Below are 72089 nucleotides of genomic sequence, written 5' to 3' on the forward strand. Positions count from 1 at the left end.
TTAATTAGACCTTTTTACTTGTTTTCAAAGCTTAAACAGTTGTCGATTTCAAGTTAGCTATAACATTTTATAAGTAACTTCAACTGCAACTTTTAAGAGCTCAGAACAATTAAAAAGGTATAATTAAGCAAATTATTAGTTCAATTAAGGGTCTACTTAAGTAAGTGAGAGCTCAGTTGGAATGAAAACCAGCAGACACAGGGGGTCCCCAGGACCTGGGTTGGGAACTGTAGCCTTAGAGAGAATGCTGGTCACCAGCTTGCCTGTGTGGGCTGTATATAGCAAGCTCACATCTGTTCTGTCACAGTGCTACTTCAGGGCCATCACGCCCCCACTGTAGGCAGCTGCAAGCTCACCGTATCCTAGTGTGGCGCTGGCCACTTCTTTGGGGGTGCCGTTGGATCTTTTAAAAATCGGTCCGCAAGCTCTCGTGCTGCACAGCAGCAGGCTGTCTAAAGGTGAACACTTGTGTAGAAACCGCTCATGTAGACCACACTTCCACTGTTGAGGAGCTTTGTGCAAAGGGTCCGGAGACGAGACCCATCCCGGGTCATTCTGGCCCATGCACAACATGGCGTTAAACAGGTATCCCCATGCATCACAAAGCTCTTAATCCTTCGCCGCACTTCTGTGAAAACCTGTAGTACTTTTCTTTCAGGTTTTTACACATTGTTAAAAACCTGTAGTACTTTTCTTACTCAAAATGTGGTATTAAAAACCGCGGTACTGAAGCTGCCAGTTAATCACGTGGGTCCCAACTATGGCCCTCCAGTCCAGACATTTTTATACTATAACATTAAACAAAAAGTAATTTTAAGTGTTTTTTAAGGCACTTACTGTAATCAAACGTCTTCTGAGGCACAGTCAAAGTAAATATTCTCCAAACTATTAATATCACCATCAAAGTTTCCTTTAATACATTAATTAGCAATGAGTACACCGCGTAACAATTTTTTTTTTTTTTTTGTTCCTGGGTAGTAGGTGTTATTTCCTAATTGCTTATGCCTCAAAAGTATAGAAAATGGCTATTATTCCCCACAAACTTTGCTTTTGTGACCAGGACAGTGATATTTCAAACTGTAAGTATAATCGTAAATCTCGAAAAACTACTCACTTCTAAATCTTTTGTAGTCATTTTTGTATTACTTTAGTATAAATACATGTTAATTTGGATTCATATGTTGTTTTTTTCTGACTTTATGTGAACGAAATGATACACATTTGCCCGTTTTCCCATTGGAAATAGTGATATTTTGAAATATCACTGTCCTGGTCACAAAAGCAAAGTTTGTGGGGAATAATAGCCATTTTCTATGCTTTTGAGGCATAAGAAACTAGGAAATAACACTTACTACCCAGGAACAAAAATTGTGCTACATAATGGTATCACTTCATAAACGAGCGAAAGTTTCAAAACAAGTTTGTGAAAACGTCTAACCTCGAAGACAATGGTAAAAAAATATGGTGCCGTTATATTAGTATCTTACCACCACTCAATAGAACACAGCCAAATCGCGCAAGCTGAGAGATACCAATCTAAAAAAAAAGTAATTTGAATCCTGGGATGGACTCGTTCGACAAACGCTAATTTCAGGCTCGCCACATTCTCCCCGATTTGATTCTCGTTGCTTAACACAAAGCCACAGAAGAAGACGGGCCCAAGCTGATAACTGACAGGTATTTCAGCCATTGAAAAAACCGAGACGCACAGGAAAGACAGTCATTCATCCAATGGCCATGCAGCGCGCTAGTTGTGTCTGAGGGGGTAGGGTAAACTCTGGGCCAACCTTCAGATAACGTTAGAGCGGATTAAATGACAATCTCAGCAACCAATGAAATGGACAATTAGGAGCTAGGCGGGAGGATATGCGTGTTCCGAGGTGTTGATTTGGCTAAGTGCTTTGAGCGGCGGCCGCCCTGGCTATTGCTAGCCTGAGGGGGCAGGGCATGGCATGGCATGGCATGGTATGGTAGTCTTGGCGTGCAGTGTGCTGTTGTAGATAGTAGTAGAGGTGAATTTTCTTTTTTTTTTTTTTTTTTTCTGTTTGGAAGCTGAAGTGATCAGACTGTTGCATCACTAGCTTACTCAAAGGATTCTTCTTTTTTTGTGACAGGTGGTTGGTATATTCGGTACTTTTTTTTTTTTTTGGGTGAGTTTGCATTTGTTTGAGTTGCAAAACCATTTGGGGGGGGACGGACACGGAGACATTTTGTAGCATTACGACTCCAGTTAATAAAAAATGTGATCCATACCTGACCAGACTTGTTATTAAGGAGGAGGTAAACGAAATATAGTGCTTCATTAAATGACAAGAAATACTAACTTTTAGTAATTTCCGTTTGGTTTGCTCACAAGTGATTAGTCGCACCTGGATTTATCAGCGTGTAAAATACTTTTTTTTTGTTTGTTTGTTTGTTTTAATCGTTTCAAAAGTGTGGGTGACCCACGGAATTACAGTCCTGGTGATGGTGGAAGTATGTTTGTGAGTATTGAGTGTTAATGCAAAGACGACCACATGACCAGCTTGTTGTATTTTTAACAGAAAACCACGAATCAAACGGTTAAATAATGCACGCCTATAAGTTAATAACAGTTTATTTATTTATTTATTTCAGTCCTGTGATCAGCATGGTAAAAAAAAAAAAGTTTTATACACATCCAATGGTTTGGTAAGCTTAACGTTTTAAATGATAATATATGTGTGTGTATGTGTGTTAACAAGGGACTGTGTTTACTTGATAACAACAAGGCCCGTGTGCCTGACAAATGGCAGCATGGTCATTAGTTCTGTGTCATTTTTAAGTATTTAAAGGGTGCATAACCTTGCAACAGATTTCTGTCAGTAAACACTTCTGGTGTAACCGTTCACGTGTTACATAATTCCAGTGTTTAATTAAAGGTTTGGAAAGCTACCTGCCCTTTGCCAGGGTTTGTGGACCATATTTTCTCTGGTAGCACACAACGTGTACGAGGGACTGTATTCATTTGAATTCTCCAGACTTTACGAAAAGACAGTATTGGGTGTATCTGCCTCCAGTCATACTAGTTTATCACCAAGTGGCGTCTTGTGGAAATTACACAACTCCGACACGTTTTTATTTGACCATCTTGTTTGAACAATAGACACTACGTTGTTAGAGTAGTAAGTACAGTGTTTTTAACTGTCTTTTACCCGTAGGTACACGGGGTATTGAGCGGTTGTTAAAACAGTTTCTTCTTAGAATACATTTTGAGAATATTACGAGGAAATTGATTATTCGGATGACCAGATCCAGCAGGTCAGTGAACTTAATGTTTCCTGCACCTCATTTCAGGGACACATGCCCCTTGTACCTAAAGGGTTAAGATATGGTTTGTAAGTACTGTAGAAAACTTAAAACTACCGATGGTCTCTATAGGACTGTGAAGTACCTAAGGCTATATTAAGGCCTGGGAATGTATAAGTAACGTTTTGCTGATGTAATCTCGAAGGCAGTAAGTTAATTTCTTCTTGACCAGTGTTTTATGACTATATATATATATATATATATATATATATATATATATATATATATATATATATATATATATATATATTAGTTTTACTGTTGAAGGGAAAATATAATGCAAAAAGAGCACTGCAGTGTTTAATAAATCAAATGCATACATCGCCGTTTTCTTGTACAGCCAGACACATTAGGTACAACAAAATGATTATTTATTCATCTTATATATAAACTGTTAAGATTTTTAATAAACTTTCACTGAAATAAATACCAAGTTACTTTTTAATATCTAGGCATATATTTAACATATATGACCTTAAACAGTGCTGTGCGACCATGACTAGAAGCAGTTGTGTGAAACTTTTTTTTTTTAATATATAAAGGATAGAACATATTAAATATATAAGTGACACCTAAGTAGTCCCAGTTCACTGTGGTAAAGTTGGTTTGACGTACGATATTCATTTGATATTTGAAACCGCATCACCTAGGCTTCACAAATCAACTTTAATGTAGAGCTGGACAGTTGTGAATATATACACGACCTTTGCTTCGGCTGTGAATCATATAAATTATTTGTGAAAATCAGTACAATATCCCATATGGGCTTATAGTAAGCATGCATGAATAATTAAGCTTTATATTGGCAGCCATAACGCCTAGACTGTTCAAACCAACTTTATTTGGAAGCTGATCAGTTGTGAATGTATTCACAACATTTTCTTTAACTGTGACTCCTATAAATAATTTGAAAATCAATACAATATCCTGTATGTGCATATAGTAAGCATGCATGAATAATTAAGCTTTGCATTTAAACCAGATCACCTAGAGTGTTCGGCCTCTAAATTAAGTTCAGTAGTTGTATCTCCAGTTAGGTGGATGGCCACTTGCTGATGAGTGCAGGTGAGGGGAGTCGAAGGGTTGGAGAGAGAGATTCAAGGAAAAGGAACCAAACTGTATGTTATGCAGAATTGGTGGACAAGAGGAACTGGTAAACTGAGATGTTGAGCCCATTTAAAAAAAAAAAAAAAAAAAAAAAAAAAAAAAACTAATAATAATCTGGTTTCCGTTACTCTCCTGTACTAATCAGTAGTTTGTCTGAGTGTGTTTCTTTTAGTGGGACAGATGTTAAGATTTTGTAGGCAGTAACAGCCCCAGCTGGACCATTTTTAGTTATCCAAGGGATTGGGGGGAAAAAGCCGGACCAGCACAAAATTGCCTGGACGGCAAGACGCTAAATAGACATTTCTTCTGTCTGATCTTCCTTCAGATCAATTTTTTCTTAATTTGTTGCAATCAGTTTATTTTAGTTTTAGATTCTCACAAGTTTCGGTGCACTGTGAAAGATATTTACGCAGATATGTTCTTTCAGCGCCACAAACTGAAGCTTGCGGAAACCTATAATACAAGTTTTCAACTTACAATTTCATACAATGAATACAAATACATATAGACAAATTGTGTTTTGTTTGTTTAGTTTAGTGAAGTTAATATGGTTTCGAAGCAAAGACTGGCGTTTATTAAGTCTAGATGACATGACTTTCAATATAAAGCTTAATTATTCGCACATGCTTACGATATGCCCATATGGGATATTGTATTGATTTTCACATTGTTTATAGGATTCACAGCGGAAGCAAAAGTTGTGTATATAGTCACAACTGTCCAGCTATACATTAAAGCTGTGAAAGTCTAGGTGAAGCAGTTTTGAATATCAAGTGACTAGCGAACTTTACCACGGTTCCATGTTCTTACCTTTCAAATGAGCCGTTGACCATCACGCTAGGACAGTGTATCTCAGTGAGGGTGGTACCGCCCCCCAAGGGGCTTTCTGAAGCCAAAGGGGGGTGTTTACATCCAAGAGGACGAGAGCGGGGCGTTTGGATTTTCTTATTTAAAATTTAAGGAAACTTATTTCAAAATGTTGATTAACTACTTGCACACAATGTGCTAGTGATGTACTCAATGACTTGTGGACTATAAGATTGTGTACACATCAAGTCAGAAGTGTCTGTTGCTGCGCAGCAACATCACTGCTATTTTTGCTATCTGGTTTGTTATAAAAATGTAATATGGTCGAATCAGAACGAAGCAGCCGTTCCATTTATGCTTGTTGCCATGTTACGGTACACGTCTGATTCTTATCTAGTAATGTGCATTTGAGAAGAGTTTGGGTTATTTCGATTCCAGTTCCAAAACTATTTAGAAAAACACGTCCGTTATTTCAATGTGTGAGTGAAGGACGGGGGGGTGTCAATAAATAGATTGTGAAAACTTGTGATACATAACAGATGTTTTGCAAAGGAAAAATATTTGACATTGTACATATAACATATGATCCAACAGCGAAAGCTATTGTGTGTTTGTATGTGAACCTTGTTAATTGCAAATTTCACAAAGCTTACAATTAAAAATCTTTAAGCACCTGGTATGTGCAAAAAGGATCCCAAGCCGAAATAGAACCCCATTGGCTTGGAGTTAAATTACTTTTTAAATAGCTGAAGTCGTATCGTGTTTGGCTTGAGGTTGTCTTGCAAATGATCCCATTGAGGTGCAGAAGATTCACTTTACCCAAAGCGTTTTCATCACTTCATGTAAAAGTGAGACTGAGTTATTCTACAGGGAAATGCATATAATTAAAAAAATAAACAAAAAAAAATACTTGAAACCCCCTATTATTGCTTTAACCCTTTGCGATCCTAAGTCGGACCAGGTCTGACGTTACAAGTTTTCCTTTCTGTCCGATTGTCGGACCCTGTCCAACATCATCAAAAAGACATCAAGCACAGGTCTGAAATCGTTTTTTCTCCGGAAAAAGCAGAGAAAACCTTTCAATGTCCAAGTGAGACTGATAGGAGCCGAAAAAAAACAAAAAAGTGTGAATCGGAGCAAAACCCGTAGCCCCTGCACCACAGAGATAAGACACAAAAAAGGAGATAGCTGTTTCTGCATCCAGCGCTTGGAGAATATCAGACATTTGCAGAGCTTTTGAGATGTTATAGCTATAAAATAATGACTTGGATTGCGTTATTGGAGTTTGATGATAAAATGAGTGATCAGGTGAGGATTTATCAGTATGCACGATTATAAAGAGGTATGTGAAATACAGCGAACAAGGGGTGGGGCTTTGCTGGAGAGGCGTGTTGGGTCCAATTTATTTCCGCTGTTTATTTTACACGGGCTGTTTTAAAATATTTTGTTTTCAGAGTAAAACAGGTTTAAAAGGCCCTGCATCAGTACTGCATTTCCAGGCAAGTCCCACCCCTTGTACGCTGTATTTTTCACATACCTCTTTATGATCCTGCATACTGATAAATCACTCGTTTTATCACAAACTCCTCAATAATGAGATCCAAGCCGTCATTTTATTAATATAACATCTCAAAAAGCTCTGCAAATGCCCATGATATTCTCTGAGCACTGGATGTGGAAGCAGCTATCTCCTTTGTTTGTGTCTGTGTTATCTCTGTGGTGGAGGGGCTATGTGTATTGCTCAGATTCCCCCCTTTTTTTTATATTTTTTTCGGCTCCTATCATTCTCACTTGGCTTTATAAGGTTTTCTCAGATTTTTCCGGAGAAAAAATGACTAACCAGTGATTGACGTCTTTTTGATGATGTTGGACAGGAAAGGGAAAATTTTAATGTCGTCGGACGTTGTCTAACATAGGACCTCAAAGAGTAAAACTTGTTTTACTGTGGGGGGGGGGGGGGGGGGGCGTATTAGCTTTTAAACCGCACGTGTAAAATAAATTGGACCGCACATGCCTGACAGGCGCTGAATAAATGGACCGCTCAAGGTCAGTGTGAGTCGCATATTTGTTTCCTAGATTTAATCAGGGAAAAAAATTGATTTAGCTAAATACAATGTTACACATGTTCTTAAAAGCTGGAGCATACAGTGCCAGATCAAACGCATCAATGGTTGATTTCAATGGAGTAATGCACAACGCAAGTGAAGTGAGCAGCGCGAATGAAGCAAGCAAACATAGGATTAAAAGTTTAAGGATTATCACTGTATTGTTCCAGGATTTCATTAGGAATATTTACAAGGGATGTACTGATTCATCAAATTACTTTCTTTACATGATGTATGCGTATATCGTATTAGAGAGATGTATCGTGATACTAGACCTAAAGCACAACATCACTAATTGTAGTTCACAAAGTGGTTCATGAATGAAAAATAAGTGTGTTGTAGTCTAGTTGCTAAGGTTACACGTGTAACAGGGCAGAGGATGGGCGTTAACCAGTGACCCCACGCACCGCAGGCATGGTTCTTAACAGTGTAAAAGAACTGGGCTCCCCAGCATTTGTAAAGAAATACAAATTGTATATTTCATATTTAAGACTGTTAACCTTTCCAGCCTCTTTGACTAATATGAGCTCTGAAAGAGTTTTCTGTAGAATGTTATCTATGGGGGGGGAGGGGGTAGCTTCCTGAGCTATGAAAAAGCCTAAATATATATGAAGTCACAATTGTAACCTACTAGTGACGAGCAGTTTTGTAGGGACAAGGCCCTATAGCTAGAACTCTGCTACCTTTCTGGGGTGCAAGTAAATTGAACTAAACAATGTGTTCTGTCTGGTAAAGTTGAGTGCACAGAATTCAAAATTATTGACTATTGTAGCAAACAGTGTAAAGAATTAAGTACGGAAAAGTGTACACGTGTGGGCATTACTACCATGTGGCTGTGGTTTAACAACATGTATCAAGTTAAGACCACATAGAATTTAGTGAAACCGTTCTATACTTCTGTCTTTCCTTGCTTGATTGCGTTGTGTAACTCCAGACATGCAATTGAATTCATACGCTTGGGCAGACATAACGTCGACCTGCCGCAGCTGTGTTTGCACTGTGCTTTGTGAAACATGCTCTTTCTCATTCAAAAGGTTAGATGCTTAACTTGATCTCTCAAGTCAGTACACTGTGTGGTCAGTTTATATTTAACCATTCCTTTACCTTGCTGATTAATTTTTTTGTTTTTGTTTTTAAGGACCTTCTGCATTCAAAGCTGTGATTGTTTGTTTTTCCCCTCTTGAGCTGCCTGCAGTAGAAGCATTTGAAACTTTCAGGGGTCAGGTCGGCCACCACGACCAAGGGTCCAGCAGTGATAATGAGCAGTGAGTATATCTGTCTGCCTTGTTTTCATTTATTCATTTGTTACAGCTTCATTTTAGAGCCAGTTTTATATTGGTGCTTGCTTATTTTTAGTAAGTGAGTTTACAAGTTAATTGTTGGAAGAACTGTCTTGGAGAAAAATCTTGACTTTCTTTATACACAAACACACATACGTGTGTGTGTATATATGTGTATATATATATATATATATAAAATAAATTTATATATATAAAAAAAAAGTAGGGATGTGCTTTTGGTAAATTTTTATGAACGTTTAAACACTTTGCAATGCCAGCGTTTAAACCATATTTACACACACACACAAACACTCTTTATATTACATTCTGATAGTGACAGCCCTGGTTAGTATTTAAGCAAATAAAGCCTAAATAAGCAAAGACTTAACTACAAAGTAAAAAATAAATAAATAAATGTATACATCAAAGTATATATTGAAATGTTTAGATTTATGGTTAATTTACTAGTGGAGATATAACTGTAGACGTACGTATTATTATTACAATTATTATTATTGCATAGATTTTTGGGAAGTAGTGTTTTTAAAATAGTGTGTTTCTTAAAGGTTCATTTAACAAAAACAGGAACCTGTTGAGTTTTCTTCTATTATATAAGTAACTTTGATCAAAATGATATGGTTTAAAAAAAAAAATAAGACTAACAGCGCTAATGCAAAATGGCTACAGGAAAGTGCTTACAATTGGAAAAGATAATCACCAGTGATAAAGTAGCACAGTATTTTGGAATTGTAAAGAGCACTGTGACTGATTAAGTCTGCCTCCGAGATTTAAAAGTTTGCGCTCTTTGTTTAGTAGGGGTTGGATTTGAGATCTATTATTGCTTGAGATGAGTACTTGAGCATTACAATTTCCAAGTACTCTAATCAAACGCCACTCTCCTGTATATGCTGCACTAGTGAACATAAAACTCCCAAACATTGCCAGAAGGCCTGTTTGAAATGTCAAACTAACACACAATCAATAAATTAAGTAATTAATATTTGCTGCCTTGTGCAGTTAATTGTATATACACAAGTATTACTGAATGTAAAGTATTCAAATTCACGTATCCACACAACTTTACATTAAATTGTAACGAGATACCTGGCCTACCTGTTTGAAGTGTGTCTCAGGGATCCGTTACTTTAGTGCAGTAGTTCCAACATAGAAATAAAAACTGTATTAAACATAAACTGCCTTTTGGTGCAAAAGCTTACAGAACAATTTCAAGTGAAAAAGTCTTCCACCTGTGAGGAGATTGGGGAATGGGGTCCACGAGTCTGTGATAATTGCAACTTTTTCTCCGTTAGTGAACAAAAGTTTGAGCACACTTCTATATATTACTTTTTTCAACTTCATATGGTGTTCCTTGTTTGTTTGAACGGGTGCCTTTTTATTCAGTAAATAAGTCATTGTCGAGCTGTACTACAGGATTTAACATAGGCTTCAGTTTTCCGGTTTTATTCTGAAATGGATTTAGCACATCCCCTACAGTATAATTTTCTGTCCGATTAATTCAGTCATTCTGAATAACTTCAAACTGAGAATTCTACTTGTTTTAAAAGGGTCTAGGGTTAGTTATAAAGGCTATAATGTATATAGAGGTGTGTGTGTATATGTCCATACAAAGATGGAGAAACATGGTGTTCAGTGATGAATCCAGATTTCTGCTTCGATGTGCAGGTGGAAGAGCCCAGTTATACAGACAACATCACAAATGTTTTGCGGCCAACTGTGTGTGAATGGTTGATAGATTTAGTGGTGGGAGTGTCATGGTGTGGGTGGCAATCTCAGACAGTGACGGAACCGACCTTGTTCATGTTCAAGGCAACCTGGCAGCTCAGCGCTGTTGTCATGAGGTCATGCGTGTTCGCTTGTTTTGTCATACATCATGCATTTTCATGACCGCACACGGCCCAGGCCACCACAGCTTTCCTCACTCAAAACAATGTTCGAGTGCTTCCCTGGCTGTCTTGATCACCAGATCTGAACCCTACTGAGCATTTGTGGGTCGAGCTTGACGTGTGTGACGACGTTGTCCCGAGCCGCAGACATTTACAAGGACTTTTTCCAGACACTTGAGCAACAGTGGGTTGCCATTCCCCGGCATGTTATCCAGGCTCTGATTCGATCCATGGGCAGGAGATGTCAGACTGTCAGATGCCAATGGTGGACATACCTGTTACTGATTTCTGTTGACCTTGAACTTTGTTTGACCTTTGAAAGTGACTTTGTTGAATGTCTTAATGATTTCTGTACAGGTTAAGGTTCTTTGGAACTGTATTATACTATGCAAACTGCCAAACCAATGCTATAAAAACTACATTCAAAACACCCTGTATTTTCATTTTTTGAAGAGTGTATTATTTAACCATTGTATATGCTACTTACACCAAGTGACTTCACATTTCAGGCTACAGGTAAACTATGCAGTTTCTCGATCTTCAAAGATCTAAAACACCGGGCCCTTATGCTGATTTCTGCTGTCACCTTGTCTTTGACACTACAAACACATAGCAGAAACAATTATTGGATCAGTTTGGAGAGTACTTTTATAAACTGACTGTTCTAATATAATTATAATGACACACACAAACAGTATATGTTAACTGAAACAGTTTAATAGAGCAATACTGAAACGAATTCTACATTTTTAAAAAAATTGATACAAATTTCAAATTGATTTAAACGTAATCACTCTTTTGTAGTCACCAGAGGTAGCTATGTTATTTGCATGCTGCATAAGCACCAGTTGCCATCCGTTTTTCATTTGAGATGAGCATTCTTCAGTGGTTCATTACTTGTGCTATTAGTGTATTTAAAAAAAAAAAGTGAACTTCTGGTATTATAAATGAGATGTACTTTTAAAACATCAAAGCATATTGCAACATAATGCAAAATTCAGCATGACACCGTACTTAATACTTTTAGTGGTGTCATGAGTCAGCATTTACACGCAGAGCAGCTTATGATTCAATTAGTTCCGGTTTGGCTAAAATCTGCGTAGTGAAGTAAAGAAATTATTTCAGTTTTGAAGTGACTGATGATGGAATAGTAAAACAATACAGAAATACCTTGTTTATCTCCATGGATATTGTGAAGCAAAGCACCACTAAGTTAAAGTAACAGCTTTTTATATATAAATGTCTGTTAAGGTCCATATGTTTGATATTGGAATTGTGTTCTTATATTTCTGTGTTTTGGAAGACTTCGATATTATCTATTGAAATACGTGCACAATATCAATCCGTAATTTTCATATGGTTGCCCAATCATAGTAATTTACATGTTCAGTCACAGCTTCCTTTTTTCTTTCTTTCGTAAATGCAGATTTGCCCCGTAGAAGTTGAAGGTCTTGCAGAGTTTAAACTGTCACTAGTTACCCTTTAACACATAACAGCAATCCCAATCGGAGATTATAGTTGCCCTTGTGCCTTTTTGTCTCTCTGATCTCTGGGTGGTCTGTCTGTCTGTGTTTTTACAGCTGTTTGTTTCTAACTCTTGTGGTGTGCAGATCCATCGAAGATGAGTGGGTCCGACTTGGCGACGGGGAGCAGCGCTCCGGGGAAGGAAGAGCCGGTGGCCAACGGGCACGGACATGGGCACGGGCAGAGTGATGGCAACCCGTTTGCGGAGTACATGTGGATGGAGAACGAGGAAGAGTACAACCGGCAGGTGAGCAGCTGATCAGACACGGGTACACAGCAAGTATACTGGGCTGCCCTGGACCATATCCACACATGCTGGCTCCATTGAAGCCTTTTACTCTGTGCATAACGCAGGCAGTGTGTGGTAGGCCTCGGTGACATTGACCCCCATAGCTAATAATAATTAACCTTGCGATTTATGATGTTCACGGTCTCTGGTTAACTGAAAATAAATCGAACATCACTGCATTTACTCTGTGGTTTGGTTGGATTTCTTTGGATGTGCTGCTATTTTCCATGAAATCCATGAACGCCAGCGATTGCTATAAGGAACAAAATGACACGCATATTCATAAAATAAAACATCAAATTTTTTTAAAGAATAAATGTGACTGCAGGAAGTAACTTGTGTAGTATTTAAAAATGACCGAATCCAGATAAGAATAGTAGCTGGACATCTGCATTTCGTTTTGTTTTAATGTAAAATGCCATTACAAGTAAGGCCCTGTGAATTTGCGGATTGTTTTTTATTTTTATTTTTTTAATTCACGGCAGTGTCACGGGTAAAGTATCGTATTTTGAGTAATGTGCACGGAACTATTTTATAAATTGTATATGGCAAATAGAGAATTGCATTGACATGATCAAAATTAATGTCAGCGTTACTCAAGCATTTAATAGCTTGTGAAATGGAGTTGTAATTAACAGCCTGTAGGTAAAGTGTATCTGCCATGACAGCTTTCAATTCTGCATCGGATGCATGTTCACCATTTAAGCCATGCAAAACAAATATAATGTGGAACCCATACTGATTTGGGCATCAGTCGACTCGTCTTTTACCAATTCCAAATCTTGTGATACTCAGCAGCTTCAGGTAAGCATTCATGTCTCAGCTGGGCTGAGGAAGGAATCACTCCATCATTTGCTACACTCAGTCTGAAGAATTTATTCAACTTTTGGTTGTCCAATTTTTCAGGAGGGATATTTGCGCAAACACCTCTAGTCAAAATTGTATGTGTTTCGTGCTTCCTGGTTTTCGGTGGACTTTTGGAACATGGAAATTACTTTTTTGTTTCTGTGCAAGTAAAGCAGTTGCGTTACTGCTCTGGATTTCTGCCTTTCTCTTTTGGTCAATTCTTGAATCTAAGTGCCTGTCCACAGTTACTGTTCTACAGTAACATTGCATGATGTACAGAAGAGCTTACCTCTATCGCTGTATAAAACTCCTGCTAGATACTGCTTTATGCAATCTGCTGCAGACACATTTAGCCTTTTTCATTTTAGCCTTGTTTAATTTCCTTCCTAGATTGTATAGTCACATGACATAATCACTGTATGCATGGCAAATAGTACATGCAATAGTACACAGCAGATCTGTACAGTTTAGTTAATGTTTTTTGTTGAAGTACAAATAATTATTAAATTTAAGAATATTGAAAAAAATCACGGTATTGGGCTAATTTCATGGTTTCCGCGCAGTCGTGATTTACGCAGGGCCTTAATTATGAGGAGGCAGTGTGGTCCAGTGGTTAAAGTCCAGGGCTTGTATCCAGAAGGTCACCAGTACAAATCCCAACTCCGACACTGACTGACTCACTGTGTGACCCGGAGCAAGTCATTTAACCTCCTTGTGCTCCATCCTGCAGATGAGATGTTAAATCAGTGTCCTATTGTAAGTGACTCTGCATATAATGCACAGTTCACAGCCTACCTCTGTAAAGTGATTTGTGATGGTGGTCCACTATGAAAGGTACTATATATATATATAAAATAAAGATAAAAAAAGTTATTATTGTTGTTGTTGTTATCGGTACAATTAAATCTGAAGCAGATACAATGTATACAACACGTTGCTATTGAAGAGTGCTGCAGAGTTGCTGCTCTACATCTAGCTTGGAACAGCTGAATTAGTCTGCATCCAAATAGCTCAGGTTCATTTAGATTGGCAGAAAACTTTGAATTACTGTAATAGCCTCTGACTAGGTATGTCGTCAGGAGAATTGACTCGCACGCCTCAGTCATGTGGACAGACTCTACAATTAAAGCATATAATCTGCCCATTGAAGTAATGTCTGTTCCCATCTACCAACAGCTTCCCCTCGGGGCTCTTGTACTGAATTTAGTTATAACTTCATCACACACTGTCAACTTACTGTGCCCTGTACCAACCATGCTTCGTCTTGGATTACTTAATACAAGATCTTGGGCAAACATGTCTGTTGTTAATTAACGGTTTTATTCTTGAAACTAATTTGGACGTTTTTACTTTAGTTGACACGGTGTGTATCATGATACAGTAAGTATGAAACATAATCACGCAATTGTCTCATTTGCTTGTGCAGGTGTCTGCAGTAACACTGGTAAAGCACTTTTGGTCAAATGAGCTTCATGACCTGTTTTGCTTTTGTTTGCTGTTTATTCTTTAATCCATTTCTTTTAAAACAATTACAAAGCAGGGCTCCAGACCCAGTTGTTGCTTTAGGAGCCAGTGGCTCCTTGTTCAAGTCCAAATGCTGGTGCCACTTCAGGAGCAAGTTGGTTGCTATCATATTGATCTTAAAGTACAACAACTTGTTAAGACTCTCAAGTGATACTAAAACAGTCACTTCTGTACTTGCTTGTTTGTTGCCACATTCTACTGGGTGGTTAATGTATGCAGATGATGACTATAGTGAACTTAGCATGTTTTATATGCAAGTGTTCTGGAATTGGTGATGGCACCTCAAATTGTTTGTTCGGTCAACCTTACATTTAAGGCTACGTTTCATGTTAGCCACTGTGGCTAAAGCAACTTAACATTTTTTAGCCACACTGGAAAAACTTCAGCCACTTAACAATACCGTAAACAAGTTAAACATACTATTTCACAAGGCAAAAAGACGTTGTGGAAGGGTGGTGGGTAATTCACTGACACACGAGACAGAGCAGTTGTACTTGGAACACCACCCAGGTGCCCAGTTTTATTTTCAGGACAGTTCTTACTTTTCACCGGCAGAGGGCACTGTCGTCCGTGGGCTGCCTATCAACGATGATAGACAGCACCACGGAAATACCAAAGTTGGTAAACGAATTCACAGAAGGCGCACTTGCAGGTGCTCAAAGAAATAATAATGAAAACAGAAGGCGAAAAGAACAAGGAAAAATAACACAATAATAAAACTACAAATAAAAGGTGCTGCACTCGACAGCGTTATCCCAGTCGCCACTACCCGCACGACCCGGATCACCGACCTACTCTAGCGGCTCCCTGCCTGCTCTAAACAATACTTCGGGGTCTGCCCAAGGGTTCCCCGCTGTCACTCTCTGCCTTGTTCGTTGCCGTGTTTCTCCCAGCTGGTTTCTCGGTCCTCGACCAGCGCTTCCGTACACACAGCGTATCTAAGAGGGCAGACCTGAGGAAACAGCAGAGCATTTTTTTTTATAGGGCTAGCAATCTCCCAAGACTCGCCATTCAGAGAGGGGGAGAGTCCACACACCCACTTTCCCACCTCCCCGTGTCACTGCCATGACTTGCAGGCAGTTGGACGACAGCCGCCCTCTTCCTGCAGTACTGTGAACACACCAGCAGAGTCAGCACAGATCTCCCCCTGCTACAGACGTGTATTTTATTTGAAAGCACGTAGATATTTAAATGCCAGACCCTACCCTTTACAATATACATAAACAGTATATTCAAAGTGCACTATATCTGATTACCATTTAATAAATGCCAAAAGAGCATTACAGATTTCCTCAATTCTGAATAGGTTTGCAGAGATTCCTGTACTGCATAATCCTTTACATTATTTTGACTGACTTGGTTCTGTTTCCACTGCAGGACAGTGCTATTAGTATGTTTAATATTAAAGCCTAACTAACCAACCGCAGCTCTAGTTACACAAGGTTGTACTGATGTGATTAATAATATTATATATATATATATATATATATATATATATATATATATATATATATATATATATATATATATATATATATATATATATATATATATATATTATATATATATGTATATATATATATATGTATATATATATATATATATATATATATATATGTATATATATATATATATATATATATATATATATATATATATATATATATATATATATATATATATATATATATATATATATCTGTGTGTGTGTGTATATATTTATAAAAGCTATTTCTGCAAGATTAGGCTTCACAGTGTATCTGCTGAAAAAGCATAGTACAGGCTACACAGAAAAGAGCTTTGCTAAAATTATATACTTTTGCAGTGTTGCATTACTATCAAACCAAGAACACATTAAAAACAAAATGACAGTACAATGATGTTTTTCTCTAAACTTTAGAGGACCGTAGCCAGTTAAAATGGCTGTAGCAATGGGAGCATTTAAGACATGTCGAAGGTCACTGCATCCTGATCTTTTTGCCACCTTTGAGTTTGACAAAACAGCTACTACTTGCCACCTCCAGTCCAAAAGTCAAAAAATGTATTTTATATTAACACCCCACATGTCTCAGAATTCACCAGCTGTTATTGATTGTATGTTTGTGTTCGGCGGCTACCTTTTAATTCAAATTGAATGTGTGTTTATGGTGCACTCTTTGCTGTGCTAGGCTGTCATACAAAGAGTGCAAGAGAAACGGCAGTTTTGTAGAGTGTGTGTCTGCAGTGTTTAACCGTTCTGATTGCATGTATGTATATAAAGTTTTGTAACTACAACACTGCAAATACACACTACTACAGAAAATCCAACCACTGTGTGTGTATCAGTTGTAAGAATGCTTTGTGTGTGTGAATCTGCAGTGTTTTTCTGTCTTGGTCTCACTGTATGCCCTCGTTTTTGTAATCGGTGTGTGCACAATGTTGTAACTTCTCGCTCTGTGCAGGTGGAGGAGGAGCTGCTGGAGCAGGAGTTCTTGGATCGCTGTTTCCAAGAGATGCTGGATGAGGAGGATCAGGATTGGTTCATTCCGGCGCGAGACCTCCCTTCTGGGGTGGGGCAGCTCCAGCAGCAGCTCAACGGGATCTCAGTCAGCGACAACAACAATGCCGACGAGATTGCGGTGAGTGGCCGAGCCATTCGGGGTGCCTGCTCCCATCTCCTGTCTCTCCAGAAATTTCTCTAGTTTTCCTGCATCTGGTTTTATATATAACTTCTTCCCCATGTGCATTAATTAATCTGTGGGATTTTAGTTGGTTTTTAAATTAGTTACTTGCATCCTAACCTTGATACTTTTGGCAACAAAGTTTTTAGAACCTTTCACCAGTGTGTAACCAGTCAACAGACCCTAGACCATTTAATCCTTGCATCTCCCACCTTGCAATGCTTGTTATTAAGCTATAGAAATGAATTGTTGTACTGTGATTTAAGAATCCCAAAAAAATCCACGCCCTTGAAGATAGTGTCTTGACATTTGGATGGTTTTAAGCAGTAGTGAACTAAATTAGAAAAATAATTTGGTTTTGAACCAAACACACCTGAAAACCATTATTAAAAATCAGTAGTTTTTGGAGTGGGTTTACTCTGGCATAAGACCACCAATTTGGTACACAGCTGTTAAATTTTCATCTCATGATAAAGTTTCATGTCCAATTGGTTAATTATTGGACATTCTGCAAGCCATTTTTGTTGTAAGAGCCAGGCAAATGAGATTCAACTTAATGTTTGTTTCTGAAGAAGACATTAGCCAGAGCTACTTGTTTATTTGACCAAGTTTTTCTTATAGTTTCACTTTAGAATTGTGATTAAGCATTTTGAAGTTCCCCAAACTACACTCCTTGTCTAGTTTAAAAACTTGTGTTATAATGTACATTTATTTATTTATTTTTATTTATTATTTTTTGCAGCGGAAGAGCAGTTTAAATCCAGAGGCGAAGGAGTTTGTGCCAGGTGTGAAGTACTGAAATCTTTTAGGACCAGAACATGAACCTAAAAAGAGACTCTGTCTGGTGTAACATCGGACACACGCTGCACACAAACTCGAGACTGGGAATCGAGGCAAATTTATTATGTAAGCTTTTTTTGGGGGGGGGGGGGCTTTCTTTTCATCGTATTTTATTTCAATTTTTTTTGACAGGGGACAGTATTCTTTTAATACTGTAGTTACTTTAAGAAAAAAAATAAACTGGTGCAGTTTACACAGACTCTAAATGCTTTTTATGGACAGGCCACAAGTGAATAATGATCCATCTTGTAGAGACACAGGCCGACTGAAGTCCAGTAGCATGCAACCGCTAAGGATAATTAAATCGCATTTTGGTGGTGGCAGGAGGGGTGTTGCCTGAGGCAAAGGAGATTGCACTGGCAATCTGAAGTTTAAAATAGAAAGTGTGGGATTTATGTGAAATCTGTGATTTTTGTCTAAATCCTAATCTGAGAATTTAATTGGTTTAAAAGAAAAAAAATAATAAATAGTTGAAGAAAGTTACTCCTTGGGCCTTCTCTCTCTCTCTCTCTCCTTTTTTTGTCCTCATCCTTGTGCTAATAGGAGTCTTGCTGTAGAAGGTGGAATTACTACAACCAGCTCACCACTGCAGAGACATTCTGTGCCTTTTATGAATTTTATCTTAGATTTATTTGATTTTTTTTGGTGCAGAACCATTGTCACGTTTCTAGACATGTCGTGTTTCCTGGCATTTCTGGACAGACTTCTGTAATGCATTAGCATTTGCCAGCCAGTGCCCGAGGAAAGGGGATGATAATTCAATGAAACTGGATTTATAAGAACTGTAGAGCTATTTGGTTTTTGCAACCATTAAACCACCAGTTTCAAATTTCTATTGATCTCTGCTGAGGAGAGCATTACACCCTAGATATTTTACTTTGGTCTCAATGGTGGACGCAGTGATTGACCTTGTTTTTAATTCATGAGGTTACAAAGCCATGGTCCGCACAAGCCCTCAGTCTGCAACTAAGGAGTTCACCAGTGCTTTTTTTCCTGGTGTGATCAATGTCATTTAAAGTTGAGGGTTTTTTTAAAATAAGTCACCGAGAAGGGATGCTTGACTTGTAAATTGGACTTCCAATAGCTTTTTACTCCACAACAAGTGGTTCGACAAAGTACAGTGGTGTTTTTTTTCTAATTAAAATATATAATATAAAAATCTAATTATTTGAACAAGCCTTCTGCCAATTTCTTGCTGAGAGGTATAACACCTGGAGAACTGCACACTGCTACAAGTTTCCCAAAGAAGTGCTTGAGCTGAATATTGTAGAAAGGGTACCTGCAACTCTGCAAATATATAAGAATGCTGTTATAACCCTACTGTGTGACATTTCCTTTGTTGCTCCTGGTACTGGGATATATATTTTTTGTTTGATCAAATAAAGTTTTTAAGAGGTACTTGAATCCTTTTTTGTTCTTTTAATCCCTTGTACTGGTACACTTCTCTTACACAGTACACTTACTAATCAGTGCCAACTTGCATTTATACATTTTTATGACTCACTTTGGTAGTTTGCAACACTGGGGTTATTAAAGCATTCTTTGGTATTATGGTTGCAGAGTTCCCTTTCTCTTGATGTTGAGAGTTCAGAACACAGCTTTGTCTGGGATGGTTTCAAACTGTGTGGGTGTTTTATTATTATTAGTATCCTCTGTCATTTTACATATGGCAGCAGTCAGACCAAGTTATCGAAGTTAAAGTTTGCTACAAGGCAACTATATGCGTGGTTGGCCTCTTAATGCCTTCTTAAACCAATCACCCGTGTCTGCTGTTGACCAACATGCTTTCAGCCAGTAAAACGTTTTGACACAGAAGACACTCCTGAGATGAAGTGACCCATGACGTGCATGTGCAACAGATGAGGATAAAGAGAATATTTATCCTGAGAATAAAATCACAGAAATTTAGATTTTTGTTTAAACAAAGTACCAGATATTCTGCTTTTAAAATGACAAACATTTGCTTTAACATGTGTTTCTTTCAGAACTGCACATATGACACCTATGTAGCTAGTCAAAGTGCAAAATAAGTATTATTTATGGGATTGTTTTTTCACTGCAGTTTAAGAATCCTCTCTGGTATGTGTTGTGGGATTCAACTGAAGTCCCAGTGCATTACACATCACAATATGCATTACAATGCCACATTACTGCAATACATGTCATTGTCCTGATGGGTGACTTTGATCTGTAGTAAGATTCTAAAAAAAAAATAATGCATCATAAAAATCACCTTTTCACTTTTGTAATTCCTACACTGTGAAGAAAGTTTGATAGATTACACATTAAAGAAGAATCCAAAACTGCTGTGAACACTGGCGGACTAGCTGTTATTCAAGGCATGGTACACTTCATTACATTACAAAACTACAAAAACGAGTTATTCAAATGTTGCTCCTATGAAATTCTATTGAAACAATTGGGTTATTTTGAAGCATTACTAGGAATTGCAAAGTTAATTCATAGTAAAGAAATTACATGTCCGAAAATAAAGTCAACAGTAAAAGCTTTGAAAACTACAACAGGTAATCTTTAACCTAATGTTTCACAAACCCTGATTGTGCACCACATAATGTAAGGGACTCTGACACCAACCATAAATGATGGAACAGACATCTATAACAATTACTGTTTAAGTTGCATTTATTCACCATTCCAGGTACGTATAATCTCTAAGGAAGCAGTGCAATTCATTGAGTTTTCACCCCTTGTTGTGAAAACGCTACACGTGGAGAGGAAATACAACAATTAATAAAGTAAATCTAGGTTAATATTCACTGGTTTTGTTTTTACACAGGGTTTGTTGGGTGTTAATGTGTATTGAGGTTTAGAGACGATGACCACACACAGCAGTTGCACTGGTGTAAAGCTTTTGCCCTAAGACACAGCATGCTAGTACCAGATCGCAGGAATTTACTGGGTTGGGACCTGCTGTCATGTTTAAAGAATTTGGCATCGGCAATAAAACTGAAAGCAGTCACCAGATATGACATCAACCAAAAAGAGGTCCGCTGTCCCTTGGAATGGAATTCACAGTAGCTGTTGCTGTGGGATTATATGGAGATGTGCAAGGTCTATTTAGACAGACAGCAGTGATAGTCAGTAAAACCTTTTTACTTGGTGCTTGTGAGTTTAGTGAAGGGCAATAGCACTTGTTAAAGTCAAGGAGTATCGAAAGAGCATCCCCTCACATATCTCAAAATAGACCATTAAGCATCCTGTCACTAATCGCAAACCATTTAAGCTGCCACTTTCATATTTGCTGTGTTGTATAAATCTAATGGCACCCTTCACTTTGACCTGTGACCTTAGATGGCTGCCATAGTCCCAACACTTTGATACTGGCTTCATACTGGGCACCCAATACAAGTCAACACTAGTCTCAGTATTACTGTAATTAAAACGATTTGTAGCTTTTACCAAACAAGTGTGTTTCAACTACTTTCATACACAAATGACCATTTTCCTCAGTTACCCTTACCAAAACAAACAACTGTAAAACGTCTTATTTTTAATTTAAATTGGGACAAAAACTTGTTGGGAAAACTTGAGTTTAAGGTTTCTGTCGTTAACAACATTTCTCTCTCAAAAGTCTTTTAGAACTATTTTGCCAACTCCAAGGTAGCATAAAATGTTCCATGACCTGTGCTCCGGATTGATTTTTATGTGGTTGCTGTGTTGTCACAATCGAGCTACATAGCTGTATTTATGGCACTAGTTTTGATTTAGTTGTGTTTTGAATAAAATCAAACATCTACGGACAGTACTGCGATGTGCCTGTTGTCTTGTTATTCCAAATCTGTTTTACTGGACAATGGAAAAAATAATAGCCCTTTGTGAATACTACATAATCTAACAATACATCCAGACAGAACTGAATTCAAACTATTCGGTGTGCAGGTTTTCCAAGTAATTAACTTTAACCATTGAATGACCAGCTCCAACATGTCCGTACAGGTTAAACCCTGTTTCATACACCTAATTGCAAAAATATTTGTGGGACACATATGTCCCTTGTGTCTTAAAGGGTTAATACCTATTAAAACATATTAAAGGGAATTATACAGAAAATCTGAGCAGCTGCACATCCTTACTATTAATGCATCCTAGGATATATTTTGGTCAGTCACCATCATTCATGGCATAAAACTGAAAGAACATAAGATAGCAGACAGCAGCCTCCACATAACACTCAAAGTGTCTGGCTGTGCTGATTCCATGCTGCCCAGCGAATAGACGTTTAGAATCAGTCTTGCATTCATTCAAATCCAACGATAATGACAGGGCAGATTGTCCTGTTGCTATGTAGATGTGGAGCTTGACCAAAGGAAATTCTTCTAATTCAGCCGTTTAATATAGGATTAAACATACTTTAATTTCCATACATTGTACTTGTTATATAAACAGAATAGTCTGTTTTTCTTCACTTGTTTTTCTAGTGGTATTCAGGGCAGCTCCTTGACCTCACCATTGTGGCCTGTAGGAAGATACAGAACAGGGTGGAATTAGAGGGTTAATGGTGTTCAAGGGCATTGGGACAGTATAGATTTACTATTGCTGAAGTTCTCATTTTTTTATCTTGTTTTATCTCTGGAACAAGAATACAGTTTAAACACTGGTCGTCATTCCTAAAAGATATTGAAAATAAAAAAAAAAATATATATATATATATATATATATATATATATATATATATATATATATATATGTTGTAGGGAAATATGCAAATAAACCATTACAAGAGCCAATCAAATTGTGTGAATTTTGCCTAATTGCTTCTATAGTCAGCATTTTAAAAGTCAAAATACATTAGTTGCATACATGTTTTGCCCTTTTTGGGGCTCATCAGTACAGCACAACTGTATTTTGACTTCAGAAAGACTCAAGAGAGTAAGTAAATACAAGTAGCTTTCGAGTTAAGATGAATGAAAGCAATACAATTAAAAGCAAATGGGTTGAAGGGAGATATGAAAGCATTACAAGAGTCAATCAAATCCCAAAAAGGGTGAAACATGTATGCAGCTACTTAAAACGCTATGACTATAGAAGCCGTTAGGCAACTTTCACGCGATTTGATTCTTTTTTAAGTTTGTGTTGTTGCCTGCTTGTCTGTGTGCAGTCCTTACCTGGGGGGCTGTGTAGAACTGGCGGTATTCTGTCTGGTAGTGCTGCTGAGTTTGTGGGCAGTTGCGGGCGGACTGGGGCTGGGCGACATACAGGACGGATGGCTCTGGGAGTGTGTGTGTCTGTGACGTGCAAATGAGACGGGGCCCAGAGAAGGAGTGTAGGAAGGCCCCATAAATATCGTTGTACTCAGACATCCAGGGTCTCCTGCGGGTTAGAAACACACGCATACACACACAGCTGGAGGTTCATCACATCAACTTTTACTACATCTTTGTTAAAAGTGTTTTCTTTACAGGGAGATAGACCAATGGTGTAGATCAGGGATGTCCATTCCACTCCAGGTTTAACAGGTAAAGAGATAAGGAACAACATGGATGTTGAATTGGTTCAATGAAACAATTTAGAACAGGGTTGGAACAAAGACCAGGAGTAGAAGAGTCAGCTTTGGCCATCCCAGTGTAAATACTCCACTCTTGTCAATAACTAACCTTTCTAAACACAGTAAAGTTGCGCAAGAAATATATTTGCAGTATGATTAGTGGTAGCCAGTGAATTATGAACATACAGTCATTATTCGGTTCTCCATTACCCAGATACGCGTCAGTCGTGTTTTATCATACTTGTATTAAAATTGAAATCAATCCCCTTTTATATATGTAACAAATTGATGCACTTACCCGTCACATGCGATTTCTGATACAAAGCCCATCTCTGCAATGTTATAGTTTATCTGAATATCTGTCACACTCATGTTTTTTTTTTTTTTTTTTTTTTTTTTTTTTTTTTTTTTTTAAGTCTCTAATGCCAAATCAGCCTGTCTTATATTGCAGTTACACCACGCTTCCTCCAGTTTCACCTGATGAAAATGCATCCAAAACAAAGCGAAGGAGACAAGCTAGGGTAACGTAACAGCTGATCATTAAACAGTTTTAGATACTGTGATTTTTTTTTTTTTCGTGATCTTTAGTTGCTTTTGTGCATTTTCATTTGTAAGTGAGCTGTGACATTTGGGTCTTATCGAGCACTATGCACATTTTAACACTGACTTTGGATACTGTTTTAATTCTGGAAACTTTTTTTTTTTTTTTTTAATCTTTTGGTTTTGCTAAATTGCATTGCCTTTTACGTTTTATGCAGTTCTGTGCATGGATAACATTTAGATTTACTTTTGCTGTTAGGTCGTTAATGGGAAATTTTACATACTGCTACAATACTGTGATAAAGAGAGAAAGAATCGATGCTGTAAATCTCCCTCCCAAACGGAAAAGGCGCTGGGTAATGTTGGTAGTACACTTCCCCATAGACTGGACGGTGGGCGAAAACCAGAAGTAGGCCATCTTGGGAAAAGTGCGGAACGCCAAGTACAGTTACTGTAAACAACTTCATTACGATCAGATTTGGGTCAGGCAGTGATTGGATAAGCCATTGGCTGGTTGCAGGGAGGAGTTGCTACAAAAGGGATGCAGTTGCGTGAGTACTGCCCCTTGAGACGAAACGTAACACACGGCCGGAGTACTGTTTGTTTTTTTGTGTCTAGCAGAGGAGGGCAGAGCCAGCCCAACCAATTGAGCACTACCCTCACCTCAGAACACAAGCACGCACCACTACCCACTGAAAGCAAGAGCACATTTTCGTGCGTAGAAATTGTGGCGTGGATTGTTGATATTGTTATTGTTTTGTTTTGGCCTGCAAGCCAGTCATGTTCCCGCTGATACCATTGCTGGTAGAGGGGCTGTTATTTTTGTTTGTATTAAATAAACACAGACGTTTTGGGAGTTAATTACTGTTTGGACCTCCTTGCCTTTGCACCACACCACACTCACCTGACGACAAATACGTACCAGATTTAAAAGTATATTGCAGTTAACGTGTCGTCTCTTTGGTTTTTGGCAAGGGGTATTTTAATTCAGATATGGTTCTGAATTAAAATTCTTCTGTTGAAAATATAGTCATCTAAGTGGAAACCTACTTATTTTAAAACAGAGTCCTTTCAGCTATGTATTTTTGATATTGTATTTTTTTTTTTTTTTCCCTGAAAAACGGACAGGGATTGGAACGGGCCAAAATGAAATAATCAGATATGCGTCACACACATTTAACCTGTCACAGAAACCAACATTTTATAAGGTCGGACATGTGAGTGCTGACTGTAGTAGAAACTGATTCTGCAGCCCATTCCATACCCTCTCCACCCTGTGTGAAGAAGTGACTCCTTCCCTCTGCCTAAGTCTACCTCAACTTAATTTACAACTGCATGTCCTCTGGTCCTGGTTTCTGTTCTGAACATAAAATGTCAGCTTGGGTTAACTATGTCAACTTCTTTTAAGATTTTAAAGACTTCAATTGTGTGTGTCCCAGTTCATCTTTGTTCCAGGCTAAATACATTCAGTTCTTTTCTCTGTAGCTCAGTCCTTTGGCACGGCCTGTATTTCTATACACTTCATATATGCCTGTTGCATTCATTGAGGCGTCTCTTTGCTGTGATGTGGTTAGAAAGGTACTGACCTGTACGAGCCCTGCAGAGGCAGGTTGGAGATCTGTTGGGACTTGACCGGGGTTGCAGCCTGTCGATCATCACCATAGAATATATAGCATTTCTTGTAAGCGGTAGAACCCTCAAAAGGCATTCTTAAAGAGACAAAGACCCACCGTAAGACTACAGGGTGTATGGATATTCCTGAAGGCATATCCTTGGATTACCTTAAGAAACCTGAAGACAAATTAATGAAACTCACGCAACACCAGGGTCCCCGGGTCTAGCTGTGTGGTATTTGGGTGGTGGAATGAGGCCTACCTTCGTGCAAGACAGATGAGTGCTCCATGACACGCCTGTGGAGCTGGCCCTGTAGCTTGGATGACCGGAAGCAGTCCTTGATGAATGAGCCATACGAATCCCAGCGATCTGTACAAAGTAAAATAAATGATAATCATTATTATAACAAAAATAATAAGAATTATAAATCACAGTCCCAGCCAACTAAAAAAATATTTCAGAGCATTCCAGCATATCTTATTTGGCCATATTCTAAGTTTTATCTTGTGGATGGTAGACTACAAATACGGTGATAACAGCATTAACTATGTACTGCGTTCTGTTAATTAAAAAAAAAAAAAAAACAATAAATGTATTTAGGTGCTACAGAGCTGTATAAAATTACATTCCATAGTTTATAATTTCCCACAAATGTGCTTAGATTCATAAAGCTCCGTCTTCGTAGACTACATGTTTAGTCTCTTCAACAAGGAGAAAAATGAGATGAACAAGAATTGTCCCCCTGTTTTGACTGCTTATCTGTCCTTATGTAGTCTATACGTATTAGAATGTTGTTTTGTGTGTGATGTTTGAGTGTATCCTACTCGAGAGGGATAACAAGAAAACACTCAGACCCTTAATAAATACCCGGTATCTCGGAATATAGAATAGTCTCCTCTTTATAATTATGCTAAAAATGTAATGAGCAAGTGGCTCTCGAGTAGAATGATACCCCGATACGTTCTCCTTTTTCTAGTGCAACTGGGGATGAGGTTTGTTGCTGGATAACTTCACTCAGACTACTTTCTCACGAAATATATTGGTCTCTGTTACGATACATAGCCTTCAAGATGCTAGATGGCAAACTAGGTGTAATGACTTAAATAGGATCCTGCTGTAATCATTAGCTAGCAGCACAATCTATAGCCCCTTTCACACTGGCATGCTCTACCCAGGTCAGAACCTAACTGGTGTCATGCAGGTCGGCTATGCGATTTCACACTGCTTTTGATAAAGCAGGGTTGACTTGGGTGACAGGCACAAATGCAAAATTCATATCAGTGTCCCAGAAGCAGCTTGTTACTGACGCTTCCATTCAAGCTTCTCTGGGTTAAACCATCAGCCCAAATGTTAGAGCAAATGTTTGTTCATCCCCGCTGCAATCTGGCTCATGCTGAGTCTCAATCAACAAAAATATGGCTAAACAGAATTAACAGAAATGTAGAATGGTACCCCGGCCAGTGTAAACGCACCATGTGAGAAGAAAGCAGCATTAAGACAAGCCTCATAATAAAGCTAATCAGTTCCTTTCAGAAGTCAGCATTGTTCCCGATCTACATCAAAACAGCCTCTTTAAAAATATGTAAGAGATTTTATTGAATAGTTTGTCCCACAAGTGCTCTGGTACCCCAAATAGGATCCACTTACTACCAATGTAGTTATTTAGTAAGTAAAGGGTCTGAGTGAGGAACATGGGTAATGCAAGCCCCGCCCTTAGTCTTGTTGTAAATCATTTATTGTTTACAAACTTTTGAACACTACTGTGTATGTATGTGTCTATTATATATATATATATATATATATATATATATATATATATATATATATATATATAATAACAAAACATATAACAAAAGCTGTGAATTAGCTGCTTTTACCTTCTCCACAGGGAACCTGTGGGAACTTGTAGGCCTCTTCAGTGGCTGGATCGACAGCTACCTCCGGTGCTGTCCAGGCCAGGGGTATCTCTTTTCTGGGGGGCGGCTCAAAGGGAACCTCCTCTAATCTGACCCCTGCAGGTATTGGCATGGCAACGGGGCTGGTCCTGCTGTCCTTTAGACCCCCTGGCACTTGGAAAACAAGGGGCTGGCTTTTGCAGGAATCTGGGACAGAAGCAAATCAGCTTTTCTTCATCTGTGGTGGAAAAGAAAGGGAAAATATGGTAGTGATGCTTTCAAACAAAAGCAATTCAAAACATTTGGGTCTTCATCATTTAAATGCAGTCTGGCCCATTGACCAAATGAGACACAAAGATGTCTTTATCAATGTTTTCATTGCACGATAACACAACTGATCTCTTTCGGCTTGCTGTTTATTGAATCCTATGTCAGCCCATTTTACTACTTTGAATCCATTCTTTAAATGTGAATATCATATTTTAATGTTTATCACATTTAAAAAAAAAAACAACACACTGAAGACTAAAGTTGTTTAAAGATAGCGCTCGCGTTAACAAAATTGATGCAAAGTAGTGAACAAATGTTTACCTTAAAATGAGACAAACTGCTGAGACAAATAATCCACTAACAGCATCTGAGCAGCTCAGCTACAGTGCAGGTTTCATCTGTCATCATCATAAGAGACACCCAACCTACACGCAATATATTAACTCTAAATCACAAAAAAAAAAAAAAAATCTATTAAATACAAAGTTAAGTTGTGTGTTTTTTTTTTTACTTTAAATTTGTGCCATTTGTTCTATACACGGGATCTGTACAAAAAACAAGATGTACTGGAATTTTGAATTTTTGAATCCCAGGTTGATTTCTCAAACATGATTTATAATTATATTCCATGTTTGATTGTAACTTAATCTTTAACTGATGGCAGTGTTTAAATTTCTAAACTGGTTAGAGTGATTGAATAGACTCCATTGTTAGAAAAACAAAAAAACAAGAACCTGCTGTTTTATTTCTATATTCTTTTACAATACAAATTATAAACCACACCCCCATTGGAATACAAGCAGAGAGTGTAGACCTCACACTCAGAATGTCAATGAAAAATAATTCCAAACCACAACAGAATCTACATAAACACATGAAATGGGTTAATACCAACTTTTCGACTGACACAGCAGAGTGCTTGAACAATTCACTCTCAACTTGATTAGAGGTGGCCATCGAACTCATAATATTAATAATAAAATTGTACACAATAAGGATGTCATTTTTTAAGGGTTTTTCATGACACAAAAATTATGAGATAAGATTTCTGTGTCACCAAAAACTGAGACACAATCAGTCTTATGTAACTGAAGGATTTACTTTACAAGTCATACATAATTTAATATCTGTAGTACCTACAGTTTCTCATAATCCAGTCGTTTATAGATTTAAACATTTACTACTACTTGTAATAATAATAATAATAGCTGCTTACCTTACTAGTAATCAGTGAATGCATTATAAAATGAAAGTGAAGCCACACACACAAAAAATAGTTGTTTTGTGACTCTGAATAGGAATGGACAAGGAAGGGGGGATCCAAGTGTTTGTTTAAAGCTTCAGAACAGTTGACAATGTCACAAAGTACAGAGCTCTGGGGCTTTGTGACATACTTGGGTTCTAAAGGCAGGGGCATCATTTGCTATAGTTCAGGTCGCTCTTTGCACTCTTTCTACAGCAGCAATATCCTTTTTGTAGCGAGGTGACCAGAACTGAACACAGTATTCTAGACGAGGTCTTACTAATGCATTGTAATGTTTTAACATTACTTTAAATTAAACACTTTTCACTATATATCCAAACATCTGGTTGGCCTTTTATAGCTTCCCCACATTGTGTAGATGAAGATAGTTCTGTGTCAACACAAACTCCTAGGTCTTTTTCATAGATTCCTTCTTCAATTTTAGTATCTCCCATATGATATTTATAATGCACATTTGTATTGCCTGCATGCGGTACTTTTCTATATTAAATGTCATTTGCCATGTGTCTGCCCAGTTCTGAATGCTGTCTAGATCATTTTGGATGACCTTTGCTGCATCAGTGTTTGCCACTCCTCCTATTTTTGTGTTGCCTGCAAATTTAACAAGTTTGCTTAGTACCAGAATCTAAGTAATTAATGTAGATTAGGAATAGCAGAGGATCACTGCTTACCTCGTTTGAGGTTTCTTCCCTAATCAGTACTTTCTGTTTTCTACATGTTAACCACTCCCTAATCCATGTGCATACATTTCCTTGAATCCACACTGCATTCAGTTTGAGAATGACTCTTTTATGCAGGACTTTGTCAAGCTTTCTGGAACTCTACATAAACCATGTCTTTTTCTTTGCAATTATCCATTGTCAATGTTGCATCATCAGAAAAATCAAGGAGGTTAGTTAGACACGATTTCCCTTTCCAAAAACCATGCTGACTGTCTCCCTGGATACTGTTACCATATAGGTAATTTTCAATTTTGGATCTTATTATAGTTTCCATAAGTTCACATATAATAGAAGTCAGGCTTATTGGTCTGTAGTTACCTGTAAGATTTTGTCTCCCTTTTTGTGGATGGGTATAACGTTTGCAATTCTCCAGTCTGTCAGTACAACCTGTGTCAATGACTGTTGTATGATCATGGTTAGTGGATTGTAAATAACTTCTTTCATTTCTTTGAGTACTATTGGGAAGATCTCATCTGGCCCAGGGGATATGTTTATTTTAAGAGCTCCTAGTCCCTTTAACACTTCTGCCTCGGTTATGCTAAAGTTATTTAAAACTGGATTGGAACAGGTTGACATGATTTCCAGAAAGCTTTTGACAAAGTCCCACACAAAAGATTAATTCTCAAACTGAACGCAGTTGGGATTCAAGGAAACACATGTACATGGATTAGGGAGTGGTTAACATGTAGAAAACAGAAAGTACTGATTAGAGGAAAAACCTCAGAATGGAGTGTGGTAACCATCGGTGTACCACAGGGATCAGTATTAGGTCCTTTGCTATTCCTAATCTACATTAATGATTTAGATTCTGGTATAGTAAGCAAACTTGTTAAATTTGCAGACGACACAAAAGTAGGAGGAGTGGCAAACACTGTTGCAGCAGCAAAAGTCATTCAAAATGATCTAGACAAGATTCAGAACTGGGCAGACACATGGCAAATGACATTTAATAGAGAAAAGTGTAAGGTACTGCATGCAGGAAATAAAAATGTACATTATAAATATCATATGGGAGATACTGAAATTGGAGAAATCTATGAAAAAGACGTAGGAGTTTTTGTTGACTCAGAAATGTCTTCATCTAGACAATGTGGGAAAGCTATAAAAAAGGCTAACAAGATGCTCGGATACATTGTGAAAAGTGTTGAATTTAAATCAAGGGAAGTAATGTTAAAACTGTACAATGCACTAGTAAGACCTCATCTAGAATACTGTGCTCAGTTCTGGTCACCTCGCTATAAAAAAGATATTGCTGCTCTAGAAAGAGTGCAAAGAAGAGCGACCAGAATTATTCCGGGCTTAAAAGGCATGTCATATGCAGATAGGCTAAAAGAATTGAATCTGTTCAGTCTTGAACAAAGAAGACTACGTGGCGACCTAATTCAAGCATTCAAAATTCTAAAAGGTATTGACAGTGTCGACCCAAGGGACTTTTTCAGCCTGAAAAAAGAAACAAGGACCAGGGGTCACAAATGGAGATTAGACAAAGGGGCATTCAGAACAGAAAATAGGAGGCACTTTTTTACACAGAGAATTGTGAGGGTCTGGAATCAACTCCCCAGTAATGTTGTTGAAGCTGACACCCTGGGATCCTTCAAGAAGCTGCTTGATGAGATTCTGGGATCAATAAGCTACTAACAACCAAATGAGCAAGATGGGCCAAATGGCCTCCTCTCATTTGTAAACTTTCTTATGTTCTTATGTTCTTATGTGGTCCGTATCCTCCTTTGTAAAAACTTGTGAAAAGTAATAATTTTATATATTTGCTTTTTTTTCTCTTGGTCTATGATTTTGCCATTTGTATCTCTTAGACATTTTGCTTCCTCCTTGAATGTTCTATTGCTGTTATAATATTGGAAACACTTTTTGGAATTGGTTTTAGCCCCCTTAGCAATGCTCATTTCTCTCTTGGCCTTTCTAACTTCCTTTTTGACTTGCGTTTGCAGTTCCAAGTACTCTTTCTTTGTACTTTGTTTTTGGTCCCTTTTAAATGCTCTGTAAAGTGCCTTTTTTTTTTGCTGAATATTTTTTTTTTAATTGATCTATTAAACCATTGTGTTTTAGATATAGATTGGTCTAGTTTTGTTCTGTGCCCCTAGTTTGTTATACACCAGTGCAGTGCTTTGAAAATACTTGCATTGCAATTTTGTATAATTTAAGAATAAATACAACATTGACAAAGCACAGCACACTATCTTCTTGTAAACTGGCACAGTGCCTCATGTTTTTTTCTCATTCATGATGCTATTTAGGACAGAGAATGTTTGATGTTGACACAACTTTGCCCACCTCCCCCTTTTCTGAAATGATGCCCCTAAAGGTGTCATAATAATCAGCCAAGCCACTGAGGGGCAAAAATGAGATAGAAGGAAGTAGATTCCAAGATTCCTGTATAACTACTCTGGTATTATTATTACATTATTATGTACAGGATTTATTTCAACAGGTTCAACCTAAATAAACGTTACTTTAACAGAGGCAAGGTTACATATTTCTGTCCATATTTCCGAGGATGTTATCTCCAAGTCTGGTGGTGTGTGCATTTTAATATGGAGTCAAGACAGGATTGTTTATCACTCACCAAAGCAAACAGCCAACTACATACACTGATGGTAACACACGGGGCCATTATTGATGTAACTTACAACTCAAAAGCAAAAGGAGAACAGTAAACGAAACAAACACAATAGATCAAAAGTTCTCCTTTATTACAATCACAGATATTACAAACCAGACAGATGATGTTACTCGACACTGGGTTAAACCAAGACTCTGAGCATTGTCCCGCCCCCACCCACACCCACACCCACATTTTGGTTTGTTTAGATTTTCTCTCCTACTAAGTACTCCGATTCCTGTTTCATTTGCAAGAAGCACGGCATGGATCTGAAGATGAAAATATTCAGCGATACAGAAAAAAACAAAACAAAAAACATGGTTATATAAAATCATAGACCCCTCTCGACGAGAACTCTTTACCAAAACCTTGTCCTTTCAGGCCAGGACAATGTAAAGAATGAAACAGCAATGATGAGGCAGGGCAAAAGCTTCAGTAGGAGTCACAGAATAAATTACGAACAGAACATTAAAAAAAAAAAAAAACAACAAACTAGACCGGTAAGCTGGGTTCGCACCATCAGAGCAGACCTAAGTTCTTAGAAGCTAACTGAGTTTCAAACAGTTGTCAAGTTGGTCGTTCTTAGAATCTAAGTAATTAAAGCATAGTTGTTGTACCGTTCCATGGGTAGGTAGCCATTCCATAGCTGGTGAGACTCATGAAAAGAAGTGTCTCCTACCTGAAACTGTGCTCTCTTAACACACACAAGAACTGCTACGGGCCTATTCTTTACTGTTTTATTTTTACTTTGAAATGCTTTACACATTTATTTTGCATTGATCTGCATAGCACCTTTTATGCTACATATGTTCCAATGATGTTAGACAGCATATGAACTAAACACAAGATAGTGAATTCAGATATTGCATGCAACACTACAAAGTACAACAATGAAAATACAATATTAATAAAAAAAACAATGGCACGCTGACAAAATCTGATACGTAGAATTAGAATTTGTAGTCATCGTTCTTGCAAATTAACTGAATACTATGTTCTTTATTTTCTTGACAGGGCGCTGCTCTTCCGATTTAGTTGCCTGATCTAGGTTACATACTGCATGTCTATGGAACTGAAGAGCCCGCTCCTGACCTCGAGTCATATGTCATAGGCTTACAAAAAAAAAAAAAAAACACCACACACAATATTTCAGCAACTGCAGTAAGAACGACTCTGACTAATTGCAAATATCATATAATAAGGGGACAATGCAAAAAAGCCAAACAAACAGGCTTTGGCTGCCCATGGCAAGTGTTTCAGGGCATTTTTCCAAACTTGGCCAAGCTTGGAAAGGTCCCTGGTGGATTGTGTTTTGTTTTAAAGAAACCGGTGGCAACACTGTGTTTAGAACAAAGCAGTCTGAGCCATGCAAGCTGAAATTGAAAGAACGTAAATTGCTATTTTCATTACGGCACTACATACAATCTTTCATTTCTTTTGAAAATGCTACCACCCTGCAAAATGTAAAACAATAATACATCATAAAGAAATGCCTTAATAACCTATGCAGCTACTGGCATGTTGGCGAACATCGCTTAGTTTTTACATATCAAGTTCCACATGTTGTGTCATGGCTGTAAACAAAGAGCTTAAACACCTCCTGGCTTCGTGATGACGCACTGTTGTAGCCAGTTTAACTGCATTGAGTATGAGATACAAAGCCTGATCAGCTGCTTGGGCTGGCAGTGGAAACACCTTGTTTGTGAGTAGCCGTAGCCAGGAGCGGCTGGCAGTGGAAACGGGGCATGAGTCTAAGAAATTGAGCCTTTTCTTTTTTTTTTTTTTTTTTTTTTTTTTTTTAACTGTGAGCGAGCTGCCAGGGCGAGGACAGAACAGAGGCTCACTGGCTGTGCAGGGTTCAGTTCCTGGTTTTCTAGTCCAATTCTCATTCCCTTTTATTCAATTCCAGCACATGATTAATCAAAATTGCAATTAGCAGTATTCTGTTAAAATCAGTTTCTCACATTGGAAACTGTTTGTTGGTCAATTAAACTGGATTCAAATTAAAGTAGTTGAACAATCAAAAGAACTACAATGTCTTAAATATAAATTCCAATTCCTTCGAGACCTCTATGGCTGTACAGGACAGAGTGAGAGAGCTCACTGCCTCTGCATTGGAGTGTAGATGCCTCACAGCCTGTACAGGAGAGAGTGTTGACCTTTCTGGGTGCTGCAGGAGAGAGTGTAGCTCTCACTGGCTGCTGAAGGTGTGTGTGTAGAAGACGCTGGCATTGGCAGTGTAGTCCAAGGGCAGCGCCCGGCCGATGCTCTTGGCCCCAAGGCTGGCTCCCCCCACTGCTGAGGAGTGGTTCAGGGTGAGGAGGCTGAACCGAGAGAAGCTGCTGGAGGAGGCCTGGCTCAGCACCTGAGTGAACCCTGGTGGAGAGCGGACCCGGGACAGGAGAGATGTTTTAATGCCTATTTTCTCAATGTCAAATATATTGGACACTGGTCAGCAAAGGGTTAATGTACTCTGTTGCAGTTGTCACATCCCAGGGATGGAAATAACTCCCATTACATTGCAGTTTAAGAAGACACCCTTGAGCTTGTTACCAATACACTGTGTCTAATCAAGCTCGTAGTAAAACCTGGAATGGGTGAAACTACTGTGCAATAGGAGTCTTATTTCCATCCTATGGACGTTTTAAAACTTAAGTTTAAAGCACCAAATGAGGACAATGGCACTTAATGGATTAAAAAGGCTCCTGCTAATGATCTTTCGCTCTGTAACCCCGCTGCAAAGCATGCTTCCTGGAGCAGCACGGCTGATGGTGGGGGTGGGGGTAAGGATTAGGGGTGTACTGATTCATTGCATACCGATGAATCGTGCTACTTCCTATTCTCACTGTAGTTCACCCAATGGTTCTTAAATGAATACCTGTACAGTATGTAAGAATTAGTATGAATACATACTTGATTTTTTACAAAACAGTCCATCATTAAATGATCATTTCATCTTATTATGTATCATACAGGTAGCCAATCTGGACCATCACGTTGTATCGTGATACGTAGCCCTACAGTGACATTAGTATATTGTTACACTCCTAGTTAGGATCCTACCTTTCTTCAGTAGCTGCCAGCTGTTCCACACGGAGCCCACACACAGGATAGGCAAGCCCAGCTCCCCCTCAAACAGGCTCTGAGAAACAGGAGAAACACCTCCATTAGAAACACAGACATCAGCACAGGGCAGGCTGGGGTCCGCAAAGGTTTCCTGGGACGTCCCCTGGAACTTTTGTAAAATAGCATACATCTTGTGATGAGACAGGCCTTGTGATACTTACAGACAATATGCTGTACATAAAATAGCAGATTGTTTTAAAGTGCTTTTTAATTTTGGTTCTTTCTTTCACTTTATGGGAGGAAAAGAGGTCTTTCACTTTTGCAGTGCAAGACAGACCAGCTCATCTCGTCTGTCAGAGTGGCTATAGAGCGCCTAACCTCATCTCATCGTTAGGGGTACAAGATTTCAGATCACTCTTATAAATTAAAAAGGCAAATAGAATGTTAGGTTATAGTGCAGAAAACGTGGAATACAAGTCTAGAGAGGTGATGCTAAGATTATACAATGCCCTTGTTAGACCCCATCTACTCTGTGCAGTTTTCTTCACCTCACTACAAATAAAAAAATCACTGCACTCGAGAAGGTACAGAGAAGGGCAACTGGGCTGATCCCAGGACTTAATGACATGAGCTATAAGGACAGGTTAAAATAATTAAATCTCTTCCACCTAGATAAAAGAGAAAGATGGGAGTTGATTGAAGTCATAATATTGAAAATCATAAATGGTATAGATGAAGTTAACCCAAGACACTAATTCATACGTGGAAGTTGAGTAAAGGTAAGTTTAGAACACTTTTACACACAGAGTTATAAATGCATGGAATAGTCTACCAGGTGATGTATTAGAATCTAAAATACCAGGAACATTTAACATGTATGCTTTTAAATGAGATCCCCCCCCAGTAGGGGGGAATGGTGTGCTATCAAGGGACGAGCCTTGATGGGCTGTATGGCCTTTTCTCGTTCCCAAACTTTTCTTATGTTCTTATAATTGAACAGCTTACCTTATCAGCCTGGGGCAGGACAGCTACAACGTGCTGAGCAAGCACTCGACCGGCCTGCTCAAATAAAAAGCAACAGAGCAGGTCACCAGCGCTGGCTCCTGAAACAAGAGAGGAGAGTGCGTCAACGCCTCCGGTACACAGAGCACTCCCACACCTGTAATGGGTTACAATAAAATAAGAGGCCCTGCTCAAAACACCAAATTAACTGGACAGAAACTGAGAAGCACTCGAATAAATGTACCTACTGGGTTGTCATGCATGAGTGTGGGTACTTGGCAGTCACCACAGCAGAAACCCATTTTTCAGGTTCAACATAACCAACATGACCACTGCCCTAAATTTCTCTGATTGTACACACTTGGCCTTTTATAGACCTTTTGGATTTGGGTTTAATCTAACAAATATTATGTAGACTAATGCTGCACTAACCTATCCAGATCGAGCTCTCCACAGAAATCAAGTGTTGGTCGAGCTAATTTACCAATCCAAGTGAAGAAACAGCTGCTTGAGTTTGTGACGATTGCTGCTTTTCTCAGACTCTGGAGAACAGTAACCCACACAAACCCCAGCAGCTGCTACTTCACTTGGATTGGTAAATTAGCCCAATCAACACGAATGACCCTCATCAGTGAAAAACTTGATCCAAAGAATTGAATAATCGGTTTATGAAGCACGAATGTGGTCTTTCCGTGCGTTTGTCCACTGGCTAGAATGAAGAATAAATATCCCACCCAGTAATTTTGCATTGGTAGCAAACAGATAGCATTTAAAAGGTGGCAGTGGACTCATGGGAAGTCCTGGTTATTAAAAGATTTGCCTATTTTTAGGGGACAATTATCTAGTCAGAGATGACTGAATACTTAAGAGTACTCACCTTCCTCTTGATAGGAAATATTAATGACTGAATGGATCTCTCGAGACACCCTCCAGCATTTTGTGGAGTCTATTCCATGTTGTGTCAAGGCTGTCAGCCCATATTAGGCCCTAATTAAGTTAGAATGTAAGTAACTAGTAACAGAGAATTCAGACTGATGATTGATGGGTGTGCATCACAAACATACATATCCCCCACTGCAGTGTTACATACAGAAACATCTTGAAAAAGCAGACCACCATGAACCATGTGCGCAGTACCTTCAGCTAGTATTCGGCAGAATCCTGCAAACTTGGACTTCTCAAAAGTCCTGTAGAGATGGGTGAGGATCCCCATGAGATCAGAGACCTGGAGGGATTGAGTCACATAATATGAGAGGATAAAGACATGTGCAAACCTGTCATCTATTGCTTGTTTCTTAGACACCAGGCTGTCTAAATTAGCTCATTGAGCTCCACAATGCAGCTCTTTTGATGTCCTTTTATGGTATTTAACGGGTTTGAAAAGACTGCAGACTTGTGTATCAATGTGGCATATTAATGTTGCGTTTCAATGAGCAGAAAACTGGCGTCTTACAGTAACAGGGAAGAAATAACACTCCCATTGCGTAGCAGTTTAATCCATTCCTGCTTTTACTGTGAGCTTGATAAAACATGCCTGAGCTTGTTACCTATAGGCTGGAACTAATCAGGCTAATTTTAAAATCTGGAAATGGGGCAGCTCTGGTCTAGACAAAGTTCATGACCCCCCCCTTATATACAGGATTACATAATTCACAAGTTAAACAAGTACGTGAATACAGTCCACTTTTTTTAATTCTTGGTCAACCACTAATAATCTATTTGATATCACTGAATCCCAGTGCTGGTCTGTATCAGGGTCTAACTGGTCTTGCAAAGACCTCCTTACCTGGAAGTAGTCAAACATGGCCTTCTTGACGTAAGTGATGTCATGCGGAGGGGGGACAAAGTTGTCAGTGGCGTCAAACACGGTCTTCACAGCTAGGTGCGATATCCAGTACGCTGCAGCGGAAGAAAACCACCTTGAATCCACTTGCTTTTATACAGGACATGTACACAGTGCTCTGACAAAACCTTGCCTGGATAATAACGTACTTACTCAAATTAAGTCACACTTTTTTGACTGAAATAAGTTCACAATTTGGGGAGCAATTTGAATTGTGGTTTTTTCAGGTAGGGGACCAATTTACATTAACGCATGTCGATTATTCTGGTGTGCTTGAACGACAGCTACTGCACACAGTGGTGCCCACGACAGCAATTACTCTTGATACAGTGCTGCTATATTAAAAATGCTGAGCAACAATCTTAATGCAAATTTTATGATGCAGCTTTTAAAAGAAAAATCATTTTGTTTGCCAAAGAAAAGGGAAACCATGAACTTGAATGTGAAGTACCTGCAAGGACTGACGTTCAATACTGTAAGTACTGTACATATTTATTTTCCTTTTTGGAATATCATTGATGATTTACTCTGATGTACAGTGATATAGTGTTCCATGCTGGCACCTCAAAATTAAAAGGTAATCTGACAGTTAATTTATTGAGTTAAATATGACTTGTAGTCATGTTGTTTTTTTTTTGTTTTTTTGGTCTTTGAAATTGGCTGGTGGGAATTGAATTCAGAAGTGACTTAAATTTGATGAAATACAGAATACTGCGTTATTATTCATTTGAAGTACATTCAAGTGGACTGGACCCTGCCACATTTAAAATATGTTTGAATGCGTTCTTATCAAAATGCAAATTCTTACAGATAGTGACTCCTAGTCTCTCTAGTCTGGTCGCCAGAGTTGAATTTTTCTAAACTCCAGAAGGGCCCAACGCACGGCATTCTGCCAGCGGTTGCAAGACTGAATTAGGAACTAGCCTTAATGCAAAAGTCATTTCTGTCTTTCACATTCTACATAAATCAACATGACAACTGTCCTAAATTTCGCTTTGATTGTTCACTCCTGGCCTCTTACAGACCTTTTGGATTTGGGTATAATCCCATAAACTGTTGCTTTTATACACATTTTACAAATATTATGTAGACTAGTGCTGCATGAACCTATTATTTAATTATTCAGATTGAGCGCTCCACAGAAATCAGGTGTGGGTCATCAGTGTGGAGCGGGCTAATTTACCTGTTCAATGAAAAAACAGCTGCTTGGATTTGTGACAATTGCTGCTGTTCTTAGACTCTGTGGAGAACAGCAACCCACACAAACCCGAGCAACTGCTTCTTCATTGAAGAGGTAAATTAGTCCCATCAACACCAATGACCCTTACCAGTGGAGAGCATGATCCAAATAATCAGTTCATGCAGCACTAATGTTGCCCCTCATTGCTTGTGTCCTGTGGTTAGCAGTACAGACACGGTGCTCTTGTGTTGAGGGTACTTTAAATGATACCGGTGTCCCTGGACTTTGTGTTGATTCCATGTTATTTAAGGAAGGTTTGAATGCGGCAGCACATGATGCAAAAGGTAAACCAACAAGTTCACTGCAAAAAAACAAAACACAACAACAGTACAGAAACTGAAAGGCGACAGACGCACATATAGGAGAACACATGAAGATTTTTTGTTGTTTACGCTGAAAATGGAAACTGACCCGAGCCCTCGTCTCCCATGAGGTGACCCCAGCCGCCACAGCCCACCTGTGTGCCATCGACATTCACCAGTTTGCAGTTTGACCCAGTCCCAGAGATCAGCACCACTCCCCCTGGACAGAGGCACAGGAATCAAGGACTGGAGTAAACACTATGAAAATATGACTCAGTGAATCAGAAAAACAAGAGGAAGAATATCAATACACAATATATCTCTGTCCACAACCATAATAACTGTACATACTTTTTTGTGATAGTAGATAAGACCCATTCAGAGGAAGAACAAAAAAAAAAAAAAAGACTGGCAATTGGCTATGATCACCATGTAGCTAAACCTGAAGAATAAATATAACCTTTTAAAACAGATTTGAATTTAATTAAGAGGCTGGAAGAATGGTTAGAAAGCAAAGTTAAAGTGCGCTGCTCTCTCATGTGAACATAACTGATGAGACAGCATCATCTGGACATATTAACTTATATTATGTGTATATTTTGTGACCCATTTAGCTAGCCGACCATGCTCGGCGGAGGGTGTATTCCTATGACATCTCCAGGAGCTGTCACTATAACACCCTGTGCTGTGTGAATGTAGGGCTGTACCTTTCTCACTGGCGGTCGCCATGGCTCCAATGGCATCAGTAGTGATGTGGTAGCTCTCGCTGAGTCTCGGGTATCTGGTCTTCATCTCCTCTATCAGCTTCATGACGGCAGCCTTCTGCTCTCCCCCACTCAGAGACATACCCTTCAACCGCAACAAAAACAAACAAAAAAAAACACGATGAGCAGCTCTGTTGGGGGCTCTAAAAGCCTACTGATGAAACCAGATCTTTTATACCATTCTGCTGGAAGATTTATCACCTGTGCCCTCTACAGAACTCACCACTGAGTCATTTACAGTCTGATTAATTAGCCCTCTACATACAAGGTGAATGAAACACTGGTATCTGTTAATCTAGCGAGCCTGAACTGGGGAAATGCCTGCTTACTTGCGTAGTTTACTGGAGTTTTCTTCTTCATTGTACAACTTAAGATGCAGTAATTTTATGAAACAATTTTTTTTCCCAGGGTATCAACAGTTTTTGTCACTCATTTCAGTTTGCAGCAGCCAATGACTGGAATGTCAATAGAAGTTACAGTTAGAACGGTTTATATCTGAGGTAGCTTTTACCGTAGGGTCGACTCACTGTTCATGGACATCTGTACCTGCTAAGTTGCTGCTGAGTTGTATATTTTAAGACTGATTACGTGATGTTTTTTTTATTTTTTTTATTTTACTCGTTATTTATTGTGTTTGATGTTGTTTGCCTCTTTCCAACTCGTCACTGTAAATGAGAGATTGTTCTCAATTGACTCGTCTGGATAAATAAAGGTTTCTGATTAACTGACTGATTGGGTCTCAGCAATACAAACCAGGAACTAGCACCCGAAAAACGTTGTGCCACATGCTGAGACTATTGAAAATGCAGGAACAGGAGTGTTAACTAAGTCGAGTAAATATGTTCATATCATGCCGGTTTTTATCTTGTTACACTTGCTGCGATGTAGAACTTGTTTTAAGACCCTACTCCTTACCTATAAAACATTATTACATGGTCTCGCTCCTTTACAGCTGACACAACCCTGGCCATACATTACACTCAAAGGACTCCAGTATGCTGCGACTTCTAAGGTTTAAGACACGTACCAGGGTTCCATTATCTTGCCCCTAGCCTCTGGAATTCTTCACTACCATTGGTCAAACAAGCAGTCTGTCCCTGGTTTTAAAGCTCATTTAAAAACACCTTTGAAAAGGCATTTCCTGGTACATTGCCTTAAAGAGGAAGTAGCAGGTTTTCCAATAAATTTGCGTTACACGTCCCCACGTGTTGCTACAACTGTTTAAATAAAGTAACTGTAATTTTTCTTTTCTTTGTTAATATCCTGACAACATTTTTACATTGTTTTAAAGCTCTTTTCAAAATAGCCGCTCTAGTGCACTGTCCTCTAAATCACTGCATGAAGAGTGATTTAAAAAAAACATCACAAGTGCTCTGGCTTTTCTGATCGTTACTGCTGTGTTACATGTTTGACAATGTGGGCAATAATTCTTATATTATCAGTGCACTACAGCGGCCATTGTGAAAAGAGCTATGTACACAGTGATGCCCACTACAGTAATAACTGTAGCAGTACATTAAAATGGATATGTGACGAACTACACACACATTTTACAATTCAACTTTTAAAATAAAGGTCAACTTGTTTGCTTAAGAAAAGGTAAAACGTAAAGCAGAATATGAATTTGGGGCATCTGAGATGGAGATACAATCAAAAGACTATTTTTGCTTGTGAACGTGAGAAAGTCACACTGGCCAAATTTTAAAAAAAGGAGGACAATAAAACGGACTGAAATAAAGTTAAAGGTAATTTACCCTTTTCCAGCTACCATGAACTGCAAGTACCAGGGATTAGTTTTGTCCAAACAAATTAGTAGTGTCCCAGTTATTTCAAATCACAGCCTTGCCTAATTATGATGGATTTTTATAATATTTCCGCCAACATTCTGAAATGATTTAAGTACCGTGTGAATACTGTAATTCCATGCAACAAAAATAGATGTCATGGATTTCCCCAACAGTTTCAGGAAGTGTCAGTTCCCTACCAGAGAGATGAGGGGTGCGCCCATATCGAGTTCAGCTTTCTGCTTGGCCTGCCTCACCATTTCATTGATGGCTTCCAAACACTTGTCTGTTCCAACCAGCTGAAAGAGAAACATGTCCAGTGATTAAAGACATCAGTGCTTGCACTAGCTCAAATCCTGCCTGCTTTTTCATTCAACCATTCACATTTCAAGTCACTCACAGTCCTGTAAATGTGAAATCATACACTGATATATAGTGGCTTTTTGATGAGGAGGGTTCAGAAAGTTATGTATTTGTGCTAATACATATTAGGATAACACATAGATATCTTAACTACCATGCAAAAGAACCAGGCTTGTCTGCATTCACATTTATAAAGCTTTTAACCTCATCTCATCTCACAGACAGGACAGAACAGAATCTGTAAAGGTAGTGTGTCGCACAACACTGCCTGGTACAGTGGCCTGCAGCTGCTTTGGGAACATCCACACATGCTGTGGCTGACTTTTGTGGCTGTGACGCAATGCAAGAAAACTGCTCATTGGGTTGCTGTTAAAGCCCACCTCACATGGTGTAGTACCCCACTATAGCGCTCCAAGACGCATGTGGCATCATAATGCGCTACAAGTTCAAGAGCCCATACCCAGTGGTTGGTGCAGGGTCCCTCGGCCTCTGCCAGGATCTGTCCATCTTCAGAAATCAAAACCACTTTAGAATGAGTTCCACCACTAAAAAAAAAAAAAAAAACAGTGAGTGACATCCGTCTTACCTTACGGTTACAATAAATTATGTAGTATTACAGGTTTCAGACAATATACTCCCTGCAGGAGAACTCCTGGTTCAATTCTATAGACTGAGGCGCGACGCAGTATCATGGCATAATTACACAGAGCTGGCAACAGACGTAGGCTCAAATCAGCAAATGTATGTGACTAACTGACGAGCAACATATTCGGTTATCTAAAATTGTAAACATGATTTTGAGGGTGAACTACAGTTTGTCTTGTTCGTAGTGATTTGTGCAGTAGTCAATCACAGCATTGACAGCGTACCATTTTCAGGTCTTAAACAGGTATGCATATCACATTATGCCACTTTCAGGCCCAACAATGGTGTCATGTCAATTTGTGCTACCTATCAAATGTTACTACCTGCACATGGCCAGGCTATTTTCATCCTGCACTGCACAGGCCCAGACATTTTCTTTACCTTAAGACAGGGGGAGCTCATCAAAAACTGTTACCTACATGTAATCATTTGTTTTATGTTAAATACAGACAGCTGATGTTAATGAACAGTAAACTGTACCATAGAGCTTGGTACATGTTTTAAATTTAAAAAAAGCAAACGATAAAAAGGCAACTAAGACTATATGCTGACTGCACATTTATTACACTGAAACCTAGCGTTTATTTGCCTCTAGTATTAATAGTATCATTACTATTATTATTATTGATATTGACCAAAAAAATACACACACACATATATATAAAATAAAGTTATTGCATTTTGGTACAGGTTGCAGAGTTTGACAAAGTAGCAACATTTGACACTTATACATAAACCATAAACTATGGTTTTGTACTACAGTAAAACCATGGTATATTTTCGTAAGGGTATTTTGCTACCAGTAGCAAAATTTGACGAAGTAGCAAAAACTGACATTACACCGGTACCCATTCCGACAAAGTACAAAGTGCAATATCAATCATGTTTAATACAAAAACATTAAGCTCCTTGACAATACTTTGTATTACCAATAAATGCTATATACATACACACACTATATAAAAACATAATTCAAAAGCACAATACAGCAGATATAATGTGTACAATATATTTCCTGCTGCTCACCCCTCAACGCCTCCGTATACTGCAGCCATGTTTTCCTGTGTGTGTCAGCTGACTTGGCCTGCCGTCAGCAACACAGTACTGTAGAATTAATTCATCGTTCATACAAACAGCGTCGTGGCGGAAAATATGTCTACAACACAGCGGAAGACATATGTTAACGTTTTCCTGTCAGCTGGCACAGAAGAGCGACATTTAAATTGCATTTGTCTCAAGAAAGTAACCTTTAAAAACTCAATGAGCACCATGCACAGAACGTGATGCCCAAATCAGTAACTGCTAATTACATTCTGGAAATTCGGTAGGTTGTTTTTATTTTGTAAAATGTTGCACAATCTTAAAATCAAAAGTGAGCTTAAATCACCATGTGTGAAATGTAAATATAACCGTGATGACCCGTATTATTTAATCGTGTTCGATTAATGAAACCCGTTGGTTAAAATATATAACTATCTGTTTGCGAAAAAAATTGGACCCATATTCTGGATGGACTCTCAGAGCAGCACGTGACGTAAGCTGTATTCTGACACAACGTTCTCGGATTTTAATGTTTGATTAAAATAATAATAATAATAATAATAATAATAATAATAAAACTGCAGTGTATCAGACTGGAATTTATATAGCGTTTTAGTGTAACTTTTCATTAACTCTGAGGTACATTCCAGCAATGCTCAGTACTGGTCAGATGTACTATTTTTTCAACGAGTCGTGCTGCTTAATGATCTGGTTAAGAATGAAATGAGACGAATAGATCAAAGCAGTCTATTAATAATCAGATGAAGTACGTTTTAGCTGGTGTTTCAATCATTAAACCCTCGTTTGCTGTGTTATTGTTAAATACATATTTTAATTACATTTTTAAACAGCATACATGCAATCAGTAATACAAACATATTCTTAAATATATAAACATCCATACATGTATAAATCTAAACCCACGCCTGCATACCCTTATCTTCAGCGATTATTATTACACAGTAGGAATAGTAGGAAAGGGTTTGCTGTTTTTTTATTTTTTTTATTTTTTTAGTTTCCCCTAAACTTTTTTAGTTTCGCTCAATACATTCGCTGTGTTATTTTGATGAGAACTTCAGCTTTAGAATACAACATTGTTTCGGTCTCTAGGGGGCGATACTGCCCTGTGTACAGTGTATCGAAATGATCCCCAGGTCTGGTAACGTGTGTTCAAGAGGAACACATAATGCGGAGTGTGCGCTACTTCAAAGGCTTGGGGCAGTGTTTTCAAGGATGTGTTTAAAAAAAAAACAAAACAAAACAAAAAAACTGTTACAACAACAAAAGCGTTGTGATGTATTTTACCCACACCACACCAATATGCACAAATGCAAATTTCTACAATGTACCAAAAGTTCACATTAAGTTTGTTAAAATCCGTTAACTATGTTTCTCCAGATGAACGTATATGAGCACATTCTGAAACCCCGTCCGTATGTGAATTTTGTAGAATATGTGGCAGATTGGTAACGAGGTCGGGGCGTGATCGGTTGTTTAATGTTAGGTTGTCGTATGGGGTTGGGGTCATCAGGAAAAGCAAACGTCGACAGTTGCACGCGCTTGGATAGGAAACAACGAGCAGAATAAGAGACAGATCGTTTCCAGGGCTCAGAACCAGAGAGGGGCCCAAGTGACATGTCTGTCAAAATGGCATATATCAAATTAAAACTCTTGATGAGATCTGTCTAGTGCCAAATTACTTAACTGAAATCACAAACTGCATTGAACAAAGGAGAAAGTAATAAAGACACAACTGCAAAATCTAGGCAAATTTAGTGCCAGGAGGGTGTAACTAGCACACTTACGCTCTCCTGGCACATTGTGAGACAGCTGAGTGACATCAGGTGAGTCAGTATTTTACAGTAGTATTTTTTTAAGTATAATTTATGAAATATGACTATGTGAAGATTTATATTTTAAAGATACATGTTGATTTATTAATTGTTATTAAATTGAAGAAAAACAAGTCTGGGATAGAACTAGTGAAGAAAAGCACGCTTATCGGTAATGGGTATATTCATTTCAGTGTGTTATTATAGAAAATCTAACTTTTAAGCAAAATTTCTGGTGCTTTTTTTACTTTTTGAAGTTTCGAATTCAAAAATATTTTAAACTCTTCAATTTTCTTCGAAATGATATTGAAACTGTGCATATACTAATAAATGGCAATGGAACACAAACAATCCAAATCTTATTTTTGCTCTCCTGTAAAATTATGAAAATGTCACTTACGTCCCTCTGGTTTGAGGACGGTATTCAAGTACTTGGTCTCTAACTCCTACCCACTATATGCCACTAAGATGGAAAAAAAAAAAACATCTGGTGTTCAAGCAAATTATTTTTCAGCAAAGATGGGAAACTCTATAAAAGTATAGATAGACAAAATCATGTGCCCCTTCCAAGGAGGGAAATCCAGAAACCTTGGGTGCTGAGATTGTGTGCTCAGTGGAAGAACTTAATAAATGACTCCAGATATTTCATGAGAAGGGACATTCAAGTAGATAAACTACACCGACAGTAATCATTTTAAATGTTTGTAATAAACATACCGGTACCATAATATACATAATTCTTATAATATAGAACATACTCAGATATTATATATATATAAATGAATAGTAAGCCATAACTATTTTCACTGTAGAACTTTCTTGACAGTCATGAATTTCATCAACTTTTTAAATAGGGCATTTATTGATATTTTTTTGTTTATTTATTTTTCATTTTAGAGATACAGCTTTGTCAGCGTTATCAGAATGGTATTGACCGCAGGGGCTCGTTTTCCAATAACAGGAGTACGTGGAGCTCATGATCATTGTCACGATGAACGTGCGACTGCTTCCAGTCTCTCTTGACTTGCGTTTCCCAAAACCCCACGTGAAAATGCAGCTTGTTCCCGTGACGTTCACGTGCATCGTTAGGCTTTGAATAGCTTCTTCAGGGCTTTGTTGAGAAACACATTTGAAACTAATTTATGGAGTAGCCTATAAATGACAGTTTTCTTGTAAATCAAATGAAAAGTGCATCACTGGTTGAAAATACAGGCAAAAGAAGTAAAAAAACAAACAGAAAAAACGATATATTTTCAAAATATTAATTAATGAGGTAGGGTGCGACGAGGCAGCACGGTTGGTGGAATCTGAGTGCAGTGGGCAGCGGCAGCGACTCCTGGGATGATGTTCGGAGGAAGGAGTAGAAGGTGGGGGACGGTACGGTAGCTTGTTTACAAAGGCGCACGAGACTGGCCAGGAGGACGCTTGTGGGCTGTGCAGTCATCGCATCAGCGGCAGTGATCCTGCTCATCCTGTCAGCAGCGGCTGCAGCAGTAGGACTGTTGTAAGCATTGCAGGGTCTTGCTTACTCGGAAGTGCCATGCGCCAGGTACTCCGTGTACCACACTTAAGACCGTTGATTGAAGTGTACAGGGGACCATCAGCTGCCATCTCTCCTCTCGACGCTGGTTCCAGCCAGCGCCATTGCAGGACCTCTTCCCAGAGGGCCAAGCCATCCAGTTGTGCCTACAATCCGTTCATAGTGGGGGAGCAGGAGGCAATGGTTTTCCCAGATGAGCCCGCTGCAAGCCATTGGGAAGATGGACTGTAAGTCCAGGTCTTGCTTGTGTTGTACTTTCCACTCCATGGATGGAACAATGGCGAGCTCGTAGCATGCCTTCTCTAAACTTCCATCTTCCCTCCTGGTTCCTTCCTCTCACTCTGGTTGCGCCTTCTTGTCACAGTGGCGGCAACTGTCTTGCAAGCAGGGACATCTCGACAGAGCATCCACATTCTGGTGGCAATTGGATGGCAAAGTTATACTCTTAACCCTTTGCAGTCTGTTTATTCAGAGTCTGTCAGGCACGTCGGGTCCAATTTATTTTCCCACGCGCTGTTTATTTTACACACGCTGTTTAATTTTTTTTTCCAAAACTGGTTTAAAGGGCATTGCAATGCAAAGCGACATCACTACTGCATCTCCAGTCAAGCCCCACCCCGTGTTCACTGTATTTTTCACATACCTCTTTATAGACGTGCATACTGATAAATCCTCTCCTGATCACTCGTTTGTTCACCAAAGTCCTCAATAATGTGATCCAAGTCATTATTTTATTGATATAACATCTCAAAAAGATCTGCAAATGTATCTGATAACCTTTGAGTGCTAGATGCGGAAGCAGCTACCGCCTTTGTTTATGTCTGCTTATCTCTATATGGCGCAGCTGCTAGGGCAATTGCTCACACGCCCGTTTTTTTTATAATTTTTTTTTGTTTGTTTCATTCGGCTCCTTTCTGTCTCACTCGGCCATTGAATGGTTTTCTCGGCTTTTTCCGGAGAAAAAACGACTAGAGACCTGTGCTTTACGTCTTTTCGATGATGTTAGACAGGGTCCGACATTGGACTGGAAAGGGAATATTGTAATGTTGGACCTGGACTGCAAAGGGTTAAAGTTACTCCAACCATCGGTCGAGCTGTCCTTCGGGCTCTTTGAAACTAACCAACCACTGCAGGGAGGCGTGGTCGCTGCGCAGGGTGAAATGTCTTTCACATAAGTATGGTCGGAATTGTTTGAGAGCGGCGACTACTGCCAGGAGTTCTTTGCAGGTGACGCAAGTCCTACATTCTGCTCGGTTGAAGGCTCGGCTGAAGTAGGCGATGACTCGCTTGGCTCCAGCCATCTGTTGTGACAGCACCACCGCGAATCCTTGATCACTGGCTTCAGCAAATCTGGCACTGGAGGCATCAGGATGGGGCCTCTATCAGTACGTCTATCAAGGAGCTGAAAACATCTGCACACTGCGGACCACATGAAGGGTTGGTTTTTGTGGAGTAACTAGTGGAGGGGAGCTAGTGTCGAACTGGGGTCGGAAACAGTGGTAGTCAGGTCAAACTCAGGAATCCCCGCAGCTGGCGTTGGTTGGCTGGTGGAGGCCACTTCTGGATGGCCTTGATCTTGCCGAGGTTGTTGTGGATCCCGTCCCTCCCCACACAATGTCCTAAGAATGCCACCTCACGTTGCATCAGTCGGCACTTATCGGGATGCAGTTTGAGGCCAGCAGTCTTGAGGCGCTGCGACGCGGTCTGAAGGTTAGCCAGGGCTTCGTCAAAGGTGGTGGCGTGGACCAGCAGGTCTTTTAACCCTTTCCAGTGTGATGACATCATCAAAAAGACGTAAAGCGCAGGTCTCTAGTCGTTTTTTCTTTGGAAAAAGAAGAGAAAACCTTTCAGTGGCCGAGTGAGACCGATAGGAGCCGAATGAAACCGAAAAAAAGGGTGTATTGTAAACCCATGCACTACAGAGATAACACGGAGATAACAAAGGAAATAGCTGCTTCTGCGTCCAGCGCTTAAAGAATTTACAGAACTTTTATTTGATGTTATAGTAATAAAATAGTGACTTCGATTGCATTATTGAGAAGTTTGGTGATAAAACGAGTGATAAGGAGAGGATTTATCAGTATGCACGTCTATAAAGAGGTATGTGAAAAATACAGCTAACAAGGGTTGGGGCTGTAGATACAGCACTGGATGTTCTTTTGCGATTCAATGCCTTTAAACCTGTTTAAAAAAAAAAAAAATTAAATAGCGCGTGCGAAAATAAATTGGATCTGACACGCCTGAGAAGCGCTGAATAAATGGACTGTAAAGGGTTAAATAGACAAGACAGCGCTGGGGGGTGGGGGGGGATATGTCCATCAGCACCCGCTCTATGAGCTTTTCAAAGGTGGCAGGCATGTTGCACAGGCCGAAGAGGAGGACCTTGAACTGCCACAATCCTCTCCCCGGTACCTGCAGCAAAGGTCCAGGGAACTAAACCACACTGAACCCCCCCACCAGGTCCAGCGACTCGGTCAGTGTGGGGCAGGGGGTAGGAATCTTTTCTTGTGGCCTTGTTGAGATGGTGTAATCAACACAGAACTTCTAGGTCCTGTTCTTATGGGCACAAGCACAAGCCAGGGCCTATCTGAGGATTCGATTACATCTGCCTCTTCCATCTCTTGCAAATGTGATCCGCAGCTCCTTGTCAGGCCAATGGCAGGTGGCGTGGTTGCTGGCGGATGGGGGCATTCCAGGCATTCTGGAACTCAGTCAGCGGTGTCCACTAGGGATGAAATGATAGTAAGCCACAACACGAATAGTTGCCAGTCCACTCTTTCATGATACACTGATTATCACGATAGTAGTGGTTATTTTTCAATTACTTTTTTAACTGAATAAAAAGAAAAAAAAAATAACAAGTTATGTCTTTTCTCTGTGGGATATGGTCTGCAAAACAAGGAAGCTATAGACTTTTAAAAAGAGCAAAATTCTAGCAAGAAATTGAAAAAAAAATACTAGATCACAGATGGAAGAAATAATCTTAATGAAATTGTCATTATATTACCATTATTTATAGTTGCAAAACATGATACCTTTATTTAAGTTTGTCAAAATAGGATTGCAGGCTTTATTCCTCCTGCTTTATTTACACATCTTATTTATTTATTTAAAAGTACTTAGAAACAGAACATAATGACAAAATATGAAGCATATGTTTCTTGCAATACATTTAAAGTACTTGCTTTACACACATACTGCTAACTATTCTCAATTCTTCTTCAAATAGTCTGCAAAATAAATAAATTATTTTGTACTATACAACCTGTAAGTATAGAGCAGTATGGGCATGATGTTCTCTACGCATATTCCTTTTATTATTCCTTGTTTGTCGTTATTTCATTTATAATTTAAGAAAACACATTTCCACACTGTTATCAACTTTATTCGAGGTAGCCTGTTTTTCTAATAGCCTATAACGGGTACATTTTAATGAACGTATTGAAATGGATTACAGTATAGGGAGGGCGCCGCACTGGAAAATAAAATTCAGCGACAGCTGCAGCATCATGCATTGCATCTTGTTAATACTGTACCACCTAACCTTCACTATCTGAAACACAATGCGGAAATCCCAGCCTAATAATAATAATAATAATAATAATAATAATAATAATAATAATAATAATAATAATAATAATAATAATAATAATAATAATAATAAATTGATTTACTTGCCATAAATGCATACAGTGGCTTGCGAAAGTATTGACCCCCCTTGGCATTTTTCCTATTTTGTTGCCTTACAACCTGGAATTAAAATGGGTCTTTTGGGAGTTTGTATCATTTGATTTACACAACATGCCTACCACTTTGAAGATGCAAAATATTTTTTATTGTGAAACAAACAAGAAATAAGACAAAAAAACAGAAAACTTGAGCTTGCATAAGTATTCACCCCCCCCCACCCCACCCCCAAAGTCAATGCTTCGTAGAGCCACCTTTTGTAGCAATTACAGCTGCAAGTCTCTTGGGGTATGTATCTATAAGTTTGGCACATCTAGCCACTGGGATTTTTGCCCATTCTTCAAGGCAAAACTGCTCCAGCTCCTTCAAGTTGGATGGGTTCCACTGGTGTACAGCAATTGGATTGAGGTCTGGGCTTTGACTAGGCCATTCCAAGACATTTAAATGTTTTCCCTTAAACCACTCGAGTGTTGCTTTAGCAGTATGCTTAGGGTCATTGTCCTGCTGGAAGGTGAACCTCTGTCCCAGTCTCAAATCTCTGGAAGACTGAAACAGGTTTCCCTCAAGAATTTCCCTGTATTTAGCGCCATCCATCATTCCTTCAATTCTGACCAGTTTCCCAGTCCCTGCCGATGAAAAACATCCCCACAGCATGATGCTGCCACCACCATGCTTCACTGTGGGGATGGTGTTCTCGGGGTGATGAGAGGTGTTGGGTTTGTGCCAGACATAGCATTTTCCTTGATGGCCAAAAAGCTCAATTTTAGTCTCATCTGACCAGAGTACCTTCTTCCATATGTTTGGGGAGTCTCCCACATGCCTTTTGGCAAACACCAAATGTGTTTGCTTATTTTTTTCTTTAAGCAATGGCTTTTTTCTGGCCACTCTTCCGTAAAGCCCAGCTCTGTGGAGTGTACGGCTTAAAGTGGTCCTATGGACAGATACTCCAATCTCCGCTGTGGAGCTTTGCAGCTCCTTCAGGGTTATCTTTGGTCTCCTTGTTGCCTCTCTGATTAATGCCCTCCTTGCCTGGTCTGTGAGTTTTGGTGGGCGGCCACCTCTTGCCGGGTTTGTTGTGGTGCCATATTCTTTCCATTTTTTAATAATGGCTTTAATGGTGCTCCATGGGATGTTCAAAGTTTCGGATATTTTTTTATAACCCAACCCTGATCTGTACTTCTCCACAACTTTGTCCCTGACCTGTTTGGAGAGCTCCTTGGTCTTCATGGTGCCGCTTGCTTGGTGGTGCCCCTTGCTTAGTGGTGTTGCAGACTCTGGGGCCTTTCAGAACAGTTGTATATATACTGAGATCATGTGACAGATCATGTGACACTTAGATTGCACACAGGTGGACTTTATTTAACTAATTATGTGACTTCTGAAGGTAATTGGTTGCACCAGATCTTATTTAGAGGCTTAATAGCAAAGGGGGTGAATACATATGCACGCACCACTTTTCCGTTATTTATTTTTTAGAATTTTTTGAAACAAGTTATTTTTTTCATTTCACTTCACCAATTTGGACTATTTTGTGTATGTCCATTACATGAAATCCAAATAAAAATCCATTTTAATTCCAGGTTGTAAGGCAATAAAATAGGAAAAATGCCAAGGGGGGTCAATACTTTCGCAAGCCACTGTACCTGCTAGCTGATCCGTACTCCAAAATTGCATTTAACATCACTGATCATTTATTTATTTATTTTTAACGTTACTGACTGTTGTTAAGTGTTCATTATATAACAGTTCTTTTTGAAACTCCAAAGCAGCACAAATTATATACAGTCAGTTTTTCAATGTGCACAATTTATTGGCAGGCTGTTTGCCAGGAATACAAGCCTGTCATCCTGCTCTGGATACAAGGTGGCACGTTTTTTTTTTTTTTTGCACAGTGAATACACAGAGGGGTGTACTTACAAAGAATTTTCAAAACTGATTCGCTGGTAGGATGGGACCAGCAAATCAGATGCTAGTTAACACGAGAAGGTGGAGAAGAGCACGTCCAATGCTTGTCTGTGGCAAAAATACTGTAAATAGCAAGGCAGGACGTTTGGCGCAGTTTTGTTGACAAACTTAAATAAGTGTTGTTAACTATGCATGTTACAAACATTTAATTATAAAATCGATTATCCAGTATTATTCATGTATATAACTAGGAATGGAATTGATCAAAAAGTTGATTTTTGATTTAATTGTAGCAGCCCTAGTACACAGCGACGATTTTACCCTTATTTGGAAAGAAAAACATCTGTTCTGCTTCCAGGCACGTTTAGTGAGTGTGACTCTCGTTTTTCTACGATTATCGAATCATTAAAACATTTTAACGATATGATTATCACAAATATTTTTAATCACGATATATCGTACTATCGAAAAATCGTTTAATCTGTAGTGTCCACAGCCGTCTGCGTTGCTGTAGGCAAAGCCCCTCGCAACTGTTGTGCCAGACAATCTCCACTGCCACCGAGCTCCCGGCTGGGTCCAACGGTGCCCCATTTCCGGAGCTCTCCTCTGGGCTCAGGTCTAGTAGGATCTCGGATATGGCTCCTTCTAGTGACTGGGCTAAGCAGATGGCTTTCTTGCACTCTGATCAGTCATGTTCTGCGGCACATAACTCGAACTGCGCCAGGAAGGCCTCCAGCAAAGCTGTGCCATTAAAATGGTCTCGGCGAGGAGGGTCGGTAGTCTGTGGCTGGTGACATCTCTCTTCCTTCCAGATTGCCTCGCGTTGCCGTTATATTGAAATAAATTAAGTTTTTTTTTCTATACACACACTGTATTATTATTATTATTATTATTATTAGTCATTTAGCAGAGGCTTTTCTCTAAATTGACTTACAGAGACTAGGGGATGAACTATGCATCACAACTGCTGTTCTACACTTTAGGTCCCAGAATCTTTTTTGGACTTCTTTATTTGACCTTTTTGGAAGAGGTTGTGTTTATTTATCAGTTATACCCTTCTGTATTTTACATTTAGCAGTGGCTCCGCACCTTTTGCTGATAAGAACAGTTGATGTGCTAAAACCCATCAAGCCCAACTTGCGTGGTTAAGAATTTCTTTTTCCTGTCTCTTTTTTTCCCATTGTTGCGACGACATGTGCGCTGCCTCGTTGTTTTCCATTTAAATGGAACTCCAGACTATTGAAATGTGACTAACTGGCTTGTTAATGAACCAGAAAATCAATTGCCATTTCAATTGAATCATCAGTCATAAGCAGAAGCTGCAAAGGCTTTGCAAGCAGGAGAAATTAATCTGCCCGTGTTTAGAGCTGTATAATTTTCTCTCAAAAAATGCGCCTTCTGAAAATCAGGCTGTAGATATATAAACCATGCACTCTGCTTCAGGTCTGAACTCACTCAGAAACAGAGGTAGGCCTACCACAAATCACCTAATAAATACTACCTTTATTGCAGATGTAGGAGCAAAAAATAATAATTATAAAACAAAACACAACGCTATCACGTATCAATGGATGTGTGCAATTAACATTTTAAAAAAGTATCAATCGGGGCTTCCGAGTGGCGCATCCAGTAAAGGCACTCTGTGTGGAGTGCAGGATGCGCCCTATAGCCTGGAGATTGCCAGTTCGGGTCCAGGCTATTCCACTGCCAGCCATGGACGGGAGCTCCCAGGGGGCGGCACACAATTTGGCCGAGCACTGCCCGGGGTGTGGAGTGCTTAGATCAGCCAGGGTGTCCTCGGCTCACCGTACACCAGCGACCCCCGTAGACTGGCCGGGCACCTGCAGGCCTGCCTGTAAGCGGCCCAAAGCTGCATGGTCCTCCAAAGCTGTAGCACTGAAGGTAGCTGCATGGCGGGCCTGCAGAGTGAAAAGAAGTGCACAACTGAGGGCACACGTTTCGTCTTCGTCTCTCCCGAGTCAGCGTGGGGGTTGTAGGAGAACCAGGATTTAAATTGGGCAGAAATGCAGGTAAAAGACAATTGCTAATTCCAAAGAAAAAAAGGATGAATCAATGTGAACATTAAAACAAATGAAACTGCAAAGTAAATATCATAACAATGACATCAAGAGAGGTAATGGATAATATTTCATAGCCTACTTGAAAAGGAACTACCGATTTGCTAAAGCTATTTGGAGAAAGCAACAGCTCCGGAGCTGTGTTAACTGTCTGGTAATGTGCAAGACAACACAAGACAATTACAAACAAACAGAAACACAACACTCACGGTTTTCAATAACAACACACTTTTACTTTCCTTCTGGCTTTAACTCACTACAAACCAATGTAAAGGAAGAGATTACGATTCTCTGTCCCCCTTATATGCTGTCATGTATGACCCCTTGGTAAACGAATGCAGCTGCTTTTACAATCTGCGGCTGCTGCATTGTTTCCCTTCCAGGTCAATACGTTCTTGCAACAAAGTCTCACCTTTTTCTAGACTGACCGACTTACCGACCCGGGAAAGAAATGTCAAGCCAGCCCGTCAAAAAAAACAACAACTCTGTCCTTGCTTAGTACCCTAACAGGTCGGGAGAGAAATTTACAACCAAGGTTCATTGTATTTCTGTCACACTCCCAAACAGAAATGGTGACCGACAACGTGGACCATGAAGTTGCGGCCCTTTCTTCTTCCTGTGCAATTGTTTTAGACTCTCATCAAATACGATTATGTAGCGCTGCTTTTTTAAAACCTCTACACTGTTTCAAACCCATAAAAAACATTGTCACCTGGCTCCAATTTTGGAATTTTCTCCTTGTATTATAAGTAAATATTGTGTACTGAAATATTTTTATTTTGCACTTTTGGGTCACTCGACCAGCACACAGAACACATTAATTACCCTAAATATATTGTATGTACTGAAACTTCTCAGCCAGTGTAGAACTCCAATATTTTTCAGGTCCTAACCTTTCGTTACCCAAAGAGCCCCTTTTGACCATTGGTTTATTGGAGTGCATAAAATGTTAAAACACATTAATAAAACAATCACATATTGCCATTATCCATAATGATTCACAACATTCACTACCCGTGTTGAAGACTGGTCTGAAGCACTGTTTTGCAAGCTGTGCAATGATTTAAATTGCACATTCTGCATTTCCAAAGGATGCCGTTTTTTTTACATATGTGCAGTTTTGTGACGATGTTCATTCAGGTTCCATCTGCCCTCTTTCATCTAAATGACATTCACTCTCTCCTTATATCTCTTCCATCAGCCTCTCCAGCTGAAGCACTCTTAGAACTCATGTCTCTCTACTCAGCAGTCGACGCCCCCCTCTCAGAGGAGAAAACCATCGGTCCAGTTCACTCTCTCGAGTTCCTAGGAATAACTTTGGATACTATTCGGTTTGAAACCCAACTGCCTCCCAATAAATTGGAACGGATTCGCTCTCTCATTCAATCCTTTCAGATCTCTCCCCTATAGCACTGGAACAGTCTTTCTCTGTTTTACGATGACTTCTTTTCTGCCCTGTCCACCTCTCACTTCATATGGATGCTTCTTCTATCGGTTTGGTGGTATTCTCTTAATCAGTGGTTCTCAGATGTCTGGCCCCAGAAATAAAATAAAAATAAAATAAATCTTCCTCCTGAGCTTAAATCTACAGCTTAATTGAGGTATTCCCTATTGTCATTGCAGCCTATCTTTAGGGCTCATTTTGGCAGAATAATCTATTTTAATCTTATGTGAGAATCAATCTACTGTTCATATTAATAAAGGCAGTTCCTCTTCCCCTCTAATTATGCAACTTCTTCACCGCCTAGTCTGGATTTCAGTTATTAGTAATTTTATTTTGAAAGCCCAACACCTTCCAGGTATCGCTAATAACACTGCTAATGTTCTTTCTCATTTTACAGATCGTGCAATTCAGATGTCCGGCTCCCTCAGCTCAGGCTTCCCCTCCACCCATTCCTCCATTCAGCAAACTGGTTTCCAGCTACATTCATACATTTGCAATCTTCTGTCTTCAGCTCATTCTAAAGCCGTTCTTCCTCCCAATCATATTCTATCATTCATTCCATATAGGTGCAGCAATATCAGCAGCCAAAGTTAAAATCAACCAGTCCTTCCTCAACAGTGGATTGTTATATTCACTGTTCTCTCCTTGATCATGTTTCTGCTCAACAACTATGGCTAGCATGTCCGCAGTGGGGGCCACAGGTGTTGAAGATAACACAATGATATACCTGTGGTCAGCGTACTTGCCTGCCATGACGTCAAGGAGTTACCGCGCAAACGGGCTGCAGGTGTGGTTAGGTAGGGAATCAGGTTATACCATAATTAATTCTCATTAGCCTTTATAGGTCTGCACCTGTAGCCTGTAATCGTCCATTTCCTAGATGATCCAGCACCTTTAAAAGAAAGCCTTTACAGCCAGACAAGTTTGGCTTCCGACCAGTGAGCAGCGTGAGCTTATCTACACCCAGGACTGAACAGGAATACAACAGAGAAGCTAAAACTGCCTTTGCGATGGCGATCTTTCATGGGCCGGTGCCCTTGGAAGGGAATACACCAAAATGGAAAGAGACGCCACTGGTTTTCCCATGCTAGGAGACAGGCTGAAGCCAACAAACGACTTGGGGGCCGTTTCCCGATAACGCTGGAACTTGAGGTATCAAGCTCATTCTCACAGTCGACCGCAGCTGAGTTCAATTGATTTTCATGTGCGTTTCCCAAAACACCTTGTGAAACTGCCTCTTAAAAGTGACCTTAAAGTGCATCGTAGAAGTTGCAGTCACAGGAAGATTGGGAAGTAAATCACAAAATAATCGATTTTAATAAGAAAAGGTCTACATAAACTTGTTTGTAGTGAAATCGAGACTTCATGCACTCCACTCACTTTTTTTCATTGCAGATTCACAGTCGCGACCCACTATCTCCACACTCCCCCATCCCAGTCCCCCATAACGGAAGCCAATGATTGCCATTTATTTGTTACCAGGTCTTTATTTTTTATGTTTGACAACAATTATGTGATTGACACGTAAGTTAAAAAATGTACATTTATTTTTTATATACAGAATTTAATAATATATTTCTTAAAACAATTATCTGTGTATTATCTTGTGAAAATAAAATCATGCCAACTGGAATTCAGTGTCAATCTTGGGTTTAATGGTCAAAGACGTTGTGTATGAGACGGAGCCGAGTACCAATCCCTGCAATGTATTCTCGTCCTTCATCACAAAATGCTCATCTGCATCTTCTGCAGGCCTTACTATGTTGTCGTCCTCAGGCAAAAGTGCTCTTGCTCGAGCTGCAATGTTGTGTAGGATTGCTATAATCACAATCACAGTGCAACGTTTAGCTGGTGTGAAGTGTAGTCTCCCCCTGGACTTGTCAATGCATCTAAACCTCATTTTCCACACCGAAGGTATGTTCAGTGATGCATCTAGTGAGATGATGCGCGTTGCTGAATCTTTCCACAGCAGCATTGGTGGGATGCAGAATAGGGGTGAGGAGATACGGCTGTAATGGGGATCCAATGTCCCCCAATAACCAGCCATCGCCAAATTGCCTGTTCTGTGCTGCCTGGGATATCACAGAATTGGACCACATGAAGGCATCATGGGTACCTCCCAGCCACTTTCCTACAATGTCCGTAATTATACCATCATGGTTGCAGATAACTTGCACATTTATTACTGAGCAGCCTTTTCTGCAGACATACAGAGGTTCGTCTATCCACGGGGTTGTTATGGTAATTAGAGTACCATCAATTGCCCCTATAACTGCAGGGATGTTTGCAATTGAATGGAATCCTCTGTGAGTGTCACGAACTTCTGCCTGTGTTCTTGGGAAAGTAATGTACTCAGGTGCGTGCCTAACAAGTGCTGTCGTCACTGCTTGGACGCACCGCGATACAGACGCTTTGCTGAGTCCCAGACCATCTCCTACGATTTGGAGAAAGCTTCCTGTGGCATAGTACGACAACAAACACAGCAATTACACAGCTGGAGTTAGTGCATAATTGCGTTGCGTGCTCCTCCTCAAACCCGGTGAGAGCAAATCCAGTAAGTATGAATTTCATACTTCGTGTATCCAACAGGTTTAAATGTGTTCTTATGCTGGTATTAATTCTAACTAATCTACTGCGCTGTCAGTGTCTGCGACGACTAAGCTCCACAATTCTTGAATCAAAGCCATACTTCCAGATGTAGCAAGAGGGTAGTGTTCTCGCAAAGCATTTATGTAGCCTACGTTCACAACTCACATCTCTCCTGATTGCCCCAGACCACTCGTGAAACCACGGCGCTATGCACGAACTACTTGACTAAAGATGGTATAGCAGGGCGGTAGTAAAGCCCTGCTATTTAAATGTATTTGTTAATTTTAGAACGGTGTTTCCCCCTCCGCCCCTGTATTATTTTGTGTTTATATATATATATATATATATATATATATATATATATATATATATATATATATATATATATATATATATATATACATACATACATACACACACACACACACACACAGGTGAACGCCGTGTGTTTTTGTTATTGTATCTATGTCGGCGTAGCCGAATGTTTGTTTTTGTTTTTGTAGTGTGTTGCAGCGTGGATGGGAAGAACCATCCACTAATAAAACCATGTGCAGAAGGTGTCCATCTCCCGAATAAATTAAGTGATTTATTTGTTGCTAATCGGGAGATGGTCACCTGCATAAATACCTGCAGCTCTCTCCCCTCACGGTGGAATGTTCGAGAGGCTTAACGACAGCGAGATAGGAGAGATTAATTTACAAACTAAAACATATAGGAACAGTGAGGGCGATTGCCCAGCCTGACCTATTTGTGTTTGTTAGATGTTTTGTTCAACTATTTATTTTATATATCTCCTCACGCAACCAGGATTTTTTTTTTTTGTTTTAAAGGCCAGCAAGTTGTTTCTTTTGTGAAGATTAATAAAAAATAAAAAACTTGGATTATTGGGATCTACTGTCTGATTCGTCTGTGTGCAACCACACACTCACAATAGAGGCTGACTACGTCGCTTTCTGTGTTAACGTTCTGAGCTATACAGTTTAATAAATTGAATGGTAGCATCTTGCAAGCAACCAAACAATATAAAGAAAAGCTCAAAAGACACAACAACTTTAATTATATTTAGTTTTCCATTCTCCTGCTAATCTATTAATTTGCACCTGCGCCAGTCTTTCTCAGAGAGCAATCTGCTCCCAACTTTCGAGCTACTTAATAAAACTTTCTATTTATTTATTTATTTTACAGAACGCTGAGATTTATTTTTAAGTTGTACAGGGAATCTTTTTAGGTTCAGCGTGTTCTTTTGTTTGTTAAACTTACATTATTTTTCCATGGTAACATAAAATACAGTAGAAAATGTCAACTTTGTGCTTAAAATAAACATTTACAATATTAAATGTTTAGTATTGCAAATATGTCCAAACTTGTTTTGTGTATGCCCGCACTGAACGTATTTTGTGTGACTTATTTTGTAGGTTCAATGTTTATTATTATTATTATTACTATTATTATTATTATTATTATTATTATTACTATTATTATAGGCAAAAAACAGGAGGGAAAGGAAGATGCCAGAAAAATAGAAATTAACAATTGAAAGTGCACATAGACCTTTAACAATTAAAAGGGAGTGACTTTCTGATGTAAACAAGTTACATTTGAGACCCAAAGGAACAAGAACATTAGAAGAAAAGACATGCTATAAGGTAAGAAAAAAATAGATTTCACTTGAAACTAAATATATATTTTACCTCAACTTTATTTGACTGGATACTTGCATCAAGTTTCACAGACCCTATTTTACCGTCCTGAAAAAGTCACTCTCAAGTATAGGCATCTCTCTGGGTTTGTGAAACCAGCAGTTAAAGTTCACTTATTATTTGGTATACATTCTAATTTCAGGTATAATCTCAATCTTACCTTCATTATATTTGGGTTAGTGAGCAAAAAATCCAACACAGCTACTGAATTTTAATACAACAAACCGGAAGATAATGGATACATTTTAAAATTACTGAAATATATTTCGTGAGATCTGAGTGAATCAGTGAAGTTGCAAATCAATAAACTGTTTTATAAAGAAAAACACACAAAGACAAATATAAACATTGTATTGTAACATTTAAAACATAAGAAAGTTTACAAACGAGAGGAGGCCATTCGGCCCATCTTGCTCGTTTGGTTGTTAGTAGCTTATTGATCCCAGAATCTCATCAAGCAGCTTCTTGAAGGATCCCAGGGTGGCAGCTTCAACAACATTACATGTATGCAGCCATTCAGGGCTGAATGTTAATTTGTATTGTTTTAAATATAACTTCAATTATTATTATTGCTTATTATTATTATTATTATTATTATTATTATTATTATTATTATTATTAGTTAGTAGTAGTAATATTGCGATAGGAGATGTATGGTACACCTTGTAATCTCAAACTGACATAATACACTTCACAGAAATCTTGATGAAGATGTTTACTTGCTGCTTCATTTATTTTATCAAAGGCGAAATATTAACCTAAACAAGCAAGTTTAACCGTTGCTTTTCTGTCGGCCAATATTATTTACTGATTCTGTGAAAACTCAGTTACCGTCATGCCTTCCTTTGCTGTTTTGTAGTTTGAAAAGCTATAATCGGGCTAACAAACCGAAACACTGAAAATATGTAGCAAAATGACTGTGTATATATATATATATATATATATATATATATATATATATATATATATAGAGAGAGAGAGAGAGAGAGAGAGAGAGAGAGAGAGAGAGAGAGAGAGAGAGAGAGAGAGAGAGAGAGAGAGAGAGGCGGTCATTTTCTCAATTATTAATACACAGTAAATACACTTTTTTTTTTTGCAGTGTGCCAGTTTTTTTTAATACCAAAACCGGGTAAAAAATTAATGATTACTTAGCTGAAGCTTTTTTTTTTTCTATCAAACGTTTTGTTAATTTATATCAAAGGAATTCTGATATTAATAAATGTGTCATTTACTTACCAATTCAGTTCTAATTCAAATATGCTGTGTTTTAACCAGATACCTTAAGTGGAATAGGTCTAATCTTGCCGATTTCGATTGAGTGATTTCCCCTCTGATATGTCGGTGAAAGGAGTTTGGCGATTGTGCAGAGCGCTCAGGACTTCTTTTTTTCTGTTTTCAACTTCTTATATCATTGAAGCACTGTATTTTTGTATTTTTGATACAGTAAACATTTTAAATGGCACACACAATTACACTGAGGTAGGAAGTAAATGGTAAGTGACATACATTTGTGGTACCATTCAGTGAGTGCAAACTATAAAGGGTACTTTAGCTGAAAACTCCCGACAGAAGGGGTAGCCAACACTGCCAAGAAAAAGCTGAGAAACCCTGGTCTAACGGATAGTATCGCTCTTATTCTCAAAGCATTTACAGCTATGCTTTGAATCCTTTATAACAAACTGCTAATGTTACTATACTGGCAATAAACATCAGTGGGTTTTCTTTTTTTTTTCTTGTTAAGCATTAAAGTGCACGGTTGAATCTATATTTGCTGTTTTTTTGTTGTTGTTGTTTTTTTACATAAAAGATCACATTAGTGAAACAGTGTAAGTAATTGAAACCAAAGTTCTTAAACACTAAATACAATTATTTGTTTACAGGACATGACAATATCTTCCATTTCTGCTAACCATTGTGGAAATTTAAAAATAGATCTGTTGCCTTTAAAATGTCTTCAAACGATTTGAAAATTTGATCAGACCGACTGTTCAGAATCATTACATGGGGGTTGAAGTGTAAAACTAAGTGTAAAACTATACCGCAAGTTAAATAAAGTGTTATCAACTTTTCAGTGGTTTGAACGAGGTTGTTGGCAATTAAAGCGATGTTTTCCTATTTCAAAAACTTAATAGCTATTGAATAAGTGGTATGTATGCATGTATTAACGTATGTGTAAAAACTCCGGGGAGAAGAAACCGAATAAATAAAAAAATGTCAGATTACAGACATTTTGAAGGAAAGAGAACGATTCAGCTAATGAATGTATTGGGGAAATAGATCCATTTAATTAAATAGGGAACATTCATGACTACCCAGTTGTTGCTTTCTTTTTTCTTTTTAAATTGACCACCTTGTTTCTGAAACGCGCGTAGCCAGTGTTGATTGTGCAGGTTTATATGCAATGAGATTATATTAATATGTGACGTTATTAATGTGTGACGTTAGAGGGCATGTAACTGGGGATAGTGTCAACAATAGTCTATTCATAGCATTGCGTGTGTTTTATGATTCAGAGCGTCATATTATAACCAAAGGCATTTCGAAACGCCCATATAGGCTATAAAAAGTCTGAAAATTGGTGGTAACTCAAGGCAGTTGTGTTCACTATCGTGCTCAATGGCACCATTTCGAGCCTTAGGGTCCGGACCATCTTGCGATAGAGTGTTTCCGCGATAATATTGCTAGTTTCCATGTCAAAATTTCTTTATCCCGAAACCAAAACTAGCCATTTCCAATTCGGGAAGCAAAAGTAGAAAGTCACAAAACAACAACTGTCGACCAATCACAGCTTACGTTCCAGACCTTCCAAAATAAGCGGAAACTACCGAAGAAAAAAAACCGAAGGTAACTGTCTGATTGTGAAGTAATTAATTAATACACGCACAAAACCCTTTCAGTGGTAGTATTTTTCTTGCATTTCTTGTTGTGTGTTTTATTTGCGTGTGTTTATCCAAACAATTGTTTTGTTTGTGTGTATTTCCTAATTTTTGCTGTATTTGTGTTTTTACTACGCAGTTGTTTTCTGGAGTTTTGTTTGTTAATGAGTTTGTATTTGAAAGTTGTTTCCAAGATTGTTTATGTTTTGTGCAATTGAACGGAGTTTGAATAAAACAAATAAAACTGGAATTGACCCCAACTCTGCAAGCAACTGTGTTTTAACTGTAAATAGCTGCATTTCCAGGAAATCACAGAAACTATTTAATTATACAAACAGGGGGGTACACACCCTATATGCAAAGTGCTGTTATTGTTCCTTATTCAGTACCTTATCCCCTGTTCACTGCACCCCACACACACCATCCCCTGTTCACTGCACCCTACACACACCATCCCATTCACTCCACCCTACACACACCATCCCATTCATTGCACCACATGCACACTATCCCCTGTTCATTGCACCCCTTTGTCACATTTCCAGCACCTACCAGTTCCCACCCCAACCCCAACATTGAGATCATGCCGTTCCTCAGCAACTGGCTGTTCTGGTTGCTGGGGAATGTTGGCCTCTTGTGGCAGCATTACATCACGGGATAATGCAATGTTGTGAAGTACACAGCATGCAATGATGATGGGGATGATATCTTTACAACACTGCGGCTTCGAGCACAATACTGCGATTTTTATATTTATATTCTTAAGAAATCAAAATAATTCACAATTAATTGTATTTCATACAAAAAAAAAGAAAAAAAAAAATCACATTAACGAAACTGTACAGCTCTGATATGTGCCCGCGTGTAATATTCACCATGCACACAGTCCTGTGCAATGATTATGTCATGTGACTATATGTAATGTAAAGCAGTATCCAGCAGGAGTTTTACACAGCGATGTAGTTAAGCAACGTTACTGTAGATCACTGTAGATCACACAGGGGATTATGGAACAACCTGATTACAACATCGTTTCACCGTTAATTTTGATGTCAGTGCATTTATCTGTATATTTGTTGTTTAAAAAATAAATAATAATAATCTGTACACTTAGTGTATAACTTATTTCGAAATACGATACTGTTACCCGTGACAATTACGTGAATTTTAAAGAAAATTTCTTAAACATGTTGTATAAAGTATTAAACACATACACACTTACCATTGAGGCTCCCTGTGCCGAGGTGTCCCTCTGTCAAATGCTTCGAGGGGACTTTGACACAGAACGCGAGAGAGAGAGAGAGAGAGAGAGAGAGAGAAAAAGAAAAAATGCTGTGATGTATTAGTGCGATTATACTTTTTACAAATATTGCTTTCTTCATGCACTGTGTCTGTGGTGCACTGTATTAGGGGGCAGGAGGTCCTTGCTGTAGACTTGTCTAATGAGGAATTAAACACTGAACCTGTGTGACCTTTTTGTGACAATTTATATTATGTGAATTTAAAGGAACCCAAACCATTTCACGCCAAGGCAAATTCTTACACGTTAATATCTGCCGTGCTGACAACTTTTAATAGGCTAGTCACTAGTTCAATGATATTTAATATTATGACATGCTTCATATCGCTGTATATCTGAGCCAGGGTCAGATGGTAAACAGATATAGTATCATACGTATTGAAATTGCAACATTTCGTGTATGACATGAGGCTTTTCTTTTTTGCAGCAGTGCAAGTACGGAATAATTATTAAACATGTATTTCTATAATTAGTTTTTTTTTTCCTGATAGTTCTAGTTCAGCTGTATAATCTTATCATAACCGCTATAAACGGCAACGTAATTTATTTTATAATAAAACATATCATATATATATTATTATATATATATATATATATATATATATATATATCTATATATATATATATATATATATATATATAATATAATATATATCAATATACACACACAAATACATATAACAGTGTTACCGAAATGGCTAATCTGACCAGGTATATATGAAATTAGACTGGTCAGACGCCATATAAGCATTTTTATAACAAAACGATAAATATTCTTAATTCTTAAGTCAAAGTTCTGCCTTTAGAAAAAAGTACCGGAACTCTGTTACGGCTCGACTACACAACTGGTTACTTCTTGAACTAACTAACAATCCGATTTGAAACGAATATGTATTCTTAAAAATACAGCTATGTCCAAATGTTTTACATAAACCTAGAATTTCGGCATTATTAAGACATAATAATAATAATAATAATAATAATAATAATAATAATAATAATAATAATAATAATAATAAATAGATAAATAAAATACGACACTGGACTATTTAAAACAAGTTTAATTATATTCATATCTAAAAACAAAAACTCGTATTACATCAAAATAGAATCAATCAATATATTTCCTATGAAAGGTGTTTTATTTAGTCCAGTATTTACACTTTTTAACTAATTACATTCTAGCTAAATTAAACTGAAATAATAGTCTGCATATCCAATACTACTGCTACCACTACCACTACTACCAACAACAACAAGCCACAAATGTGTACATAGACAAATAAGAAAAGTATTATATAGCCTAAACGTTTTTAATAACGCATATAAGTGCGATTACATCTGCTATAGATTAATGCAATAGATATGATATATATATATAGTGTAGGTAATATGTTATTGCATCACCTTCCACGATAAACGCATGCCTGGTGTGGACCGCATGATTTTGTGCATTTTAGACATTTGAATCTGATCGTTTAGTACAGAAGAAAATTTAGAGACCTGTGTTGCACCAAAAACGGTGCAAACTTAATTAACATATTTCTGGTGCACGGAGTGCAAACGAACTCTTCAGTATACAGAACAACTCACTTTGCAGGTTCTTGCAAACCTAGAGATGCATACAACGAGGATAATATATCTTGAATATATAACTTGAAACTCGTTGATATTAAATGCAAGATCACCATGATGTGCATGTGTTTCTCTCTCTCTCTTAATATAATTAATTATGAACTAGATTACATTTATGTACACTCATTTTAAAGTCCATATCCATACGCCTCGATAGTATATATGTTTTAATATATATATATATATATATATATTCCCCCACCCCACCCCACGCACGGACTTTAAAAATACATGGGACTCCAATCAATGGCTAGCATGTACTCACAGGATATTACGTTTTGGCCGACAGTCAATTTAAAAATGTCCCCTACAAGTAGGTTTTTAGAGACATTAATCTCTGGGTGGTTCTTAACTGGCTCCCGCTCACGATATTGTAGGAAGGGAGCATGATATGTGGGCAATTCGGACTGATTTCCCCTCTCCCCTCCTCTGAATAGAGAATCGTCTATTTTTTTTTTTTTTTTTCCGGCGTTAAAACTGAATATTTAATCCCAGTGATAATTTACGAACGCAGGGATTCTGAATGGAAACCATGCACCTGCCGCCGATGATCCGCCGATAGGAGGTGTGGGGAAGGGGAGAGAGTGAGAAAAATCTATTTGCTGTGCTCAAGAAAGTTTGTAAGAGGGATCTCAGTGTCCATAGTTGGCATGCTGTTGGTTGCGCGCCTTCCTGTCATTTCCTTCATACTTAGCTTGGCAGAAAGGCACCTCCCCAATTATTTCCACAGTCCTTCAAGTCCATAGAACGCCTACACATGCACATAATGTCTTTTTGGCGAATGTGTTGCTATAGCTGAAGAAGGGTTCCCTCGCCTTTTCTAAAACGACCCCCACCCCCTGTTGCCGTTCCTGCGGATCATGGTGAGACATTTTAAGGGAATCTGGGTTCCTGCTTTGCGCACCCTGGCTATTTTTTATTTTAAATCGTAAGAGGAAAGACAAAAAACAAACAAACAAAAAAAAAACACACATATGTTTCACGAGAAGCCGGTTTATATCCATGTTTGATCAGGCCACTATCATGGGCGATGGAGTCGCCGAGGACAGAAGCCATAGCTGTGGATCCAACGCTCTTTGTCCGGACAGAGCGACAGACAATAGGAGTCGTACCGAACTGGAGAGCCGATCGCCCGGGCACGGACACACTGACACCCCGGGGACCTCTGCTTCGACCCCAACCTCTTCCAAAGAGAAAGTACACGACAGACTTTCAGGGGTGGACCCTGACTACTGCAGGAGGATTTTAGTTCGAGGTAAGGAAACACAGCACAATTTAAAACTGGACAAATACAGTGACCAACAGATCAAGTGGAATTTGAATCTGTCATTAGCAGGCCTTCAAATTTAATTAATTGATTTCAAAGCGCAAAATTATATTATATATATATATATATATATATATATATATATATATATATATATATATATATATATATATATATATATATATTAGTTCAAAACATGTTTTTAAAATGATTCACGGTGTTGCTAATTGTTCAACCCTGAATCCACTGCAATAAAAACACATTTTACTGAAGAAAATATCGATGATATTTGAAATACACAAACACAAATACAACGGTATTGTTTCCTGCCAAAATATCATTTAAATGCATACTTTTGCCTGTTCTGTCTTACACCTCCTCACGAGGTCCGATTCCGACAATGTTTAATATGAAATATTTAAATATGGATATAAATACAGAGGAAGCATGCTGTATATGAAAAGGCATCGCTTTGTCTTTCATTTAGCTCCATAATGATTTAAAGTAGTGTGTATTGCAGGCTTTAAAACAGTCGCATAAATAACTCGTCATTAATAGCTTACTCCTTTACATTTTAACTACTTAGTGGCTGCAGCAGTTTTTTTTAACACTGTCAAATTAAATGAGTAGATAACCATATTACAAAGAATACGCTCACATTTACTTGCATGCCCTCAGTTTCAGATTATTGTTTGCAAAAAAAAAAAAAAAAAAACTACAAAAAAACAAACAAGCATGCGATCTGTTAACCAACCAACGCAGTAAAACTACACAGATATTATACAACGACTGTGTTATTAATTTACAGGGGCATGTCCACCTGCCTGCGTATATATCCATGCTGTTTGTTTTTAAACCGTGGTTCCAAACTATTAATTTATATGATTCATAAAGTTTATGTGATCGGACCAAAAAAAAAAAAAAAAAAAAATGTTAAAATGTTCTTCTTTATTATGCTAAGGGTATGTCCTCACAGTATATTATTGAATTAACACAGGGACTTCATAGTTACACGTTTTCAGAAGAATATATTAATGAATACATTGCATGTAAAGTGACTCGCATACTTAATCATACATAAAAAAACAATAGCCAAAACAAAACAAAACACAGCCGTTTACATTATTATTATTATTATTATTATATATTATTATTATTATTATTATTATATTATTATTATTATTATCATCCTCCTCCCTACCTTTAATAAAATATGTGTGCCCACAATGTTAAATACATCTAATATAAACAGGAAGATTATGAGAGTCAAACTGTTTCCTAAAATGCGACTCGCAATTAAATTCCATCGTGACTCTATGAAGTTTTAGGTATAATTAAAAAAAAAAGAAAAGAAAAGAAAGAGAAAAGAAAAATAGTGCGTGTTTAATAAACAATAAAAAAGACAATAAATGAGGGACACGGAGTTTTGTGTTCCCTGTAGACGCATCTGGAATGTGGCTGATTTTAATTGTAAACAATAAGTTAGAATTTCATATAATACACGAACGACAATAAATGGAAGGCGTCAATGCTGCACATTGAGTCTAATGACATTCAAAGGCGTAGTTTACAAGGATACAGTGGAACTGCTGAAAATCAGTTATTGTGAAAAATTCAACACTGACCAAAATACAAACGACGGCTTGTATTGTTTACTGTGCAACCCTATCATCCGGAGGAGTTTAGTTTTAGTTTTCTTTTTAAAATAGGCTTCTTGCGCAACCTCAGAACATTTAAACAAATCTACGGAAAACCACCTTTAAAAAAAATAAAAATAAAACCTGTTTATAACCAGTGCTTAGGTTACACAGTATAGTTATTTCAAATGTAAACATATTTTAGAAATTAATAAGTTTATTGAAACAAACAAACAAACAAAAAAACCGTGTAAAATAAACTGTTTGCACTTAAACCTTATACTAGATTAAAATAGTATTTTGTATAGGCCTACATATTGTAACCCCTTCTGTATTATTTATTTATTTTATCTATCTATCTATCTATCTATCCAGTTGTACACATTCGTTCAATTTAAAACAGTCCTTTGCTTTTTTTATTCAACCGCAAAAATGAAATTAAATTACAGGTTCAGTGCCCATTGATATGTTTAATTTGCATGACAAGCCCGTTGTTTTACTGTTTTATTCATTTTCTATTCTTTAAATTGGAAAATGTTGATTTTAGCTGACACTCTAATTCTTAACTCCCACGTTTGTGAAATTACAAAACGTGTCAAAGGCATTGTGTGTGGTTTGTGCCATTTTTATTCTCCTAATGGTAAACAAACATACCAATTGAATATAATATATTCATAAACACATATTTTCTTAAACACGTAATCAAGTAATTGAGGTCTTTGCATATTAGTTTCTCCTTCTGTCGAAACCGATAATTATACGAGGTAATAGTTACAGATAGAGGATGATTATATCTGGAATACGCCTATTAACGGTTTTGGCAGAGCTCTGCAGCTCTTGGACTTGAATATAGCTACGCATGCAATCCCCGGTGTCACTATTTGTTTTTAAAGCTGTCGATTGAACTCACTGGATACCTCGTGAGAACTGAGGGTCACAGAGAGGTCAGCAAGTCTTTTATATTCCGATTGACGTGTGAAATATTACAGCCAGAGCTGTAACGAAGCTCTTTCGAAACACTAGATGCGGAATATTACACTTTTAAAATAAAGGTTTTGAGTGGTAAACATGGTTTGATCGTATAAAATGTAAACAAACATCCAACATAAATACACTGGATTTAGATTTCATGGAAGTTGATGAAATTAAATGTGTTGAATTTACTCTAATTATCTGGATTTTAATTATGATCCCGATACTCTTTTTATTGATCTTGTTTGTCTATATAATCAATTCAAGCTTGTATGGGAGGGCTAATGCGGATTTTTTTTTTTTTTTTGCGTACCAAAATCTACCGACATTTACTTTAAATATGTTCTATAGCTTTTACATTGAGTGTGTGTGTGTGTGTGTGTGTGTGTGTGTGTGTGTGTGTGTGTGTGTGTGTGTGTGTGTGTGTGTGTGTGTGTGTGTGTATACACACACACACACACACAGTCCCAATTATCAATTATTAACTACACCATATTTAAAAAAAAAAAAAAAAAACATATCTAACAGCGACGGCAATGAGACTGTATGCTTCTTTCAAATGAATACACGCGTAGATTATTAATATGAACTGTGGAAGGAAAGAAAGGCACCTTTTAAGCGACGAGTCAAACATTCGGCCTAATGGTATTTCCACCAAGTAATCGACTTAGAAATGACGTTTATGGCTTTCGTTAAAGCAATTAAACAAAACAACAAAAAAACAAACAACAAACAAACAAACAGCTGTGAATAAGATAACTGCTTTAAGGCAATTCGTTGGGTTGCATTTCTTTCTTTCTTTTATGACCTCAATATCTAATGACTGTTTTATGGTACTACTGTTTTGTTACGTATCGCGACTGACCCATAAGCTACATATCCAAACAGTAATAGATCGTCCGCACAGTGTAACTCTATTCCATTCTAACCGCGACG

General features: G+C 38.4%; 3 protein-coding genes across 9 annotated transcripts in view; 2 read left to right on the forward strand and 1 right to left on the reverse strand.

Annotated features, from left to right (window-relative positions):
- The first annotated feature begins 2038 nt into the window (after positions 1-2038).
- On the forward strand, positions 2039-18696 carry LOC121294534 (polyadenylate-binding protein-interacting protein 2B-like). 6 transcript variants are annotated; one of them, XM_041218331.1, is made up of 5 exons: positions 2039-2150; positions 8485-8611; positions 12141-12301; positions 17155-17331; positions 18116-18696. In XM_041218331.1, the coding sequence occupies exons 2-5, from the start codon at positions 8605-8607 to the stop codon at positions 18170-18172; spliced, it is 402 nt and encodes a 133-aa protein (XP_041074265.1). In that variant the 5' UTR covers positions 2039-2150; positions 8485-8604; the 3' UTR covers positions 18173-18696. The 6 variants fall into 6 exon arrangements, with proteins under 6 accessions (XP_041074265.1, XP_041074279.1, XP_041074260.1 ...); XM_041218345.1 differs by having other exon boundaries at positions 8532-8611; XM_041218326.1 differs by lacking the exon at positions 2039-2150 and adding an exon at positions 2169-2280.
- A 93-nt stretch (positions 18697-18789) lies between these two features.
- Positions 18790-44782, reverse strand: nagk (N-acetylglucosamine kinase). 2 transcript variants are annotated; one of them, XR_005946804.1, is made up of 14 exons: positions 44677-44782; positions 43466-43550; positions 42843-42941; positions 40802-40943; positions 40204-40314; positions 38496-38608; positions 37847-37934; positions 36713-36810; positions 35705-35783; positions 27751-28006; positions 26135-26242; positions 25846-25968; positions 23340-23544; positions 18790-22690 (listed from the first exon to the last, which is right to left on the reverse strand). XR_005946804.1 is itself a non-coding variant. In XM_041218315.1 (10 exons), exons 1-10 carry the CDS (start codon positions 44703-44705, stop codon positions 34833-34835), a joined length of 1029 nt encoding a protein of 342 aa, XP_041074249.1. In that variant the 5' UTR covers positions 44706-44782; the 3' UTR covers positions 33308-34832. The 2 variants fall into 2 exon arrangements, 1 of the variants encoding a protein (XP_041074249.1); XM_041218315.1 differs by lacking the exons at positions 18790-22690; positions 23340-23544; positions 25846-25968; positions 26135-26242; positions 27751-28006 and adding an exon at positions 33308-35017.
- Positions 44783-67982: 23200 nt separating this feature from the next.
- The window catches only part of vax2 (ventral anterior homeobox 2), a 39898-nt gene continuing 35791 nt past the window's right edge, over positions 67983-72089 (forward strand). The window contains exon 1 of the mRNA XM_041269568.1: positions 67983-68532. Coding sequence (XP_041125502.1) covers positions 68280-68532 — 253 coding nt within the window. The 5' untranslated portion in view covers positions 67983-68279. The remainder of the gene's footprint in view (positions 68533-72089) is intronic.

This window comes from Polyodon spathula, chromosome 2 (assembly GCF_017654505.1).
Source record: "Polyodon spathula isolate WHYD16114869_AA chromosome 2, ASM1765450v1, whole genome shotgun sequence".
NCBI lineage: Eukaryota > Metazoa > Chordata > Actinopteri > Acipenseriformes > Polyodontidae > Polyodon > Polyodon spathula.

Excerpts from the sequence above, each read along its gene's own strand:
- LOC121294534 (XM_041218331.1), top strand. Across the intron at positions 12,302-17,154 it reads AGGAAGAGTACAACCGGCAG|GTGGAGGAGGAGCTGCTGGA; the intron begins GTGAGCAGCTGA and ends CGCTCTGTGCAG. Across the intron at positions 17,332-18,115 it reads ACAATGCCGACGAGATTGCG|CGGAAGAGCAGTTTAAATCC; the intron begins GTGAGTGGCCGA and ends TATTTTTTGCAG.
- nagk (XM_041218315.1), bottom strand. The coding sequence starts at position 44,705 with ATGGCTGCAGTATACGGAGGCGTTGAGGG. Across the intron at positions 43,551-44,676 it reads GTATACGGAGGCGTTGAGGG|TGGTGGAACTCATTCTAAAG; the intron begins GTGAGCAGCAGG and ends TTTTTTTTTTAG. Across the intron at positions 37,935-38,495 it reads CCATGTTTGACTACTTCCAG|GTCTCTGATCTCATGGGGAT; the intron begins GTAAGGAGGTCT and ends CAATCCCTCCAG.